The sequence below is a fragment of the Leiobunum rupestre genome, chromosome 7 (assembly GCF_980474605.1).
Source record: "Leiobunum rupestre chromosome 7, qqLeiRupe1.1.hap1, whole genome shotgun sequence".
NCBI classification, from domain to species: domain Eukaryota; kingdom Metazoa; phylum Arthropoda; class Arachnida; order Opiliones; family Sclerosomatidae; genus Leiobunum; species Leiobunum rupestre.
The window spans coordinates 51930442-51989567 of NC_143390.1; the positions used below are offsets into that span (position 1 = coordinate 51930442).

A 59126-nucleotide genomic window follows, 5' to 3' on the forward strand; every position below is an offset into this window, starting at 1 on the left:
GTTTATACATTTAAATGCAAATTCACCGCGTTAGTGTTTGTGGTTTGAAATAAGTTTAATACGCGTCTGGATTCCGAGCCGATGAGTTGCATTAATATGTTGTACACGTGTTTATGTCTCTTGCTTAGAACTCTAGTTCTGCTGGAGCTTATTGGTATAATATTTAGCAAATTTGTTGAATAATTTTTACAATTAAAGTACCTTATTGGTTAAAAATTAATAACGGAAATGTTTAGTGTACATAAACTTATTTTTAAAAAGGGTAGTAAGAACAAATCAAATATATAATATTTCCTCGCTATATTCAGGCAGTTTTTAAATGTAAATTCCGTAAAATTTACATGCTTGTTAGAAATTTTAATTATTAGTTCAGTTGTATACATTACAATGATTCTGGTGGAAAATTTTACTATGAGCTATTTGTATAAATTACAGGAATCTCAAGTAAAAGATATTTACGAAACTTTCTGTAAAAAATACAGAACATTCCTGGCTACTGTGCGTCCAGGAGTTCCATGTAATTTTTCTCTCAGTGTAATAGTGGGCGATGTCATTCTGATTATTAACCAGAATGTATTTATTTTTGTTTAGGGATAATAAGTATAAGTATGTATTCTTGGTATTACTAAATACATTCTTGGTATAACTAAATACATTCTTGGTATAACTAAATACATTCTTGGTAAGTACATTCTTGGTTTAACTAAATACATTCTTGGTATATCTAAATACATTCTTGGTATAACTAAATACATTCTTGGTATATCTAAATACATTCTTGGTATAACTAAATACATTCTTGGTATAACTAAATACATTCTTGGTAAGTACATTCTTGGTTTAACTAAATACATTCTTGGTATATCTAAATTCATTCTTGGTATAACTAAATACATTCTTGGTAAGTACATTCTTGGTTTAACTAAATACATTCTTGGTATATCTAAATACATTCTTGGTATAACTAAATACATTCTTGCTTTGACTAAATACATTCTTGGTATAACTAAATACATTCTTGGTATAACTAAATACATTCTTGGTAGAACTAAATACATTCTTGCTATAACTAAATACATTCTTTAAATTTTAAGAATTTTGGTAAGTGCACTTAATATATATTTTTTAGACATTTCTAACAGCGTGACTCCCTTAGCTCATTTTCAACTGCGGAAGAATAAGTAATTTAAAATAAGTGAAAATCGGAAAAATTAAACGAACAAACTTTGGTTAGATTAAAATCACATTTATTTTCCATTATAATAAAAATCGATTTCGAGGGAAATGTCTGATTAAAATTTGATTTAAAAGTTTATTCCGTTTAACGTTATTGATAGAATCCCATTAATCAAATGATTTTTAATGAAATATTGTCAGTCATTCGAAGGAGTAGCCGAATTACGGGAAGAATAACAACATTTGTCTAAGCAATGCAAAAATAGCGTGCCGGCTAAGTTTGAGCAAATTGAGGCCTTGCAATATTTAATCACAAAATCGATCAGCTATTGTAAATAAGCGCCAGTTCAATTTATTATTGTCCCAGGGTGTTCGTGACGGCTCTGTTATGAGGCACGCGCACCGCGAATGACTTTTGACGTTGTCTTAAACACAACTCAACGCTAATAAAATAAAGCTATCCTGGCTCTCGCTTCATCATGTAGCCAAATATCGGAAACGAACTATATTCATAAACATTATAACTGGCATCCGAACATGAAATATTAACAAGTTTGGTTTGGCTCGCCAATTAAATGGTTTCACTTCGGGACGATCATTTTTGAAAATGTTTTTGTAGCTTTGTAAGTTGGAAAATGGTCGGAAATTTTTCCGGTAAATGACCGAGGCCTTTTTTTCCAAAATATTTTACGTATTTTTACGAAAGAAATAATAAAAAAGTTTTCATTCCTTGATAAGTCTAATATTGTTTCCAAATTTAAATAAAGCGGCATTTTCACCTCATTTTTTCGAATTTAAAAGTAAAACTAAACCTCTAGAGTAGTTTTATCACAAAACATTAAAAACCCTTAAAAAGTAATTTATGTTTAAATTTTTTATTTTTCCGATTTGCGGAACCACTACTTCCGCGATGAGTTTGCAAGTGGTTTTCTCCAGAGCTCTTCGGTTTCCACTTCCATAAAAACTTCTTGAGCCTAACGGTAATACTGAGTGAAATATTTTTATCGGCCTATTGGACGACTATAGTCAGGTCTGACGATGCCTTTGCATAAACGCGAACCTATTAAATCGATACAAATATAATTACTTAATTAGTATTTATGCCTACACAACGTAATTTTTACTGAAATAGTAAAATATAGGAAGTAACATGTTTTACGAAAGTGCGATAGACTTACGGTATTAACTTCCTGTTCTTCAAATTAAAATCAAATCAATATCAAATCAAAATAACGGTCATTTTAGTTAGTAGAAATGCTTTACTAGTAATTTATATATGGCACCTTAAAATTATTCAATTACTGTCAACATTAGACTTATATATTTGTTTATTTCTAGAAAACAATTGATGTTATTGTAATAGTTGATTTTATAAAATAAAAAGTGGTCTTGCCCAACTTGTTAAAATGTTGCTCTTACGTCACAAGACACAGCTTAATTTTCGTATTCTTCGCACGAGCGATTTGCACGCGTGCTAGAAAAACCTATACACTTCGCGACTGTAGCGCGCGCTCGTAGACTGGTAAAAGTGAGAGATTGTAAGAGCCACATTAAAACAAGAAGGCCCCGTTACTTTAGAAAAAACTAAATTGCGATTGTAAGTTAAAATAAAGTGATCATTTGGGTATAAAACGGTATATTCCCGTTGGATAGAATCCTATAGGCGCTTAAATAAAACATCTTCCCAGAAATTGCCAAGAAGTAATATTTCCGACAGCCAGGACTCATTTATATAGTGCTTGTTGAAATATTAGAAAGCTGGAAACTTTTCTCGAACATAACATCGGTTTTTTGCTAAGCCTTAACATGCCAAAAAAGTTACCTGGTTAAAAGGAAACACTTGTTGCATACCGTACTGCTAAAGTAATACGTTTATAGTTCTAAAGAAATTCGTTTTCATCTTTTTCTGAAAGATAATTTTATACGAAATGAATTAACTTTGCCTCCATGATAAGCCATAAAATTGCCCGGTAATATAAAAATATTCCGTATAATTTTAATTATTTATATCATAAGAGGATGACGATAATAATAATAATATTATCTTCTTATACTTAGATTTAGTAACATTATATATTTTACCTTAAAGTATATTATCGAAAATTAACATTAGTATGTTCCTTATACACGTTAGCCGACGCGTTTCTTATCTGACGCAAAATTCTCATGAGGGCAAAAACGCGTCTTCAATTGGCTTAAATATGACTTTTTGGCTAGCCATTCTAACCGTTTAACCGACCGACCGGAAATAGTTCCTTCCCAGATGAATTTGGAGAGGGGAGTAAAAACCGAGTATCTTTTATTGAAGCGTCCATTGAGCCGAACTCCCAATGGATCGAATCCAAAAATATACTTTCTCAATTGATCGAATTCTAATTTTGCAATCCCATTGGGTCGAATCCCATTTATTCAAAAACGTTTATTGAATATTTTTACCTATCCAAGTAGGTAAGATTAGGTTAGGTTAGGTTAGGTTTCATGCTTTCACTTGTGAGCAAACAAAATGTCGGTCAAATGGGATCCGGTTGAATGAGAATCGACCCAATGGGCATCGACCCAATGGGACAAAAGCAATAAATCTATGAGATGTGACGTAACATTTGGATTATCCCTCGATACGAAAATCGACCTTTTGAATGTAGATTTTGAAAATACGAAATTAAAACTTTACTCCGAATGTGCTGAAGATAGCGCCACACAACACTAGATGGGGTTTTACCTCTTATATTTAATAACGGCGCACAACGCATGCTCGGTGTCCCGTGTTAATTGGAACGCGCCACGGAGCGTGCGTCGCGCGCCTAGTCTTGTTTGGCGCCATTTCCGAACTGCAAAATTGCATTCCCATCGATTTCCATCCCGGGAGTTTCCTTTTCCATCCCTGCCCATTCCCGTCCATTCCGCGGGGAATGGAAGTAAAATCCATTCCGATGCGTCTCATCTACTGCAAGGAAAACATATTGTCTATTAACAAACGACTACGAACGTCCGTGTTTTGCTCAAAATGGGGGAGCTCAAATTTAGCCGCTAAACAAAGTCTTTGCATAAAACACGTAAAACGTTATTTTATATTAAAGCGCTATTAAAATTTATTTGTGAGCTTCGTATTTCGAAATTTTTTCAAAAATTATAATAATGCTCGAAACGATTTACGTAAGCTTAGAATAGAGTCAGGAATTAAGGTGCGTGACTCTGTTCGGTGCATTTTTGCAAACGTGTTAAGTTAATAATTTTAAAAGCCCCGAGTTAAATTCTAAATGGTTCTCGAGTCGCAGAATACTCCGTAAATAACGGCAATGGATTAATAAAACATTTGGCAAAACACTGAGCGAAATTTTCCACTCGTATAAAGGTCGTTCCGCGAGCCAAGGCCTAATACGAAAAAGGTTCAAGTTGAGAGTAGCGCGATTCCCGCGTACTTTATTGGCGCGCGTAGTCGCTATGATTCATTTTCCTGGAAAGCTTTGGAGTAATTACCTAAAGCAAGGCGCGCTGATTGAGACTGCCCGCTTTAATAATTCATCCTTTTCGTACTGACCTTTTCCGCGATTCGCTGCCTCAAAGCGTTAACTAACAACTTACGCGTTTAATAAAAGGTTTCTCCACGTAATTACCGTTGAAGTTCAGCTCGAAGAGAGTCGGGATTGCTTTAAAATTTCCCCGTGAATATTGTGCTAAATACAAACGGAATCAGGAACCTGCAATTTAGATGAACGAGAAAGAATTTAACCCTTAATTCTTCTGCCTGTCACCCTTTAAATTTACTTTCCTGCCAAACAAATACCCAGGTGGTAGGCCAACGTGTTCTGCGGTTGGCCTACCACCAGGGTATTTGTTTGGCGGGAAGTAAACTTAAAAGGTGACGGGCAGATGAAAACCAAGGTCTTTGTAAAAACACTATACTGGTTCGCGTGGCATGAAGGGCTGACCATCACCCTCCTACGCATTATACCCCGGTCATCTGATATAAAGGCGTTAAGAGTCGCTACATGACTTGGGCCTAAAGTGGTGTCTTGGGTAATACCCTTGCTGATTATTAGTGTTTATTAAGCTGTGGCGGTGTACCCTGGGATGGTAACTTCATGGACCACGTTTACCATAAAGGTACATTAATAATTTGATCTTAAATGTTACTTGTAATTTGTGAATACCTTTCGGGATATTCCGGATATAAGCGACATAACACTGAATAATATGACACTACCCTAGTTCTAGGTACTATTCAATCAGTTTAAGATATCTGTAGTGATACCAACAATGTGTTTACTAAAAATAAATTATAAAATGTAATTGTGTCTAATATAACCAATAACGAAAAAACTTCATCAATTGATGATGAGTGCTAACCTCTCTGATGGTGGTTGGTCCACACCACCGCACCCCCTAGTGACGTCATTTCATTCCCCTGAAGTTGTTATAAACTCTGCGCGGGTTGCGCATTCAAGTACATCTCAAATACATACGGTACAAGTCTTTTCGCTCTATGGAAATAATGTTCTAAATAGTATGGTGGTTTAGAATAGTTAAACCTTTTGACATGGTTTAAATAAATATATACTTAAACCAGACCCTTGGGAACATAACCCGCTCCAAGTGTTCAGGGGCGTAGACCGTAGTGAAGAGTGTTTAAATGGGGAAAGGGTTAATGAACAGGCACCAGAGGGAGTGGGTGCTGGATAAGGTTTTCGAAGTCGAAGGCTAAAAAAGAGCCCCATTTTTAACTATCAGTATATCCTATTTCCAAAACTGCATTTACAGTGGCGCGGTCAGGGTCTTTTAAACGGGCTAGGGACACGAAGTACATAATAAAAAAAATTGACTTTTCAAACATCATATATTTGGGGGGGGGGACGTGCCCACTGCCCTGCCCTGGGTACGTCACTATAAACAGAACGGTATTACTGAGCACAATCTCGAAACGGGCCTGAAGCGAGTTACTGCAGTTTCGCAATGAGTGCGGATGTTTATAAAGAAAAGTAACTGCGATAAATATTTTAAGTCTTAATAGACAGAAAGGCGGCTAATTACGATTTCCAGGGGACTAATAGTAGTTTAATTCCTCGAGAAACGCTACACGTGTATTCGAGGGACTCCCTTTACTCGATTAGCGTGAGCGACTCTCATGCAATATTCAAATAGGCGCACCTACGCGATCATACCCTACGTGTATGGCCCCGCCTCTTTTCTCCGGTGCGGCCAAGGCCCGCGGGAGGGCGCGCAATTTGTTTCGATTTCGCGTATTAAACCTTCCAGCTCGATTAGCACCGCTTCTATAACACACTTTGGAAATATTACTACAATTAAATATTTACATTTGTAAGTCGTTTAAATTTTTACGAAGCTTTAAGGGCAACTCTGTCTTAGAAAGGTTTTAACCATTTTAGTTGGTAATGTAGTACTTCTAGAGCCACAATTTATATCGGCTGGGGTCTTGAAGAACACCGTCTTGGAATCATGTACGAACCGGATCCGTTATCATTAGTCTGTGGCTTCATCTATCTTTCAATATAATTTTTTAAATGTCGTCTGCTTATACTCGTTTCACGCGCAACTTTCTTAAATTATTCTTACTGCTAACTTACGATAGATAACGCCACTGACCAATTTGAACTGTTCGGGTCATTGAATTGGGAATAATACTGCTAGAATTAAAATTACGATTTCTGTTGCCATGGTTACGCGGGACCTGTTCTGAGAAGACTGTACGAAATTCATCTTTATAATTAGGCGGTAGCGCCATCTATATTTTGTAAAGATATATGGCTAAAAATAAATAATTATTAGCTAACTCACCGTAACTTGTGTTAAAAAGGATCGTGTTGACAGATTAAAATTATTATTAAACATTTTCAAAGGTTTGTTTGTTACGAGAAATCATATATTTCAATTTCGCGTCAGATTCGCTCAAAAATTCAATTGCCATATAGTGGCCACCACCAGAGACAGATGCCGCCACGGTAGAACGATAAAGTTGATAAAGTTTCCTTATTGAAAGAAATTGGGCCCGCGCCAGCCAGATTTAGTTGTACCTCTATTTATTCCCAACTCAATGGTTCGGGTTCGTACATGATTTCAAATAAAAAAATTTGGCTCTAAAAGTACTAGATACTCAACTCAATGGCTTTAACCCGGGTATGTTGTTTTGAAATCTTGAGGCGTTGAATAAGCTTATAATTCTGTTTTCAAACAAATGACTATGGCTACCCTATTGATATAATCGGACAATATTTGTTTCAGAATTTTCCCCGTATTATTGGGTTGTAAACTGGAAAAAATATCCCCAAAATAGTCACACTAGAGGGCGTCATCTTTAAAGGGAATATAACCTGCAAAGCAATCTTTATGGAAGACCCCTTCAATTTTTCCAACTACCCTGCACAGTGGCGCCAAAATTTTTTAAAGCCAAAGGCAAGAGCGGCCGGAGCTGCAACCGTTGGTGTTCCACACCAAATACCTGAGGTTATATTCCCTTTAAAGCAAGTGTCGGTTTGACGCGAAGTAGCTCTTCTTCCAACAGATGTCGCTAGCGTCGAAATCAAAACAAGGTGATTCAGCTACATTTTGACCCAAAAAGCGGGGCATAAAAGTATCCCTCGCGTTGATTAGCTTGTTTGTAAATTTGTCAATAACTTATATCATACTTATAATTTATAACAATATATTTTAGGTTAAAGTCGACTAACAAGTAAGTAGAGTATAAGTTGTCTAATTATAATAGTCTACAATGGTAAGGATTCCTTACGAAAATGGTCGACCAAATTTGATAAAAAAATCCAAACTCAACTTTCGTAGAACTTTGGATCCAAATATTTGCTATAATTGATCTAATTACAATGCAAAAATATATATTATATTCTAATTTGATCAAAATTAGAGTTGTTAATTTTCCGGAAAAACAAAAAATTGAAACATAAATTACTTTTTAGGGGTTTTTAATGTTTTTTATCTTTTAATCGATATAAAATGTCTAATAATAGTAAAAATATTACAAAACAGTAATAGTGTTAAATTGTTAATTAGTTTTAACTAGTCGAGGTTTAGTTTTACTTTTAGATTAAAAAAAATGAAGCGAAAATTCCGCTTTATTTAAATTTGCTAATAATATATTAGACTAATCATGGAATGAAAACTTTTTTTATTTTTTTTTCGAAAAAATACGGAATTTTTTTCCGGAAAAAAGGCCTCGGTCATTTTCAACACTAATCGAAATTTTTTTTAATTTGGACATTCGATGAATTTACTTTCGTTAGAGAGACACGAACAACTTACCAGATACACTTCCTTTTAATTCATAATAGTACAATCATATACCATCGTACTAAAATTTCATAAAACCATAAGTCCAGAAGTAAACATTTGAGCAATGATGCAGGAATTTCTGTGATTTGTCGACATAATTTACACTAACAAGTAAGAAAAACGACAATTATAAAGAAAAAAATACAAACCAAGTACGAAAATTACGGCAGTTAAAATAAGGTTAAAATTGGTCTTTAATTTTGAATGGAGTTTGGCAATTGAATGGAAGGAAGTTGATGTTTGGGGAGTGCTTTTTGCGATTGGCTTTATTTTTAAAATTTATTTCAGCTTTCATTTTACATTACTCACTGGTAAGTTGGCAATTCGTTAAAAATGAATTTATCTCCATAGGCAGGCTCGCGTAGTCGAAAGTAAGAAACGCAATCGACTGCTTCAGACGGGAGCCTATTCAGAATTTCTTCCCGAAACGCGCGGACAATCTGCGCTGATGACTCGAAGCAATTTTATTTTCTTCTATCTTACAGACTCCGATAGATATAATTTAAAGTTTTCGAAGAAACACATTATTAGCAATCGTAAATCAAATAGAGAAAACGCCTATATTGAACAGGCTCTGCCATTTTTTGTCTCCACGCCTCGATCCTGCCGTTATGAGGAAACTAATATAATTGGCGATGTAGCCCTTAATTCGTTGCTAAACCAATTGTCCACAAGTAAATAATATACATCTATAGATAATTAGCTATTAGGCTTAAAAATGAAAAATGTACCCACGCAGACTTAAAACATTAAAGCTTTAAGAACTAAAAATTAAAAATATTTACTCAATTTTCGGTGATTCAGCCGATAGGCCAACTAATTAAAGGAAGTATGAATTAAATCAAAAAATAATTTGCTATTACGCGCTATTAAAGTAACTAGCGCCAATAATTCCTAGCTTCTGTTAAACCGCGGCTTTAGTTTGCTCAATTGCTGTGGAACTAACGCTTCTAGACAATTTTAAGAGAATCACGCGAAACAAAGAGTGTGCCCCACCAGCGACGGTACTGTTTTCCGGTGCGTTTTCCGTTCGCTAAAACCTCTTTGAAGTTATTGCTGAATAACGATATAGTTGTCTTCATTCGACAAAAATTACCCGCGCGTAGAGAGCGAAATACCGGTTTCCTTTCCCCGAATGTCAAAGAAAATTAATAAGAGTATTTGATTAAAATTAGGATTAGCGATTTATAGTGGGCTCTCTCCGCCATCATACACACACGTATCACACCAACCACGAATTCGGGTTAGTGGAGAATAATTTCACCCCAGCTAAAGTCTCTCATTTGACGATGCCCGGATAATATACTCCGCCCACACGCGATCGTGCCGGAGTGTCTTCCCCCGTTAGCGACTGAAAGGGGGAAAGAATACGCTTTTAGAGTCGGAGGGGCGTGCCGTTTAACGAGGGTATCACGAAGTGGAGTGCTAGTTGGCCGCGTATCCTCCGTCGACCCCAATTCATCCTTGAGAACCGCGACCACTTCAGTCAGCAGCGGGACCAGGTTGATTACGCTTTGCTGACGATTTTCCTATTTCGTTTTCAACGGTCATTTGTCTTCTGGAGGTTTTTCCCCGAAACCTCCCGATTCCAGCCTCTCTCTGGCGAGTAGAGTCTCATTTAGCAATTGACTTTTTTAAATTACATTTTAGTCACTTCCTATATTTTTCTATTCGGGACTTGTTTTTAGCTTGAACTGATCAGATTTTGGTTTCGCGATTATAACTCATACGCCATTTAATATTAATTGGGCGAAACTTCTGGCGAAAGTGTATTCGCGACGGAAACAACCCGAGTGAATAATGCGTTTGGATCGTGAGTCGATCGTACCTTCTCGCCTTTGCCTCGCTTATCGGAACTATATAATTAATATATGTTATATAATTAAATTTTAATACTAGAAAATGACATTTAATATTAAATACCGATGCTAATCGGCGAAAGACGGAGATAACCTATATATTTTCACAATCTACCTGTTTAAGAGTAAATGCTATGTTTTGAAAGCTAGGAGGTTTACCTTTTCAACGATGGCTTGGTCATTTTCACAGTTCCTTGAAATCGAGGGGCTGATCACTCCGCGTAATCGGTGTGCAGAGCCGTACCTTTGACTGTACTAATGGGATTACGCGTAATCTTTGAAGTCCCTGCCTTTGGCAGTGGTAATCTAAGCGTAATCCGGTGTACAGATTTTCTAAGAGTGGTTAGCCCCTCGCTTGAAATAGCAGTTTCGAGGAACTCAGTTCAAACGTTAGTGTGAAATTCTTTGATACTCGCTTTATAAACCTGAGAGTTGGTGTAAATCGAGTATCGTTAAAATGATCGTACTATACCGTCAGACATCGTAGCGACGCGGTGTAAGGTCCAATATACCATATCAAATCTACTATTTAAAATTTACATAAAAATTAAATTTGTAAAAACACGTTCTACATGTATGTTACGAATTTTAAGTGTATAAATATTATTGATGATGATATTATCAAGCATTTCCGGAGAACCAAATTTCGAATTTATTTGAAATTACTTTGTGTTTGTAAGTGTTCTGGCGCGTGTGATTACAAACCCGGTGAATATCATCATCTGGGTAGTATACAAAAGTCAAACAATATCACACAAACTGCACAGATCGCTAATATAGGCCATTTGATCGTTTTTATAAACTATTTAATTCCAAAAGAATCAAAGAACAGTCATAGAATACTTTTTTTAGAACGTTAATATCCATCTTGACTCAGGTTCAGTAACGGACATTTAAAGATAAATATGGTAATTTTTTAAATTCTAAGTGCCTTTAGCACCATTAAGCGCTATTACCGGTTACGACGGGGAAAAGAATTTGAATTCCTCACCGCGTCGTGATTGTGGGTTTTAGAATATTGTTTTATTACTAACTGTGGAAATAACAAATTAAATTCGTATCTCAATATAAGTTTCGCCAACGAGGAAGTGGTAACATTATCGAGAACCACCCTTGGTTGGATTTTTCTCCGCACGATTTCGGTCACTAATCAACCGACACTGCGCTCAAACTAAAGAAAAGATCCTCTCTTTCAGAGTCAAAGGAGGGGAAATGCGAAGGTGGAGGGTCAGGTGACTCTGGACTAAATGGACTCTCGCGGTGACACATCCTTTTGGTTTTGATCGATGACTTTGTAAGAAAGAAAATATCCGAGTTAGGCGACATCATAGAGTACAAAGATAAACGATTTCAAAATACATCCTGAAAGTCTAATTATAATATTTACTGGCTCAGTAAGCCACTCAATTTTGGGCGAAGTTTAAAGAGTCTACTTCATTTAAATTCAAAAACTTTTTTTAATATTTAAGAGCCTTTCGAATTTAAAATTTATTTTAAAATCGCGTAATGGTTTGGTACAATAAAGTAGATTTTAGTGAGAAATATGAGAACCAAAATGATACTTGGTGTGTTCAGTTTTGCCGGAATTGAAATCTGATGACCAACTTTTTCATCTGATCTTTTGATAAATGGCTTTCATGACAATTTTAATGGAACAGCAAAAATTAACAACTAGATTGAATATGCTGGAATCGTGGATTATTTATGATATTTGGCGGGTATAAAAACTTACGGATATTTTTATATTGAGTAGAGAATAAAATTCAACAGTTACCCCAATCAACAAACGCAATTATATGTAGGATCTAAATCACAACACTACATAAATTGTGTAAAATCGAGATTTGAAACAATAGCGCAACGATTACAAGAGTTTTCCATTTTTGGGTCCACTTATTCTATGTTCCGTGTGAAACAAGGTCTCATTGAAATTTTATTTATGGAAATGTTATACAGAGGCATACTTATGAGTAATTATGTTAAATATAATATAATTTATCAATAGTTATAATATAAAAAGAATTTCCAAGATTGAAACGAAAAATATGATCAACTGAAGTCGTGTACTTGACCTCGGTGGAAAATTTACAAAGCATTACAAATTACAAGAGTAAAAAATTATCACCGCAGAGATTATCCAACGGTACAGAGTAATAGTACTCCGTGTAAGTAACCGCGTGTTAGCAACACACGATAAAAGGACCATCCAAGAACGCTTTTGGAATAAAATACTATTTTGTGTTTACCAGAGATCTCGTGGCGGTATTCAATTTTTATACTCCAGAAAATGTATGACTTCAAAGCGTCTATCGAGTCGGCGAGAGACAATCCATCAATTACATTTAAGGCTTGTAATGCGCAATCCTTCAAGATAATTTCGAAATTTCCATCATTTTCACACCGCGGAAGTTATGACTAATGATGATTTTGTCTTCGCACGTTTCGATTTTCCCTCTCAACCTATTTATTTTGCCGTAATAACATGTCAAAGTTTTTCGGGAACTCTGCAACCAATTGCTCTTTTTTTTTCACCTTTCTTCCATGCAGTTTTGAAATTTAGGTCTCGGATTACATTTATGGCGTAAGTTATAGTTCAACTTATTTCTGCATTCTTATTTGGAAGATATTTCGATCGAATCATTAAGTCTTATCTATTCGATGATTTACCAGATTCAAGCTTACTTTGACAAACTTTGTTGGCAAACACAGCGGGTCATCGGAGTTGATCTTTGACAGTAACTACAACTAGTTGATAAAAAATATATAGATTTAATACACCACCATGACAAAAATCAGTTCTTTTATACAACTTGTTGAATTTATCATGGAACTAATCAGATAATAAGCGTATAACGTATTAATGTTTTATCGGACAAACCTTTGAATTTCGACCACTCAACCAAAGTTTGCCAACGTTGGTGGGGGCTGGGGCGAGTGCCCTCCCCCTATGGTTACGCTCACGCTTCGGCGAACTGTACAAATCTTTAACCACTCTCTGAAATTTGATATAATCTGAGCCCTCCTACCATTGGTGAATTTCTGGCTACGCTACTGGGTGGCTAATGACATTTATTTAAAAAATATTTATGGTGGATTAACGAATTTCCGATTCCTGCCACCAGGCTAAAACAAGTAGGGCGTGTTAGCAGACGACTTTTCTATTTAGTTGTAAGTAGAAGCTTTACAGTAAATTAATTTGTTTATTGGCTTACAGTACATGAAAAAGTCAATCAAGCAACCGATACTCACAAGGAGACTACCCGAGGTGTAACACACCGATTTTGTTCAAACTCGGGGGTTTAGTAGGCCTTAATGAATCATGAAAATTCACAAAAGGACAAGTTTCAACGGCCATTAGTTTTGCCATGGCAACCGAAAATGTTTTTGACAACACAAAATTTAAATTCCTTACCGAAAATAACATGGGATTTTGAAAATTTCTAAGGGTGCCCCCATTGGAAAATTTTACAAAAAAATTTTAAAATTTTAAAACGCAAAAATCTAGAAAAAAATTATCTAAATTGACGAAAAAAAATAAAATTTATCAAAATTTAATAAATTTTTTCAATTTGATGAAAATGGGTAAAAATGCAAATGATTTGATAAAAAATTAATAAAAAAATCATGAATGTGATAAAAATCAATTGGGTTTATCAAATTGATAGAATGAGATAAATTTGACCAAATTTGACCAAATTTTTAAATTGTGATTAATTTTGATAAAATTTTATAAAATTAATAAAAATATTCATTAACTTTGATAAAATTTAATAAAATTGATAAAAATATTGATTAACTTTGATAAAATTTTATAAAATTGATACATTTTGATATATTTAATGGTATAAATTTTGATAAAATCGATATATTAGATCACTTTTTGATCAATTTTTGTCAAATTGATCAAAATGGGTAAAAATGGGTAAAAATAGATATAATAATAAATAGAATTACATGGCAAAAATATTGTTTCGTAAGTTCCGCGCCACACTTAACCAATATCGGTTGTTTCGGTACCGAAATCACTGACTTTCGAATTCGGCAAATGCGAAGATGGATGTTAATCCAGTAAATGTTGTGCAGTTTTTAAAAAAGTTAGTTGAATTAGAATTCCCTTCGTACGTTGCAAGTTCATATTTTTATAACGAAAAGGAAAAACATTGTGCAGAAGAGATATTGAAATCATGTCATCGCCGTTAAAACAAAACCACGTAACTTGAGATACGTGGTTTTGTAAAAATTGACATATTTAGTTTCTACACCCCGATTTACGTATATAAGTAGAAGGAAAGTGAGGGTGTGGCATCGATCCCGGGTTCGGGTTTGGGTTCGGGATCGAAATCCGGGATTTAAGGGATGAAATGGGGGTAAAATCATTGAAAAGTCAATGTATTTAGGGTATTTCTCGCGACGATTTGTTTTCCCGTATATCAACATATTGTGTCCAGGCCAACTTGTTCATTTATCTACGCTTATCTCGAAAGATACTTGAACGTATATCTTATCAAGTTTTATCGTACGGAATAAGTTGAAATGATGTAAAAATTGATAACCTAGGCGGCGCGTGCGCAGATTACCCCGGGGGACGCGGTTAATTTGAATTTAAGAGTTTTTTGACGTCATGGAATATGGGACGCGGTTAACGTGCGCGGATTGGGGCGCGGTTAATTTGAATTTAAAACATAGATTTGAGTGTTTTGACGTCATGGAATATTCGTTGTTAAAATGACGTAGAATGGAAATATTTTTAAACTTAATTTTAATATCATTGTAGTACTTAAATATGCTTGACACTTGAACCTTTCTCACGAGTATTTCAAACGAATATCTAAAGTTTAAGTATGAGAAACGTATCGTTCTCAAGTATTGTAATTGTACACGTGATTCCGTATGAGGACCGGGTAAATTCCTATATACGTAACGCGATACACTTCAAAATGCGTATACGTAGAATGGAATTAATTTTAAACTCCATTTTAAAAAATAAGATATCGAAGATAAATAATTTCAGAGTATAAAAAGGGAAAACCGTATAATAGTAAGACCATATTTAGAAAGTTCACCATCTGAATTGTATTGGAAGTGACTTCGAGGAACCTTAAAATGTAAGTAGGAATACTCAGTGATAATTCTTAACTTTGTCTTAATGTATTTATTTTATAGGAATTGTTCATTTCCTGTGTCTGCTGACAAAGGGTTAATCGTTTATGCAGATGAAACCATCTACTGCGGTCTATTAGATTTAACAAAGGGTATCAAACTAACAGAAGCGGAACTGCAAGAGCTATGGACAAAGAAAGATGCCATTGAAGCTTATTTCAATAACGAAGCTGAAACTTCGTGGGTTTTCACAGGTTCTGAAACTAAACGGTTTTCGGTTCATAGATTTGCCGAACAAAAGGTTTTAGATGTTAGACAAATGTACCATGGTTATGGAGTAAACTATGGAAAACTGTTACCGACTAAAGAGGGGGTAGCTTTCGCTCAATCTTCTTGGTTGAATTTCCTCGACCAGTACAAGTCTATTCAGAAGTGTTTAAAGAAAATCAAGGAAATAAAGGAGGCGATGACTAACGTTGTAATTAAACAATTACACGAAGCTCTTAAGAAAGCGTGCAATGGCTGTCAAATTGATCATCCATCTCAACTCCAGCATGATTGTATCATGACGGATTATTCTAAGCGCGTAGATTTGCATTTTTATGAAATAATTATGTCGGTAGATTGTGAAAATATTATTGAAATGTTTACTATTCGCTGTGAATTGTCGAAAGAAATTTTAAATAATATAATGTCACTAATAATATGCAATGCTAAAAACTTGTTAAAAAGTTAATAAAATTGATTGCACTAATGTTCCGATTCTCATTTACCATTATGGATTTAAGCTTACAACATCCAATGAATGGGCTTGTAGCCGGGTCCACCCAATGCGGAAAGTCATTCCTGGTGGGACGGTTGATTCAATATAAGAAGACCTGTATATCCCCTCCTCCGGAGAGGATAATATGGTGTTATACCGAGTATCAGCCGAAACTATTTCAATCAATATTAGAACACACACCTTCAGTCGAGTTTCACGAAGGGTTACTCGATGTTAATATATTAAACCCGCAAATTAGGAATTTAGTTATTTTAGACGATTTGTTATGCGAGATATCTAATAATAAAGATGTAACTAATTTATTTATTCGTGGATCTCATCACAGAAACACCTCCGTACTAATTTTAATGCAAAACCTTTATTACCCCGGAAAAGAAATAAGAACTTTAAATTTAAATGCTCATTATCTATTTATTTTTAAATCACCACGAGATAAATCAACAATTTATCATCTCGCGAGGCAGATATCTCCAACCAATAGCAAATACGTTATTGATGCGTTTCAACAAGCTACGTCACGGAAATTTGGGTATTTATTAGTTGACTTGAAACCTCACACCCCAGATCAGTATTTACTACGAACAGGTTTAATACCGGGTGAAGAATCGGCTGTCTTTATTCCAAAATGAAGTGTATTATAGAAGGGAATTTTTTTAGGGTTAATCGAGAGTGGATTATTAAAGAATTAGCTTACGTAGTATTAGAAACTGAAGAATCGGAAGTGTTTACTTTCAAATCTCCATGCCCTTTCAAAGAGCTTTCAAACGAAAATAAAAGACAATGCAGATGGATATCTCATAACATTTGTCATCTTCGATGGGATGACGGCGAACGTCCTTACAGAACGAGACGTGACATTTGCAATCAGATAGCGGAAAAAGCTACTTCGTTTTTCACCAAAGGTTTAGAAAAAGCTGCAGTATTATCGACACTCCTCGGTGTTCCAGTAACTAACATCGAAGATACCGGTTGTCCTAAATTATCAGAACTAGAAGACGTTGAATTAAACTGCCCTTTTCATTCCGAAACTGTTCATTGCGCTTTAAGAAAGGCTAAGAAAATCTCTAAATGGATGTCTCAAAACGAGTAAAGGAAAACCTAGACTTTCTACGTTTCCTGACATCCTGTAATCTAAATCAAAGAAAGACAGCTATTAAATACGCTAGCAAGGAAGCTATACTGGCTCTCGTTGAATGTTGTATAAATGTATTACACGGAACAATTGAACTGTCAGAACGTCATCGTAAGCGGTTAAAGAAACATAGCGCGGTTATACGAAACGTGTCGAAGAAGAATCCTATATCAAAACGACGAAAGATACTGGTACAAAAAGGTGGTTTTCTTCCATTTTTATTAGCGCCACTGCTATCTATCGTTAGCTCAGTCGCCGGAAGTGCAATAAGCCGAGCTATAAACCGATGATGGCTCGAAAAATGCTTCTAGTACCTGAAGATGTAATGGAGAGATTAAAAAACACTCCACCTTCCAAAACAGAAGAAACACCTGAACTTCAAAAAGAGAAGACACTCGATGATGAAATGAAATCTATTCTAGATAATCCAGATTTAAACGAATCAGAGAAATTAGCATTATACAATCAAACTCTCCAACGACGGTTAACTTACGTACGTAAAGAGCAAATCTCTCCCGTTATTGAAAACTCTGAACGGCCTAAAACCTGGTTCGCGCAAATATCTTATTCTCTACCTGCAACTTATGTTAGTGATGCGATTTCATTATACCGAGCGACTACGGAAGATCCGAGATATATTAGATGGACTAACTCAGGAGAGCTTTCTATTCGAGGACAAGTGATTGGAGGATCTAATATAATCGATCTTTTGTATGACGCTGTGAGAAAAACGCCTGGAACAGCGATTGATCCTATAGGAGTTACAGAGTTTTACGAGGGCATTCATAAGTCAAATATTTCAAAACGTTTAATTAAAAATCCTGTAAGATTGACACTGTTAAAAACATTCGCTGTATTTCATACACCACCAAGTAGTTCAATGTTATCATCATCTTCACCTAGTCCTCTAAGATCTTGGATACATACTAAATAAAATATATTAACCTGATAATTTTGTTCTCATTTCATAGTATAAGCCTACAATGGAAGGTTGTACAGAAACGGTCTCTTTAGGACTTTTAGCCTATTTATCACAATCATTTTCAAAATCACCGAAAATTATCACAGCTGTATTAATTATCATAGTTATTATAATATTAGAATTATTTAATTTCCTTTTTTGGCGTTACATGCCATTACATCAAAATATTACCCAATATGGAGAAAGAACTTGAGCAGATCTATACTAACCCCGCAGACCCAGGGTCATTCGCTGGAGTTCAAGCGCTCTATAATTCAGCTCGACATAAAGGTTTAAAGGTTTCATTGGAAAAAGTAAAACAATTTCTAATAAAGCAGGATACATATACGCTGCATAAACCTGCTAGAAGACGATTCAAACGAAATCGAACTATTGTTTATGGAATTGACGAACAGTGGCAAGCGGACTTGGCAGATTTTCAGAAGCTGTCTAAATATAATTCAGGATCTCGCTACGTATTATGTATTATCGACATATTTAGCAAATACGCTATGGCTGTAGCGGTTAAAAATAAGAAAGGTGTAACAATTTTAGAAGCGTTACGTAACGTTTTTGAAAAAGGCCGTCAACCGAAAAGAATTCAAAGTGATCATGGAAACGAATTTGTCTGTCAAGAAGTGCAGAGTGAATTAGAAAGAAGGAACATTAAATTTTTCGCTACCCGATCGGAAATGAAAGCGTCCATTATTGAAAGATTCATTAGAAGTTTTAAATCTCGTTTATATCGCTATTTCACGCAGAATAACACCCTTAAATATATCGACGTTTTAGATGATATTATAAACGCTTATAACAATAGTTATCATAGATCAATTAAATGTAAACCCGCGGAAGTTACTCTAGATAACTCTGCTAAAATATGGAAAAATCTTTACGGTTCGGTAAATTTTTCTCCTCCGTTAACATACGCGTTTGAAATTGGAGATATTTGTAGAATAAGTAGAAATTTATCAATTTTCGATAAGAAATATAACCCGAATTTTACTACAGAATTGTTTAAAATAGCTGAGAGACTACCACGTGACCCACCTGTATATAAGCTGATGGATTTAAATTCTAACCCCATTTTAGGAGTATTCTATCGAGAGGAGGTTCAGATTGTTGGTCGAGATTTAAAAGACTGTTACTTCATAATCGAAAAAGTAATAAAAAAGAGGAAAAAATCGGACGGTCGCGTAGAACTGTATGTCAAGTGGCAAGATTACGACCCTACATTTAATTCTTGGATACAAGAAGTGGATTTAAAATGAGTTTTTACGTAACGCTACCTTCAGATTCCTCGTCATTATATTACCAAGATAATAGCGTTGGTAAATTTCGAACGTATTTAGCTGAACCGTTAAGATTTGAGGAACAGTACGAAGTTGGGTTAGCGGAAATAAGCTATCCTCGGACATGGCATAACGTTCGAAAACCTAATCTATTGGTTATTAAAGACCCTCTCGAATATGATAAAATGACTGATAACCCTCTAGTTAAAGACCCTCTCGAATATGATAAAATAATTGAAGTTCCCGCGGGTTTTTATAAAACTCCGGAAGAACTATTACATGTTATGAACGTCCACAACCAAGAAGAAGAACAAGTTACATTCGCTTATTTAAATTATTCTAATCGAATTAAAGTTAAATTGCAACCGAAAATCAGAGCTGTAATTGGCCCCGATCTATCGATTTTACTAGGTTTTAAGGATAGAAGAGATAATGATTTCACCATTTTAAATTCAATGATAACCCCCTACCCAGTTGATATGAACGCTGGGTTACATTCCTTATTCGTTTATTCCGATCTGGTTGAAAATAGCGTTGTTGGGGATAGTTTAGCACCTCTATTAAGAATCATAAGCGTCGAAGAGAAAGCCGAGTCTAATGGGAAAACAACTACAAAAATATTTTCACAACCTCATTACCTACCAGTCGTGTGTAATAATATTAAGACTATAGAGATTAATATAACAGATGATTTAGGTGAGCCAATACAGTTTCATAGTGGAAAAGCTCACGTTGTATTACATTTTAAACCCCGTAAAATGTGGACTTCACTATAAACCTTTAATCATTCAGGACACACCTTCATTCTAGCTTAAGAGAGCGAACAGTTAACATCATGAGGTCTGAATATTCACCTTCAAGAACTGATTATGAAAGTTACTATTTAAACCAGGTTGGTTTCGGTGGAATACCTGTATATAGAGGTTTAGCCGTGCAAAGAGGACATGGACTAGGAAATATATTATCTTCAGCGTTTAGATTCGCGGTACCTTTACTGAAGAAAGGCGCTACTTACTTGGGAAAAAAACTTTTAAGTACCGGAGCGAAAGTAGCGACCGATGTTGTTAGCGGAGTCCCAATTAAAACAGCGCTTAAATCGCATTCTATTAACGCTGGAAGGGAAACTTTAGCTTCAGCAGCTGATGAAGCCATGAGACTAACATCTTCAGCTACGGATCATATTAAAAGAATGACGGGTTCCGGAAATAAAAGGAAACGAACTCAATCGAAAAGCGCCATTTCAACAGCAGGCAGGATAGCGAAAGGACGGTTCCCTAAACGTTCCGATATATTCTCATAATGTCCCTTTTACACCCGCACTCAGTTGAGTGTATAAATTCCGAGCTAGATTTGTTTCAAGTACCTATGACACAATCTTCGATTATTGGTGGAGAATGGGTTGAGTATAATCCAATATCAAATATAGTTGATAACGCATCAATTACATTTTCTATCAACGGTAACTCTGAAACGTATATAGACCTTTCACAAACTTTGCTGCACGTTCGAGTTAAGGTAACTAAAGATAATGGTCAACTACCGCAACCCGCGGTTCCAGGTGTTGCGGGTGGGGCCGCCGGAACTCCAGCTGACAATATCGCCCCCGAGAATTTGTTTCTTCATTCGCTTTTTAGCGACGTCCACGTATTTCTTAATGAAAGATCAGTAACACCTTCCAGTCAAAATTACGCTTATAAAAGTATGATACAAACTTTATTAACGTTCGGAGATTCTGCGAAAAAAAGTTATTTAACGAGTTCACTTTTCTATCGGGATACGCCTGGAAAGTTCGATTCATTTTTCGATAACGATGGTTTCTCTAAACGAGCGAGTTTAGCGCAAAAAGGGGCGATTGACTTGTTAGGCGTAGTCCATACTGATTTATGTCAACAACCACGCTTTTTATTAAATATGGTTGATTTGAAATTTAAATTCGATAAAAATAGAGCAGCTTTTTGCGTTCATTCCGACGTAAAATGTAAAGTGGAGATTTTATCAGCTTCCCTTTATCTGAGGAAAGTTAAAGTGATACCGGAACTATCGCTCGCTCAAGCCAAGGCGTTACAATATGGAACCGCTAAATATCCTGTAACTCGTTCGGAGTGCACCTCATTTTCTATACCCGCTGGACTTATGGCTAGTGTGCAAGATCATTTATTTACCGGACAAGCACCTAAGAAAGTTGTTATCGGGTTTGTGGAACAAAAAGCGTTTCTAGGAGATTTGAAAAAATCCCCGTACAACTTTCAACATTTCGATTTATCAAGCATTGGATTGTACATTGACGGTAGCAGCGTCCCTCATAAGGCGTTATCTCTAAACTTTGAGGAAAATCTATATATTCAAGCGTATTGCAATCTTTTCATTCAAACTAATCAGTGGAACGTAGATGAAGGGAATCAGATAAGTCGGGAAGATTACCCTAACGGAAATTGTTTATTCGCGTACAATTTAACCTCGGATCTTAATAACAACGCTAATCACTTGCATCTTGTAAAAAACAGTAACCTGAGATTAGAATTAAAATTTGCAAAACCGTTACCGGAGACGATTTCCATTCTAATTTACGCCGAGTTTCAAAATTTGATTGAAATTGATAAAAATCGAACCGTGATTTTCGATTACAGTAATTAATGGATTCGCTACAGATAACTAAAATACTTGAAAAAGATTTAAGTACTAAAAGTATATTTCAAGGCGTGTTCGCGGCTGACAAGCTACCTAAATACGTAAAAATATTCCCTTCTCTATTTATTGTAAATACCGATACGAGTGCTGAACCTGGAGAACACTGGGTTCTAATATATTTTTCTAAACATAAAAATTGTGAATTCATGGATTCCTTTGGAAACCCGCCAGATTATTTTAAATTTAATGACTTTATTGAACGAAACAGTAAAACTGTAACTTTTAATTCTAATCAATTACAGAGTAATTCTAGTAATACGTGTGGAGCATTCTGTATCTATTTTGCTATAAACAGGTGTAAAGGAATAGAAATGTATAACATTGTGTCTAGGTTTAAGAAAGATAAATATGTAAACGATAAAATGATTAAAGAGTTTATGTGCAAAATGTATTCAATAAAATAATTTTTTACAATTTATAGCAATAGCAGTTTTTTTTTATATATACATAAATACAAGCATTCATTATAATTTTTCAATATCTTTATGACCGTGCGCTAATGTACGAACCCCGCAGGGTAGAATGTATCTCTTATCATCATTTGGTGATAAACAAAGTTTTCTAGTATTTATAGTAAATAGTTCATGCTTGAAACTAGCTATACGCATCATCTCGGCTGACATGGTTTCTTGATTAAAAAGACAACGTTCATAGTCTTCGTGGCGGATGACGTTTCTAATAACGTTCATGGCAACGCCCTTACAAACCTTTTTATGGTTTAAAATTGACTCTAAAGATTTCCCCAATCGCAACTCCTTTTCTATCTCTTCAGCGGTCTTAGACTCCCCGTACAATTTAATAGAATAAAGCTTTGGACGAAGTCCTACAAAGCTTTGAATTAACTGCGAATTTGTCTCGTCTTTAAAATAACCGAGAGCTTTTTTATTCTGATTAGAATGAAGGAAATGCGAAGGTGGATAATCAGAGAAGTCAAAGCGGTTTTTATGAACTTCAAAGTCTTTATAAACATCATCCGTCTTAATGTTGTACGTTAAACTGTCTGTAAATATTTTATATATTAGTACTATTTAAATAAAAAATGCATATTAAATTAAATTACCAGTGTCTGTAAATAATAGTGATGCTTTGTCCCCGTACGTATTTTTTATGAATCCATAATGGAACCGATACATGAGCTCCTTGGATAAATCTAGAATGGTGAATCCGGTAAATATAGGCCGGTTAAGAACAATTTTAGCTCTCTTCTTATGAGCGCCGGCTAACTCTTCATTAAAGATGGTAAAGTGTTCAAACTGCGGGGAACTTGTAACTTTTAACATTCTTTCTGGTTTATGAATCAACTCGAAATTTATATGCTTCCGTAAATTTTCCATTGTTTTTCTAAAGAATTAAATGAAGTAAGGGAAAAAACAGCAATAAATTATTTAAATTGATTTACCCGAAAACAGAGTTAACCATTAGTTTCCAGAAATTCTTTTCAAATGAACTCTTGGATAATTTCCTCTGTTCAGTGTTGAATCTAACATATTTTTCTAACCATTTTCCTTGAGTGAAGGTTAGAGCTCGATGAACCTTGGTTATTTTCAAACCTAATTCTACATAATATTTTAAATTGCGGTAATGTACTATGTATTTCTCTTTATTATTTAAATTAGGAAGAAGTTTTGGTAGACTTTGATTCTCCTTAATATTTAATTTTCCTAAGAGATCTTTGGAGTATGGAGATAGCATATCATGTGTAATAACTTTAGATTCCGCCGCTACTGGGAGATCGTTATGTAAGTCATGCAACTCTGGAGGATATTCAAGATCCACCTGCAAAGGAAACAATTCTTTAAAAATATAATTCAATAATTATAACACTTGTTATTTACCTCTAAAATGTATCCGTTTTCAACGTTATTGGGAATACTCAGAATATTTTCACTGAGTGTTTGCAAATCATCCTCCTGAACCCACTGGAAGTCGCCTAGCGGTAGTGGTTCACACATAACAGCACCGTACAAATTATTAGCATCTTCAATTAAGTTAAATTAAGTTAATTAATATAATTAAAATTAAAATAATTAAAATAAAAAAATAAAAATAAAAAAAATTATTTATTTTTTTAAAAATGTAAATTACCTAAATAGCATATATAACTGCTCTCTTTAGACGAATCATATGTGTCGGCCATATATTTGTTATTCGCTTCAGAATAACGAGTTGAGATCATTGAAACACCGCCTCGAATCCCTAAAAATTCAATGTAAATACAATAATATTTAAAATATCACAAAAGCGTTACCCTTTTCAATAAATAAGTGTTGATCTATATCAAGTATGAGATCGAGGCGAACATCGGTCATCTTCAAAGCTGCTTGCCAGGCTAAACCTGGTGCGGTGTAAGCGTGAGCGGGATCTAATTTATAATGGGTTATAGATAATGTTCTAAAATTTTCAAAAACGTCGGCTAAGAGCAACGCATCGCTTTTCACATAGAGGTCGGTGTATTCCCCTACGAAAACCGAGGTTAAGAGATTTGAAATATTTATACTATAGTAATTTTACCTAATGTTTGAATATTAAACGCTGTCCAAACATTTTGGGCGTGTAAATAATCAGATTCTAAAATATTTTGATTTTTCAATGAACTGAAAAACGCTTCTCTAGGTGGCAGCATCGTCTCGTCAAATTTCTTTTCATCGTCCATATACTCGTATGGGTAGACCCCCTTCCGCAAAAGCAGTTGAACTTTCTCACTTTCAAAATATTTCTTAACAATCTGGAATTTACTGGCTCCTTCCAAAACGAGATTAGATACTAGAGCATCGAGGCTATCACTTAGAAATCGATAAGAGTCTAAAAACCGAAATCTCCCTAAAAAACAATAAAATTAATGTTAAGGTTAAATTCATAATTAAATATATTTTACCTAGTTTCAGCGAAATATAATTTTCGCTAGTGGAAGGAATACAGTCAAGTGTCTGTTCCTTAAAATGACCAATCTCCTGACATATAAGATGTAAATCGTATCTATGAAGATTTATTATTATTAGGTTTATTTCCTGGTTAATTAACTTAATAAATTCACCTGCTAAGGTTATGAAGGAAAATAGGGATAAATTCTGGAACTTTCTTTTGAAGATTACAGACGTTATGCGCTGGCCCCCTATATTTGCCGCTGAAATGGCAATGATCTCGAACAGCGGGCATATTTCCCTGATTTAGCTGCTTCTGACAAATGTAGCAATGCGTAGCAGCTTGAAACTGTTCCTCCTCCTCCGGGGTAATAATCATTGGTACATTTGTCTCAATGAGTTCCATCAACTCCTTCTCTAATTCCAGAATAGACTCCAGAAATCTTCGAGTTGCATCTTGTCCTCGATAGCAATCGGTTCGAACAGGTACACCTATAAGTATCCTATTGTAATATATCTAAAAGGGAATTTTGTCAAATAACTTACCGTCAGGTCCAACAAACACCCACGAATACGCGCAGCTGATGTGCATGTTTACTTTGCTGGTATTTATATCGGGATCTAGATCACATCCTTGAACTCTCGGTAGGATTGCTTCAAAATCGGCGTAAAATACATACTGCACCTAATAATTTCATTTCATTAAGAGTTAAATTAAATAATTTTTATTTTTACCTTTTCTGTCCACTCATATTTATCAAAATAAACCGTCTTCTTCTTAGTAGGGAAAACTGTTTTTTGGACGCCGTGAGTGGCGCATTCTTCGATATGCGCATCACGTCGCTGTTCAGCGTTGCTTCCACTGAATCGGTGAAGACACATTCTAATACAGAAAATAATTAGTATATTTCAAACTAATATATTGGAAACTAAATTACCTGCAATAATAACTTGTATTTCTGTGTTTTGTTAGATGCTGTAGCAGTTTTCCTAGGTCTCGTATAAGACAGTAATGTCTATTCCCATCGTCAATATCTTTAGTTTCGTCGGTGATGTATAGCAAATCAACCTCCCTTTCCTTACAACACTTGTTAGCGCTTACGTAAAGAGGGAATATGTCTCCCGAAAAGCCGAACACAGATATTGATAAATTATTCATTAATTCAAATTTTTTAAGTTCCGTAGCGTTTAATTTGAAAGGAAAAGATATATCACTGGTATCAAGTTCATTTTCATAAGGTGTATATTTGGAAACACGATTAGCGTTTTGAGTCCGAGGAACTGGGTGAAGTTTAGCGAGAATTGACCAGAGAAAACATTTCTCGTCATTTTCGTTTCTAATATTAAGAATCGCGTGACGTCGAGATAGTTTTTCAGGTAGTTCCATATACGATGACCCTCGCAACGGTTGGTAAGATGCTACATTTAATTCTACATACAGAACACGGTCAATTACCCAACCCGATCCTATCAAAAATATAATGTTTTAGTTCAAAATATAACTTATAAATTTTAGTACATACCTGTCGCTTCAAAGTTTTCCGCTGCTGACTGTATTGTTTCAAGACATTCATTCAGCTGGCTTTCAATGACATCGGGCGTTAATGTTGTTTGCATAGTGCTCCGGAAATAGGGTCGTACTTCCGCTCTTTGTTCCTCACCCCCTAAAGGTCTCATATAAACCGATCTTACGAGTAGGAACCATTTAATTCCACGTTTACTGGTGAGTCTTTCCATTAGAAATTTACTGAAAGCGGCTCGGTAACGTCCGATAAACATCCCCGCATCAATATCATAGTCTTCAGCATTGTAACGGATAGATGCTAACGTATCATTCAAGGCCTGGACCATACTTGGAGATGCTGGTGGTGTTTCATCAAGTATTGATGAGGCGGGAACAGGTGATGGCGTTGGGTTGTTGGGTAAATCCGCTGTAGATGGTTGGATAGATTCCAGTTGAATTTCTTGAAGCAGACTAGGTGAAGGTGGACGGTATGGCGATGGTGGACGGAAAGATGCTAGCGAACGTTGCATTGGTGACGGTGTGCGAGACAGGTCCATGGGTTCGGAAGGGCCGGGTGCGTTCAAGTCATGAGTTCGTTGATGGCTCTTGAAATGTTCCAATCTAGCAACATTCTTACCACATACTTCACAGACAAACGTATGTCTATCACCGTGTACTTCTCTAACATGCCGATTTAAGGAGGACTTGGTAGTGAAACTTTTCGCGCACGTAGGGCAAATATGTTGGGCTTTAGGCATCTTGAATATAGCTACCGCAGTTAACCGTGGAATGACCTCCTACAACGCTATACAACCTCTTTTATAGTATATTCAAGTATCATTTGAGAACAATACGTTTCTCATACTTAAAATATTCGTTTGAAATACTCGTGAGATAGGTTCAAGTGTTAAGCATATTTAAGTACTACTTACGCGTTAATGCTATTAAAATGAAGTTTAAAAATATTTCCATTCTACTTTAACAACAAATATTCCATGACGTCAAAACACTTCAATTCAAATTAACCGCGCCTCCCGGGGAATCTGCGCACGCGCCGCCTAGGTTATCAATTTTTACATCATTTCAACTTATTCCGTACGATAAAACTTGATAAGATATACGTTCAAGTATCTTTCGAGATAAGCGTAGATAAATGAACAAGTTGGCCTGGACACAATATGTTGATATACGGGAAAACAAATCGTCGCGAGAAATACCCTAAATACATTGACTTTTCGATGATTTTACCCCCATTTCAACCCTTAAATCCCGGATTTCGATCCCGAACCCAAACCCGAACCCGGGATCGATGCCACACCCTCACTTTCCTTCTACTTATATAACATTAAAAACATTTATAGGTTGCAATTGAATTTCTTTTTTTTTAAATCGAGATAGATTTAAACGTATCTTTGATATTCACAATGCATTTCGCGCAAAAGCACGTATCTTGCTTATTTTCAGCTTCTATTTCACTACATGACGCGAGACCACGTATCTCTAAAAATTCCCCTTCAGCAAAATATTTTTAAATTAAAATCCTCATAAATTCAATATTGAAACTAAGTTATTTAACTATAAAATTAACTCGCGTGTAAAAACCTAACACGCGATTTCACAAGTCCCTGCAAAATTAAAAATCCATTTTTCTCAAAAAGGCCACCGAAAAGATACGTGGTTTTGTTTTAACGGCGACGATGTGTGAAATATTAACTGAATACGTTTTGCTAGAAGAGGAAGAACTAGTTGGTAAGAAGTTAAACTCTTAAAATATTTTTTAATTGAAATTAGTTTGTAAGAATGTAACTTTTGATTACTTATAGCGAATGTTTTCAATATTAATGGAAAATTAATCTTTCGTGTTTATAATTTCAATTCTTAAATTACACAACTTAACAATAAAGAACAGATATCAAATTAGTGTTCTCTTCGGAAATGTGGTACCGTAGAACTCAGGATAAAACTTTTTAAAGGCTTAGACTACACTACAGTAAAACTCAAAATTAATTAATAAATAACCCCTCCAAAATAACGTCATGGAGAATGAATAGTGATGGTGGAAAATATTAAAATTAACCCTAATTTAATTTTTAAGTGAAACAAAGCACTTAAAAATTAAATCAGGGTTAATTTTCATGTTTTCCGCCATCAATATTTTTTCAATAACTTTACAACCACCAAACCGATTTGAAAAATGAAACCAGATTTGGTTTCCGAATATTATGACGCTTCGAACAATTATAATTATATTTATTTTTTCATGACGTCATTTTGGAGGGGTTTGGCTATTTCCCGCTTTGCTCGCGCCCTGATGGTGGTAGGACATTAATTTTCACTGCATACATGTATAATTTTAAGGGGGGTAAACTTTCATAGTAGCCCTCATTCGGCTCTTTACCTAAAATCGAAATAAAATGGCTGCCAAGAGAAAACGGCCAGAAACTTTTGATCGGGACTGTACATACGTCTTATTTTATTATTTATTTATTTATTTATTTATTTTTATTTACTGTTTATTGCTTTAAAAAGCAAGTTGTCTAAAACCCCCTCAATTTGTCAACCATTGGATACGACATTTCACCGCCAGCTAAAATATTTTGCCAATGAAATATTTAAATGATAATAATAATCAGCTAGGCTAATACCCAAAGCACCACCATAGGCCTAAGTCTTTTACATTAATAGATTTATAGAACAAAGTGAACAAATATACCATTTGACTCAACTATCTAATGTTATTTGCACAATATTTTTGCAATGAAATTCTATTTATTATTATATCTATTTTTATCCATTTTTACCCATTTTAATCAAAGTGACAAAAATTGATCAAAAAGTGTTCTAATATTTCGGTTTTATCAAAATTTATGCCATATTATATTAAATATATCAATTTGTATTAATTTTATTAAGTTTTATCAAAGTTAATCAATATTTTTATCAATTTTATTAAATTTTATCAAAGTTAATGAATATTTTTATTAATTTTATAAAATTTTATCAAAATTAATAACTATTTCAAAATTGGGTCCAATTTGGTCAAATTTATCTCATTCTATCAATTTGATAAACACAGTTGATTTTTATCACATTTAAGATTTTGTTTATCCATGAAATCGATTTTTATTAATTTTCTCTCAAATCATTTGCATTTTTACCCATTTTCATCAAATTGAAAAAAATTATTAAATTTTGATAAATTTTATTTTTTCGTCAATTTTGATCAAATTTTTCAATTTTTTTGCATTTTAAATTTTTTTAATTTTTTTGGAAATTTTCAAAATCCCATGTTATTTTCGGTAAGGAATTTTCCCTTTGTGTTGCCAAATCATTTTCGGTTGCCATGGCAAACCTAATGGCCGTTGAAACTTTTCCTTTTGGAAATTTTCATGATTCATTTAGAAGCCTTAGGAATTCAACAGAAAATAGGCGAAATTCGAAATTCCCGCCACCGATTTACCGGAAATCTGTGCTAGTATTTTTCCGCCAAATATACTGGATATTTTGCCTTTCATAACTTGCAATTGAGTAAAGGCAATTTTGGGAAATTTGAGATATTTCAGTTTCTTTATTTTCATTAAAATTATTTCTTATGACAACGTTAATGTATTTTACTAGTACAACTTGAAATTTTTCCAGTACGTGTATCATTCGCTTATGTACTGGAATTTTCTAACTCGGAATTTTTAAAAATTGGCGTTTACTAGGTTTTTCCAATAGCCCCGGAACCCCAGTGATATCGCGATTTTCCGCACTGCTTAGCGGTTTCTTACTGAGTTGATCCCTGAAATAAGGTGTCTTGCATAAAGAACGCTCGACCTCCGTGTGATTTTGGTTATTATTAATTAAAATAAAATAAAGTAAAATAAAATAAAATAAAAATAAGAGAGTTTCCACTATTTTACAATTAAAAATATTTATTTATATGTAAATCCATATTTTTAATTGTACAATAGTGGAAACTCTTTTATTTTTATTTTAATTGAATGTACAAGCGAGCCGGTAACAATTCTTTTAAATTATTATTAATTCATGAATAAAAAGAATTAAATCATGATTAAATTAAAAAAATAATGAAATCAACATTAAAATTATTAAAGCATGATTAAGTTTATGAAATCAACATTAAAATTATTAAAGCATGATTAAGTTTATGAAATCAACATTATAATTATTAAAGCATGATTAAATTTATGAAATCAACATTATAATTATTAAAGCATCATTAAATTTATGAAATCAATATTATAATTATTAAAGCATGATTAAATTTATGAAATCAATATTAAAATTATTAAATCATGATTAAATTTATGAAATCAACATTATAATTATTAAAGCATGATTAAATTTATGAAATCAATATTATAATTATTAAAGCATGATTAAATTTATTAAATCAACATTAAAATTATTAAAGCATGATTAAATTTATGAAATCAACGTTAAAATTATTAAAGCACTATTAAAATTATTAAATTTCTTTTAAATGATTAAATTTCGTTTTAATGATTAAATTTCGTTTAAATGATTAAATTTCGTTTTAATTATTAAATTTGGTTTAAATGATTAAATTTCGTTTAAATTATCAAATTTCGTTTAAATTATTAAATTCCGTTTAAATTATTAAATTTCGTTTAAATTATCAAATTTCGTTTAAATTATTAAATTTCGTTTAAATTATTAAATCATCATTAAAATTAAATCAACATTTATATTATTCAATCATTATTAAAATTATTAAATCTACATTAAAACTATTAAATCATCATTAAAATTATTAAATCATCATTAAAATTAAATCAACATTTATATTATTCAATCATCATTAAAATTATTAAATCTACATTAAAACTATTAAATCAACATTAAAATGATTGAATCAGCCTTAATATAATTAAATCAACATTAAAATTATTGAATCAGCCTTAATATAATTAAATCAACATTAAAATTATTAAATCATCATTAAAATTATTAAATCATCATTAAAATTATTAAACCATCATTAAAATTATTAAATCATCATTAAAATTATTAAATCATTACTAAAATTATTAAATCATCGTTAAAATTATTAATAACAAATAATAATAATAATCAGCTAGGCTAATACCCAAGGCACCACCTTAGGCCTAAGTCATCATGCGACTTTTGAAGCCCTTATTTCAGGTGGCCGGGTTACAATGCGTAGGAGGGTGGTGGCAAGCCCTGCATGCCACGCGTTCGAGCCATCAGCTCCCTACACTAACTATTACCGTTAACCTCAACAAGTCATTATATATAGTGACATGCCCCTCGAACGTTTATAATAATTGAAAGGATTCATAGTATTTCTACCGTCGGTTTTTTTCTTATCGTAACTTTTTTTACGGATAAAAAGTGGATTTCAAGTCTTTTGTGAACAGTCCCTAACAAAAATCATTACGCACAATAATTCTTAAACTTTTCACTAAATATTTAAAGTGCCAAAAATCACACTCAGCAAAAAATCTGCCGAAATGTCTTTTCGAAAATTTCCAGAACTCTATCGTAGTGTATCGACGACGCATAGATGAAAAATGGCTCACTGAACATCTTATAAGTGGAAATATTTTAGACGGTTACTTAAAGTAATATCAAATAGTTATAATTAGGTAGTTTTAGGTGTATATAGCGTTTATAACGCGAACCAGTTGTAAAGTTCGATTGTCATATGCTGTATTACGGCTTTCTTGTGAGGTTTAAATAAACTTGTACGTCGTGAAGTAAGGTATCATTGCGCAGAGGCAATGTCGTAACCAATGAGGTATAACTGAGGTGCGACTATTGCTAGTTGAAAACTTTAACCAATACTCCGCCGAGACGACGTGCAATACCGTCGGCTATGGCAATTTTTGGCGGCTCATAAGAGCTTCATGAAGGTATCAAAATTAAACATTTTAATATTAGGGCAACGGCTATTACTTACAAGAAAACATCCCGAAGTGTAATTTTGTTCAAACTCGGGGGATTGGTAGACCTTCGTGTATCATGAAAAATCCTAAAGGGAATTTATTCAATGGGCAACCGTTTTGCCAAGGCAACGAAAAATGTTTCTGACAACACAAAATATTAAATTTTCCCACTAAAAATAACATGGGATTTTGACCTCAAATTGATCAAAAGTTGATCAGTTTTGATGTTTTTTTTTGTCAATTTTTATCTACTTTTTCTATTTTTGGCATTTTCGAATTTTTGAAATTTGTTAAAATTTTTCACAGAATCCAATGTTTTTTTCAATGGGAAAATTTAATTTTTTTGTTGTCAAAAACATTTTTCGTTGCCATGGCAAAACGGTTGCCCATTGAATAAATTCCCTTTAGTATTTTTCATGATACATGAAGGTCTACCAATCCCCCGAGTTTGAACAAAATCGGTGGGTTACACTTCGGGAGGTCTCCTTGTTAGTAACTTGAATGCTACTTAGTAACTCCGCTAAGAATACAGCTAGTTTCTGATCGAAACTTAAACACATGATGGTCAGGTGAATTATTATATCTAAACAAAATTCACTTAATTGAGCTGCTTTAGCATGGATGAAGCGAACCAAAATTGTACACTGTATTTCACATTGCCAAACATTTCTTTATATTTCTACAGATTTTTTCGATATTCAGTGAACTTATAACTAAAAAAATAATCGCGGATTTTTAAGATTTCCAGTTTTTTTTAATCAAAAACATGATTTCCTAAAGACTGATTTCCAAAGATTTCGCCGATTTCAAAAATAATCCAAATGATTTCCCAATTTTCATGGATTTTTATGATATAGAAAAAATCTGGGGCTTTTAGAATTTTCATTTTAATTATATTTCTACACAGTTATATTTAAAAGCGTTACCAACAACGAAACGAAGCAACTGTTTTCATGACGCACTCTTTTTCGAATTTTGAGCTATATGTCGTAGACGCTATCTGTGAGTGGATAATACTACTATATTTTGAACAGTTATGAGAATTATATTGGAACTTAATATAGTGTTTTAAAAATATTTAATTTAATGATTTTTAACTTCTAACAAAATCCAAACGACTTACGCGGATAAATCAAGTACCATTATTGATCTTATATATATAAATTCGAGAATTTATAGCACACTCAATAAAGTGATTCAGATATATCAGATCATGATTTCCTCTCCGGTAAAAAGAAAGCGCTATCCATAGGTAAATCAATTTCAACCGTCCGGAATTAGACTTAATCTAAACAATGTTGTCAAAATGGAGGATATACTTAACAACCTTACCCGCCAAGCTCCTCTGATATTAAAGCGAATAGCAATAATTATACCTAAATGGCTAACACCCATTATAAAACCTAATATGCATCTAAGAAATACCTATCTTCGGAAGTGTAGGAAAAACTATATTTATCCGTTTTATCGGAGTCAATATCAACGAATGAGGAATATAGTCCCCAGGCTAAAAAGAAATGTCTTCAAGTCAATACAGAAAAGTCCAAATTAGACAGTTGCAATATGTCGAAAACTCTAAAACCACTTTTAAAACCACCATAGCCAAAAATTTCACATATTAAGGTTGAAAATAAGATCATGTTCGTATGTCAAGAAATTGCAGCTGAACTACATTTTTGTTTAAAGGCCGGTTTTTCCTCTGCCGTTCAGTTCCATTCAAAGGGGACCTCTGGAGGGTCGTACCGGAGATGGGTCCGTCGAAGTTTTCGAGCGCCGCGCGGATCCGAGCGAAGGGGAACCCCTGCAGAGATAATCTTTTTATTATTTATCTGGACCTAACAAAGGTGAACGCGTCACTCGACGGTGTATTTCACCTCTTCGCAACTAGCTTTACAATTCAATTTCCTCATATTTGTTTGTGTTTTGCAATATATCATTTGCAATTTTTGATCACTTCCGACTACATTAGAGACTAAAAACGTTCCATGATACTTAGTAATAGCTATAGTGTCATCGCACTTTATTTTTTAATTAAATTTTAATTCCAAATAACGTAATCATATAATTGGGATTATAAAATAAAGCTTTTTTAATAATTTTAAAAATTAAAGGATTATTATTAAATTATTATTATTTTAATAATTAATTAAAAATGTATACGAAACTTGGAGAATAGCCTATAAATATAAATATATTACATATTGTATCTGAATTAATTTATTTATTTATATATTCAAGGTATTTGGGAATTATAGTAGGAAAGACTATTGCGGAAAGGCAAACTACGAAAGAGCTTTCTTATTATTGTAACTTATTTTCTATTGAAAAGTAAAATTCTTAATTTTGATACAAACCAGGTCATATTCTTTTTCTTGTAAAATATTGAAGTCGAATGTTGGAATGGACATCAATTTCCGTTTCATTTCTTTTTCACTGTGGAAAAGCAAACTACTGGATGGAACTGAACGGCTGAGGAAAAACCGGCCTTTAAAGGGATCCATCACTCACAACCGGGGGAGGCATAGGGGTAACATAAAATCCAGACTTGCAGTGTGCTTCAAAACCAGTTTTTTTGTGACCCCTATGCCTTCCCCTGTTGTGAGTGATGGATCCCTTTAAAGGCCGGTTTTTCCTCAGCCGTTCAGTTCCATAATAACGATAGCAATGCAAAATATCTACCAAATCAACTATCCAGTGTTTTTATATTTCATAAAGTGGATAAATAAAGCCACTGATCTTGACAATTTATCACCATCACTAAGGGGCTATTCACAAATTACGTAACGCGGTAGGGGGGAGAGGGGGTTTGTGCAAGCGTTACTAATTGTTACGTGGGGGGGGGGGGGTTCACTAAAATGTTACGTAACACATATTATTTTTAATATCGTAGAATAAAATTTTCATAACTTTCAGAAACAGTCGTAATTATTAAAAACATAAGCATTTTCATTGGTTTACTCACGTTTAAAAGAATTTCATATGACCTTGATCTACAGTTTCGCCTATTTCCCCCCGCTCGGGATGGACAAAAGTGCGAGAACGATTAGTCTGGATCTACCACGTGACTTTTAAAGTTTTTAATTTTTTCCTCAGTTTAGATTGATTTTTCATTGTTAAAAATGGACAAAAGCGCTCTACTTACGTCCCTCATATCTGCTTACGGAAAAGCGTTCCCCGATAAGACACCACAATAAAACCCACGGGTGGGTATAAAGTGTTGCATAAAAATACAGTTGTCATTTCAAGTTTAAATTACAAACAATAAAATTTAGTACCTGATCTTATTGTACTTTATTACCAGCATATAAGTTGTTACGTACTATAATAATATAAGGGGGGTCGATATTTGTGACGTAATTTGAGAAGAGGGGTCTTTCCATTTGTTACTCTTTGTTACGAGGGGGAGGGGGGAGTCCAAAAAGTGGTTTTTCTGCGTTACGTAATTTGTGAACAGCCCCTAATCTTTGAACTTATAAATTTATCGCCAAAGGAGTCCCATTAACCAAAACCAAGATAAAATAGGGGAGAGTGTAGCCTTGTTTGAGGGGCAGAAAAATTCTCAAGAATAACTGTCGCCCCCCCCCCCCTCCCGCAGAAGCCTCTTCACATTTTCATGAGCATCTCGTTTATTTGTTACCGTGCACTCAAAAAATAGTTCGTTTTTAATTTTTTTTTAAAACAGAGTAAATGATTGTTTTATATAATATATTAAACTTATATATTATATTTATTAACACAACTCGTGTTGAAAGTAAATTTATATTTTCAAATACGAAATTTGGATCAAAGGGATATTTCGTCACGTGTCTGCTAAAATTTTTAGTAGTCTGCTGCCTGTAGTTTTACGGTTCATGTTAAGTCAAAATGGCAACGCGAGGAATCATATTAAACCCAGTCATTATGATAAATAATTTTGAGGATGATATTGTTGAGTTAGACGAAAGTGGAATTTACAGGAGCATAATTCAAAAACTACAATACAGTGGTGCGTCAAACAAACCGTGTAACACTTTGTGCATTATTTATATCCTTGGCCCGAGCAAAGGCCTGAGTGTATTTAGAGATAGTTTATTTATTGGTTTAATTTGTTGGCCATCTTTCATTTTACGTGGTGGCATATCCTTCAGCTTAAATCATTTTCCCGTAATCACCGCAAAAAAAACTAATTACAAAAAATATATTTATAAAATTACCGCACTCTTAAAACCAAAGTCACTAACGTAAAAATTAAAAGCCAAGAAATCAAGGGTTAAATTTCTGTCATTTTAGCGCGCTTTTCGTAGAAAACGAGAGATAAACGTATCCCGGACTACTTCGGTCGGCACTATATTCTCGAGAAGAATGACTTACGCGAGTCTTTATTGGTTCTCGTTCGTGGGGGGCAAGTTTGAAAAGATTGAGCCCCTCAAACAAGGTAGCAAGCGAAGGGAAAGGTTTTTGTTTTAAAAGCTACAGCCTACACTTTCCCCTAGTGTTGTTAATTTTCCGGAAAAATAAAATGCGGAAAAATTTCCAGAAAATTTCCTGGAAAATTTTCCGCAAATCGGAAAAATAAAAAATTGAAACAAATGACTTTTTAAGGGTTTTTAATTTTTATCGATGTAAAATGTCTAATATCAGTAAACATACTAAAAAACATTAATAGTGTTACATTGTTAATCAGTTTAAACTATTCTAGAGGTTTAATTTTACTTTTAGATTAGAAAAAATGACGCTTTATTTAAATTTGCAAACAATATATTAGACTAATCATGGAATGAAAACTTTTTTAATTTTTTTCGGAAAAATACGGAAAATATTCCGGAAAAAAGGCCTTGGTCATTTTCCGGAAAATTTTCCGACTTACAACACTACTCTCCCCTATTTCCTCTTGCCAAACCTAATAACGGCCAAGAACCTGTTTACCAATATTTGGGAGATAAACTCCCGCGATCAACTATATCAATATATAACACAACACGATATCATATATAGTAACCCGGGGAGCCGCGTTCCACGTCGTTTTTGACTCAGCGGATAGCAATCGCGATACAGCGGGGTAATGCCGCGTCGGTGTTGAACACTTTTCCGCCCGGCACCTCCCTCGCGAAATATCTTTATTGCCTGTAAAGTCATTTTTTTTTGTCCTTCTATGTATTCTTATGAGATAAGTGAATAAAAAACGTAAACAATCTGGTTTTCGCAGCGGTCACTCAACCACAACCTGCACTACTGACCTACTGAAATCGGTGATTACCAGACTGAAGGAAGGACCATGTGTGGGACTTGTATTCATCGATTTGGCAAAAGCATTCGACACTGTGCATATCATATTAGAACGCTATTTAATAAAAGGAACCGATGGTTCGAAATATATTTCACACGCAGAATTCCATGTGTGACATTGGATGGTTATATTTCACCTCCTCTAACTGTAAATAACGGAGTTCCTCTTACCCCTATTGTTTCAAATATATACAGCAGATATTCGCGGATGTTTAAAATCATTAAAGCCTTGCCTGTACTTACTATTGAAAGAGTATCATCATTAAAATATTTGGTATCTTCCCATTGCGCCGAATCCCATTCGAACGAATTCCCAATGTTTTTGATGAAATTAGCCCAAAGGCGGGTTTTGTATTTTTCTAATACAATATTCACAATTGAGCGACCGCAAAAAAAAATAGTTTTTCTTTCTACTCCTTTAGGTTAGGTTAGGTTAGGTGAGGTTAGGTTAGGTTAAGTGAAGTTAGGTTAGGTTAGGTGAAGTTAGGTTAGGTTAGGTAACACTGCATACTGTTCTGACAGATGCTGAAACGGATAAAACCGAATCCTAAACCCGGAGAAGTGCGGGTTTTTCGGTCGAATGGGACAATCCCATTACCGTATATGACCATCGAACTATGCAATTTCTACGCGTTGAAAACGATCTATACAACTAAACTACGATGGATTATTAGTTTCTAAAGAAATTAATGATAATAGTAATGCGTAACGAATTATATAAATGTGCTTAAAAAATCGTGTTTGTTATCACAGTTCTGTCGTGGCGCCATCACTAGGTTAAGTGTTGGACTAGTAATTACTAAAAGACTCATTAAATTCTAGAAACTTATAATGCTCAGCAACAAATGTAATGACAAGGAATTTACAGTAAGAGAAAATTCTTGCATAATTTTATCAACCTAGTGTGAGAGTATTAATTATGGTTGTAATCTTGGGACAGTTATTTTAAGGTTTGTAAGTTTTTTTTTATGAAATCATTCCCTTAGAACAATGTTTTTCAAACACATGTAACGCTATGGGAAACTGGCTGTAACTTAAAAAAGTTTGTTTAAAAAGTTGGAATTTTGCTTAGAAAACCCATTTTTAAAATAATTTTGTCAAAGTAGTATCAGATGGCACTAGCTCTGTCGCTGACTCGCTGTAAATTAATTAATTAATTTGTGTACGCTTGTAAAGGTTATTTCAAATCAGTACAATATTCTTTTGAAGCCGAATAAATCACACCAAAAACGGTTTTAAGCTCTCAGTTTTATTACAAAACCATATCTGACAATTTGTAATTGCTGATTAACATTTTCCGTGAAACAACGATGAAGTATTCGTGAAAGATATTAATTACATTTTCAAAATATTTGTACGAAAATGGACGGTCTTTGAGTATCCGCGAAAACGTGCCTAACAAAATTAACAGTGATGACAATGTCACCTTCAAATTTATGGGCTGTGGTCATTATATTGCACCAACCGTAAAAACTTTATTGTACATGTAAATTAAAACACCATATACATATTAGGACTAGGATATCGTCTCGTTTAGTGGAAAATGTTAGTTTTAGAAAGCTCCAAGCTTTCGAAATTGGAAACAAATTCATTTTCGTAATCGTTCATGTTGCAGTTATAAAAGCCATTGTCGAAAACCGTCGTTGGGACTAAAAATGGACGGAGTTTGTAAGGCAATATAATAAACATCTGAATTTGTTATTTATTACTACTTTTTCACTTATATAATATTATTTAAAGTATAATATCCCTCTTACGAAAGTGTCCATCTGCCTAGGCTAAATTTTAAATTTTAACGAACGGCATTTTCAAGGTCGAGATGTCCATGTTTACAGCAGTTATTTTTATTATAAGATTTGAAGGTCGAGATCACCATTTTGGAGGTCGAGTTCAAAATTTTCAGTGGCGAAGCATGATGTTTTAGAGACAGTAATTTTTGTAATGGTCGAATTATGAAAAAGTAAAAGTAACTGGATTGATTTTTACAATGTAGGAAGGTGGACACTTTGATCGAATATTGAGCATAATATACTTCTGTAATTAACTTTTACACCAATTGTTTAGCCTTCATTTTGACTCAATGATGTTCGAATTTTTCTGGTTTCCGTAGAGAATGAGCAAAATGTTGTTTGATCTGTTATATCGAGGTGCTAATCCATTTTTCTTGATTACAGTTTTCGAACGCTGGTGTGCGCCTTTAATGTTTCGTGTTCATGAATTAATTTAACCGCAAAAGTCTATAACCCGTTTGAGTTTCAATTCTTTTTGTTATTGAACATAAAGGTTGGCTGAAGTTAAGCATCTCTGGTGGGGGTTTCTAAACACCTCCACGTGACGCGCAGGACTGTCCGAGACACTTTCAATTTCACTTCATCACACCCACGCTATTTTCAATTAACCGATGTCAACATTAAGTGTCCCAAAATTAATGGAATATTTACATAATACAATTTTTGTCCACTAGGCGGCAGTACTCTCGGGGGATTGCTGTATTAACTGACAGCCGGTTACGCCTAGCGGATTTTTTAAGGGCAAAAGACAATCCTTGTGAAACAGTCGTCCACAGTATTTGATACCAGAAGTACATAAGATATTTTACGAGGTAAATATACTGGTGTTATTCGCGGGCTTCGGATAATTTTGCAAGTAAAACCAATAGTATGGGGCTATAGATAGTACAGAGATAAAAATTAATTAATTAATCAATAAATAAATATCCCTAAGGAGACTGCGTTAAGTTTTCATTCATGACGCGGTTTTGGGGGTATATTTAACTTCCTCTGAAGATAAATGTTTCATTCTAATGGCTTAAACTAGGAGCAACAAACACAGCAGCCCACACAAGGAGAATGCAACCCGTCAAAAGTCGTGGATTTTCTTGCGTACAGTTTTCATTGGTTAGACGCTTTAACGCCTGCTGTCGTCGGAAGGGGAAAATTCAGAAATTGTCTTCCCCCCAGGTTTAAAGGCTAGCTGTCCTCCTTGTGTTTGTTGCTCCTAGTTTCCTTCTCTCGTAAAACATAAATTTCAAACTTATGTTCATAACTATAAACCTAACCGGGATCCTTTTGAAATTAACTTTTTTCGTGATCTTCATTTTGTAGCGGGGACGATTCGCGATGCGACACGTTGGCGGACACGTCGCGCGAGCTGCTATGGTGATTGTGTCCGACCGGGACGGAATTGCTAGAGCGCGTTTCTTGAGCACCGGGTCCCGAGCTTTGATTCGCGACGTGGTAGGAACGTCCGAAAATGTCCACGGACGACGCGGCGGACGGCAGCCCCAAGTTGCCCATGGACAGGGGAAAGAACGGGTTCATGACCCCCGCCGGTAAGCTGATCCCGAAGGCCGGGTTCAACATGGGCCGCGAGGACATGCGCAGTTTCTCGATTTCCGCTTCCTTCAGCCGCTTCTCTTTGGCCCGTCTGTTCTGGAACCATATTTTCACTTGCGTTTCGGTCAGATTCAGAGAACTGGAGAATTCAGCTCGTTCGGCGATGCTGAGATACTGTTTAGCGCGGAATTTCCGTTCGAGGGACAGTAGTTGTTGCGTAGTGAAAGGCGTTCTGGGTTTCCGGTTGCTCTTGTGGCGTCTCAGTTGGCATTTGACCGGTCGCAGCGGTGGCGGTTCGGCTGAATGCAGCGATTCTGAAAGGAAAAAAAACCAGTTTATACACAAGTTAGAATCAAACAATAAAACTATTTACAATAGGCAAATACGATTCAGAATTTTAGGATCTCGAACAGTGATGTCGTTACTAGCTAAATTTCCATTATCAACCAATTTTGATGTTTCGAGTTTGAATGTATTTTTTAATACGAAAAAAGTATCCATCTATAGGCCATAAAAGGAAACGTGTAAAATTTTAATGCGTATTTATACGTATTAATTAATAAATCATTTTCCCTCTGTAATAGTTTTAGAATATCGCTATATATGATAAATTTCGCACTTCCAAAAATCATTTTGAAACATCAGTGTAAGGAGCTGTTGTCTCGCGTGGCATGCAGGGCTTGCCACCACCCTCCTACGCTGCGCATTGTAACCCGGCCACCTGAATTATGACTCGGGGCTATGGTGGTACCTTGGGTATTAGCCTAGCTGATTATTATTTTTATTATTACATGTTCGAGTGATTAACATCAAAAATATATTACGCACTTCGGATTTTACTAATTTATAACCCGTTTAATTATAGCCCTTATAACAAAAGCATTTAAAAAATAATCCATTTTGCTTTACAAACCGCGTTATCCGAATAATATTCCTATATACGATATATTCTTCAAAAAAATTCTTCTCTAGTAGGTCATCATTTTCAGAAACGCGTGTAATGCGTCATGGAATAGGAGAAGCAAAACTGCTGGAGGCCTTTGCTCTGTTGAAAACGCATTCTGTTCTCAGATATTTAAAAAGGTTAGCTTTGCCTTTTTCTTCAAAGTCACTAATAAAACCCGAAGAACTATTTTCCGATCCACTAGAGATCGTAGTTTCCTTATTTTTATGATGAAAGCAAAACGTCAATTTATCTCTTAATAATATAATAAATATTTATATTAATAAATATTACTTATAAACTAATTATTTATATTAATAAATATTACTTATAAACTAATTATCTATATTAATAACTTATAAACTAATTATTCATATTAATTACTTATAAATTAATTATTCATATTAATTACTTATAAATTAATTAAATTATTATTATTATAAATATAACAAACTATTTTTATTCGGGGATAGCTGGACCCCGACCCCGACGTATTTTGACCCCGTACGAACACTAGTTAAAACATTTACTTCGAGTTCTTTGTAAAGAAACATTCGTCGGTTTAAGATTTTTCTTAACAGCATTTACATTCCGCGATCAAAAAGGCTAACTCTATTGGTCCCGTATTCTTAGGTAGCCGACTACATTCTTGGTGTACGGCTATCTAATTTCGCCTGGAGTAAATAAATGGAAAAACCATTACAGTAATGATAAGGCCTAGCTAAAAATTAATTTCGACTAAAATAAAGACACAATTGAGTTGAAAGTTTGTTCTTCACAACAAAATGAATTCCCGCGATATTCTAGTTAAACAAAATATTCCCCGAAGTCGGACCCTAATTTCATTCTTTAGACAATTATAATATTTCTCTCACGAAAGGGCGCGTTTCGGAAGATAAATATTTAAGGGACTCATTTCCCTGATGCCTTTTTCCACGCGCGCCATTAATGGCCTTTTGTTTTTGACAAATAGTGCATTAATTGGCGCGCGAGTCTCGAAGGCGCCCCCTCGCGTCGTGCAAAGCAAATAGCGCCGTTAATTATGACCAAATCGCTTTCGCTCGAATAAATAACTGATAACCGAGGCTTTATTGTTTTCCCCGACTTGGCGTCAGATATTTTTCTCATTCTTTACGACCCGTATTCACGTCATTTATTAAATTAATCCAGATCCATTTTCTTAAGTAGTTCTTCGTTTTCATGTTTAGATAATTATAAAAATAATTATCATTAAAGATAATGCGTCAAAACACCGTTGTAGAAGGCCGCGTGGAAACGATTTTATTTGACCAATTTTCCATCGGTAACCGTTAAATGGGCGCGGATAAGATTGATATCTTAATTTAAAGGGCCCCACCGGTGTTTGAAAAATTAACCCAGAAAATCAGGTAGCAGACGACGTGTTGTAGCTTTCCCTACGTCCGCGATTCGGGCGGGAATCTGAAGAATTTAAAACGCCGGTGGGGCCCTTTAAGTTTGGGAATGGATGCAAAATTTCATTTTGAGTTCGGGAATGGATGGAAAGGTCATTTTGAGTTCGGGAATGGATGGAAAGGTCATTTTGAGTTCGGGAATGGATGGAAAGGTCATTTTGAGTTCGGGAATGGATGGAAATGTCATTTTGAGTTCGGGAATGGATGGAAAGGTCATTTTGAGTTCGGGAATGGATGGAAAGGTCATTTTGAGTTCGGGAATGGATGGAAAGGTCATTTTGAGTTCGGGAATGGATGGAATGGTCATTTTGAGTTCGGGAATGGATGGAAAGGTCATTTTGAGTTCGGGAATGGATGGAAAGGTCATTTTGAGTTCGGGAATGGATGAATGCCTCCACATTTCTCTAAAAATCAAATCAAAAGTTGGAAAGTCTACCGTCTTGAAAAATTATAAATTTAATATATACATTTCAAAGAGGTACAAAATAAAAATAAAAAATAAAAAAATAATCAATTACCCAAAAATTAAAAATACTCTGAAACGTCTAGGTAATTTTCTCAACCGAGAAACGATAAGTAATCTTAACGTAATCTAACGGGGTAACAGATACCCTTTAAAACCGTGTAAGCGAAAATTGTAGGGGTGTGCTGAGCCGTACAGAGAAATAGGCCTTTCTATAAAGTAACATTGGCCTTCTGGTTTTGATGTTGCTGTTGCGTTACGGGTGACGTATCTATGACGTCATACTACGAAAAGTCCTAGACATAACTGAGCTTCTACGTATTTCGTGACGAATGAGCTACATTTAAACAAGTTCAGCCAGCGTAGCTTATTTTATAGAAAGGCCCATTGAAGCACGGCCCGGTTATTGTGTCCAATATACAAAAATTTGAGGAATCCAATATTGGCCAGGCATTTAAGACTCTGTTTCATGGTTTGTCTTTGGCATCATCTCAACCTTATCTTAACCTAAACTAAACTAACCTAATTTAACCTATATTAAGCGATGTGAAAAAGGCACAAGTTCCACTTTGATTCGCAAAATTTCGCGCTTCAACCGACAAAGAAAAGAACTCGCCAATACTTAAAAAGATACCTCTTCTACTTCAAAATATGTCAATTTTAAATTAATATTTCATTTAGTTTTGTGTACCAAAAGCCAAAATTATTAGATTTAAATATTTGGTACTAAACCTTGTTCAGAAAAACCGGCCGTTCTTCAAAACTTAAGCCTTTGCGTGGCCAACACGTGATGGAAATAGTTTATCCTTTCAACACGGAGCCACTTCGTTCTGGAATCGCGTTGACCAACAATGTTTTGCAACAATGTTCACAGACAGCAACAACTGAACAAACCCCAGAAGACACATCCAATGAAATGGGGGTTCTTCGCTACGCTTAGTAGTTTTTTGTGAATCCGCGAAACGATGCATTGGCAGACGTGAGAGAGAAAACGCGAACACTTTCAACAAAACGAGTCTCTCTCTCCGTCACTTTCGCAATTAATCAATTGCCGGTCAATTAAGCGAGGAGAGCGGCTGCCCCCACCCACACACACACCCGGGCCCGGCACCACCCAACCGTGGAGAGGGGAGCCACGGGGGAACTCGCTTACTTACCAAGAAATCTAATGGTTGAACACGCATTCGCGGGAAAGTCAAAACAAGATGGCCGAATTTACGATAAACGACGAATTTTTGTATAAAGCGAAATTTAAACGCGAGAAAGGTATGCACATTTTCAACAGACCTTCGAAACGCGTCATATTTGCATAACTTATCATTTCTAAAATCAGGGTCTACATACCCAAGGCACCATCTAAGGCCTAAGTCTGTGGCGTATGGTCGTACGTATAAATATTTTTATTTTTTTACTTTTATTTTCAATGGTGTGTCCCCCCCCCCAAAACAAAATCCTGGCTACGCCACTGGCCCAAGTCATCGAGCGACTTTTAGAGCCACTGGTTCAGGTGGCCGGGTTATAATGCGTAGGAAGGTGGTGGCCAGCCCCAGCCCTTCATGCCACGCGAGCCAACAGCTTCCTACACTCACTATTACGCTTGCCAATATGCGTTAGTTACGTTAAGAACAAGTACTAGCGCATATTAGCAAGCGACATTGTCGATTGTAAAGTACAAATGACTCCAATAAGATAAAGGAATCACTGTTTCTATTAAATACGGCAGCTCACGTGTTATGTTATTCGCGAACGAAAGCTATCGCTACCGATCGCTACGCCCTCTTTTGCCATGGTTGTTAAAAAAGTAGCGTATTCGTAGCCAGTTACGTAAGGGCCTTTTATGGTACGCAATTAAGCGTATAAGACCTTTTCACACGAGCCACTATTTTAGCCCACACGGATGGCGAACTTGGCTGCTCCATGTGAAACATTTCCACAACGTTTTGACCACACGAACGCTTTGTTGGTCAGGTTTTGCAGAACAGTCGGTTTTTTTTGACCGAGGCTTAGATCCAAATGTTTAACATAATACTTTTCGTACACATTCTTTGGGCAAATGAACACATTTTTTAGTAGGTGATGTGTTTTGGTTAAAAATTACTAGGTATTTCCTTCATCGGTAAAAGTGCGAAATCACGACAACTTTTCTTGAACCTCGTGTGTAGAGATGAGTCAGGCTGGCTATATATAGTTTTAAATCCCGACCCCGACCTGACCCGAGTGAAAAATACTAAATTTAAACCCGAAGCGACCCGGCGCGCCAAAATTATTAATCTCGAAAACCCGACCCGACCTGACCCGGCCCGGTCCGAGAAAATGTTTACAATTTGAAACCCGACCCGAACAGGCTCGATAAAATTGAAACCCGGCCGGACCCGAAAAACACTTTTTATGTTTATGTATTCGCTTGTACTTAATGCTAGAGTGCCCTCCCAGATTCACATTTTGTCAGTAGATGGCGCTGGGAGCTCTTTGAGAAACGGTTAAAAATTAGTGAACGTGCCAAGAGTATGATTAACTAGTGATAATGATTCGCTTTCTGTATGTAGAGATTCGCTGTTGCGAATAAAATAGAAACTTGAAGGCCCGATCACTAATATATAAAAAGCCCGACCGAACCCGAAACGTTAAACGTCGGGTAAGCCCGCGCTGTCAGCGGTCCCAAGACTCATCTCTACTTTAGATGGTAAAAGGTGAATATTTGCATTTTATTCTAATTTTACTCTGTAACGCGCAGAATTTCTATTTAATTTGACAATAGCAGACGGTAGATCATAGATATTAACTTGTAATCTGTCTTCGACGTCACTGATCCCACCACGATGGCGAGCGAAATGGAACGTGTTTCGAAGATGCAAACGCGGTTATGGAACACGCGAAAACATTTTCTCCAATCAGACCGAAGGCGTTCGATTAAGTTTTTCGAGTAAAACCGATGTGGAATAGAGCTCGGGGTTATTTATTAACGGAATAAAAACTTATTTTTAGCATATTAATTCGTTTTATAACCGCGAATGATATCCATAAATAAACAGTTAACTGAAATATTTATGAATAATCGAAATTTTGTCGGTTAATTTATCTGTTCCGCCGAGTTCTAATGTTGAAGGGCCACAGAATCACTTACAGAATTTGTTACTCATGATAGCAGATCCAGTTAATTAAAATTTGGCCTGCGGTCGATAAGAATGCTTTTATTTAATTATTTTATTATTATTTACGAAGGGGGAGGGGGGTTCGATATTCACCCCCTAAAATCCTAAAACTTCCCTACGCGACTGAATCTAAAGGCCGTTTATAACTCATATACACAAACAGGAATCCATACCTCTACTTGGAATGATTATCGCGGCATATTTTCGTCTCGATGTGGCTGACGGTTTTTTTGACGTCACTATGGTAATTTAACAAACAACAAAGTGAGAGGGGAGCGCTCGCAAAGGAGATTTTTCTCTCGTAGGCGGGGCCAAACCCGTCAGAGTGATCTTACCATACGCGATACGCCAGGATAAGCATTCCAAGTAGAGGTATGGATTCCTGATATAGAATAAGTACTATACTTCAACTACAGCATAGTGATCTCTTTTATTGTCTCAATTAATCGCCGAATTAAGCGACAGATTTCAAGATGAAAGCTTTGTAATTTTCAATGTCACAATCAAACATTATCTGACGAATTCATATGGTGAGTTAAGCTATATTTGAACACTTTGATAGATCTTCGAACTTATTTTAAATGATGGTCATTTAACCTTTCAGAAATTTTATTGAAACTGCACACCTAAATCCAAAACAAACTAACCGGAAATAACAGAGTAATTTCACAAATTTATAGTATTAAAAGGTCAATAAATAGCGCAATTAAAATTTCGGTAACAACAGCCACGCCAACGGCAGCCTCGATTACAATAACTTCCCTCTCCACACGAAAAGTCACGGTGTATGTAGAATAATATTAAAAAGGCAAAAACGACAGGTTGCAAGCCATAATACACACAACAAACCTGGGAGGGGGCGATTTTAACATTGAGTTATTGGTATTGTTTAGCGGGAATGGAACCTTTCCTGGCGGCGTAATTAGGTTAGCGGGCATCCAAGCCCCCTTTGCCCTGCCCCCTCCGACTGGAGACTGAAGAGTCGACGATTGTTATGAACCGCTTCAACTCCTATTGCGTAACACTGAAGCTTTAGTAGAGTTACTGTACTGTCCAGTTGCAAAACGTTCCAAGCGCCAAAAGTGAAGATTTGAGATATTCTATTATTTTCGGTCCATTTCTGACTTTTAATAGAGTGATAAATTAAATTAAACAATTGAGCCTGCCATATATAGGCTGAAAAGGAAAACTGTAATTATTATCGAACGATTTTTCGTATATTTCAGGATTATAATGGTAACTGGTGGGGTGGCGGAGCTGTTAGCACTTTCGCCTCGCAGCAAGAAGAGCCTGGTTCGATCCCAGTTTGTGGCAATGGGTGAAAACTTGGAACAACACCTTCCACGTTGAGTTTGCAAGGTCTCTCTCTCTCTCCACTGGTTTAAGGGGTTTTCCCCCGAGCTCTTCGGTTTCCCCTTCCATAAGAACTCTTCGAGGTTACCGTTAATAGTTAGCGTATAAGGGAGCTGTTGGCTCGTGGGCATGAAGGGCTTGCCACCACCCTCCTATACGCATCGTAACCCGGTCACCTGAATTAATGGCTTTAAAAGAAACTTGATGACTTAGGCCTAAGGTGGTGCCTTCGGTATTAGCCTAGCTGATTATTATTATATTTATAACTTTTACTCTAGTTAAGGAAAAAATATTAGTGTTAAGAAAAATTTAAATAAATTCATATTTGATTTCTCTTAAAATCGTACTAATCATTCTCTAAAATACCTATGCTTTCTTGACCGTTTGTAAAATATCATATTTGTGCTCACTGATTAACACAATGAGTAATCATTTTAATAACTGGGAAGAGCCCAGCTCGCAAATAAAGACAATTTAACACAATTTAGGGAGAAGATCCTTTCACGGAGATAACGTCATTAGATTAGAGGGTGATTTATACAGATCCGAAATATTACCAGATGGCGCTGACCATCTTTAAATTTTAAATAACCTTAAAACCGCGAAACGTTTAAGGTTTGTGTCCCTTTAAACAGTTTGTGAATCGCTCTATAGTGCGTGTAATTACTGTCGTGGTAATATTGGCTTACGATAAACAATGTAGCCCTATTAACAAATGCAGATGCTATTTATGTTATAACGGCATTAAAACATTTGTTTTACCATGTAAAATATAAATGATTAAATAAATATAAATATATGATTTACGTAACAAGATGTTAGCTCAATAGTTTTTACCTCATGGTGAACCCAGTTAACTGACAATTTTAGTCCTGTAAGTCCAAACAAGAGGAAATTCCCATAATATAAGCAATAATGTTTTTACGTATACTTAGAAAGAATGACTCAGTTGAGATGATTTTAGCGTGGCTCCCAATCCCCCCAATTCTTTAAAAACATTCCCCCTCAAAAAATAAATCCACTAGATTTAGTGTTCGGAATTGTTTATTCATTATCCACAAATTTTCTGATTTATTTAAAAAAAACGTTGGTAAAAAGAATATAATTTTAACTTATTTAATTATGTTTTTTACGCAACCAAACATTTATTTGAATAAAAGTGGTATTGATTTAAATAACTGTTTGTTTTATTTAAATAATAGGCTTATTCACTTTCGATTATTTAAACATTTTACAATTTTTATTCAACTATTGGTTGTTTAAATAAATATTATTTAAATATCGCCGAGCTTATTTTATTCATGGATAAAAATTAATCGAAAGCGGAACACTAAGTAGATTCCCTAAAGTTTGAATTTCTCGAGTTTTTTAAATAAGATCTCTTAACTAACTTAAATAATCAGCTAGGATAATATCCAAGGCACCACCTTAGACTTAAGTCATCGAGCGACTTTTAAAGCCATTAATTCAGGTGGCCGGGTTACAATGCGTAGGAGGGTGGCGGTCAGCCCTGCGATCGAGCCAACAGCCCCCTACACTAACTATTACCGTTAACCTCTACAAGTTTTTATGGAAGGGGAAGGCGAAGAACTCGGGGAAAAACCCCTTTAACCAGTGAGGAGAGAACTTGCAAACTCAACGCGGAAGGAGTGTTTCCGAGTTTTGACTTACGAACGAACATATTTAATTGGAAAGTGGAAATTGGATGGGTGATTTGACGAAAATATCGAACTTGAAATTTCGCAAAAATGTCGTTTACTACGTTTGTTCATACTGTCAGGGCGGCGAATGTCCCCAAGCGGGTCATTTGGTGATTGGAGGTAATGAGTTCCGTGAAAGGGCAGGCTTGGCAATCGGGGAACCGTTTTTCTCACAACCTTTTCTGACCTTAAATTGTGTAAAAACGTCGATTTTGTAACGCGTCTCGATGGAGCAGATTTATAACGGTGATTTATCCGATAGGGGCGCTTTAGATGGCGCAGGTAGCGTGGCACGCACACCTGTCCCGAACAACAGACGCTCCTTTGTTTCTGCCTTTTCGAACTCGGCCATTAAGGCTTTATTAGTTACGAGTATAATCGGTTTATTAGAGCTGTGCGCCATTCTCAGGAATAAAGCGCAAACGAAGGGCTTTATACGAATCTGTGAGAATTTTCCGGAGCGCTATAGCCGCTTACCGGGGATACTAACAATGGAATTAGCCCCAATTACACACTGACTCAGTCGAGGGGGATTTTGAACGGACGCGAAACGTTTTAGGACCTTTTAAGGGCATCCTCATCACGATATTAATTCACAAAGTAATTTCCTCTGTTTTAATTACGATAAATCAAATCTTTCAAATCTACATTATTTAATCCAACTATACGTAATTTAACTCGTTGAATAATGAATTAATTCGATGGATTAACAGCGCATTTAACTTTGATTTACCGATAGCAGTGCTCGGCAGTCGATTAATTTTTATCCATTAATAAAATAAGCTCGGCTATATTTAAAAAATATTTATTTAAATAACCAATAGTTGAATAAAAATTGTAAAATGTTTCAATAATCGAAAGTGAACAAGCCTATTATTTAAATAAAACAAACAATTATTCAAATAAATGCTTGGTTGCGTAACAAACATAATTAAATAAGTTAAAATGATATTCTTTTCACCAACGTTTTTAAATAAATCGGAAAATTTGTGGATAATGAATAAACAATTCCGAACACTAACCGATAGTCGTGTCTATGAGGTTCCGCTAATGCGCTTTCCAAAGTAAAATCGGGTAGGCTACTTTCTATTACACTTGGGCCCAGAAATCAACTTTACGGAGCCCTTTAAAAGCTTCCTCCAGTTAATTTATGGCGCCAGAGCTCGGCCATTTATGCAAAGTTTCAAAAGTCTAAGATAGGGATAAGAATTATAGCGTAAGCCTCTTAAAAACCTGGCTCCGGCACTGATTTCATTACTTAATTTTTTTTATATTTCAGCCGTCAGTGGCTTTAAATCTTTTGAAACCCGATAAATTCTAGTCTTTCATAAAGACCTCCGATGCATATTCGAAAATGAAAAATAATGAACTGAATCACGTCTTCAAACCGGGCTCCTACACTTATTTAAGTTATTTCTTTTCTTTTCTGAGTGTATAGGTATAAATTATAGTAGTATTATGTCCATTTTAATCGAAGTTCTGATTAAATACTATCAACAATTTCAATATAAAACGTTTTTAAACTTTAAAATTACATTGGTTCATTATAACTTTTGTTTCAACAAATTGGTCTATATATACTGTCACAATTTATGGAATTGTTGAGCAATTATTTTTCTGATTTGTGACTGACGGACGAACAATATTTGTTGGGAAATTAGGCGGATTTGCATCTCTTACGCACGCAATACCGGTGGACGTAATGGATTTTAAGATAACACGGGATCCATGAGTAAATTAAAATGTCTTGGACATTTGCTTAGATTAAAGCATTTTCTGTACTCTGATTAAATATACTCTGCTTATTCAAGCGTAGGTTGTATGGGCATATAGAACTGAAAATAAACTTAAAATTCCCTTCGAAAGATACGGGCCCTAGAAGTTCTTTCTATAAATATTTGACGCTTATCCAACTTGTTAAAAGTAGAAGTATAACTTGTCGCTCTTGCGTCACAAGACTTCGCTTTGGCAGAATTATCGTAGCACGCGCGATTGGCACGAGCGTTAGAAAATAGGAAGGTCCTCGTGATTGAAAAAGGTAAATATAGTGACGTAAGAGCTACATTAAAACAAGAAGGCCATGTTACTTTATAGAAAGAACTATTGGCTGATTTGCCTAGGCCAAAACACGGCCCTGCGTAGAGCCTTGCTGAACAGAACTCAATTACGCAAATCTATAGAAGACTTGAGGGCACATACATTTTTAAGTTTTAAGTTAATTTTAAGTTTAGCTTTAAAAGGATGAATAGCCCTCAAGGAAAGCTACTTCGCGTCGAGCCGACATTTAAAATATTGGCTGCAGAAATAAATCTGTCAAATTAATTTTGACGTCAAGTCGCCGAAGTGGTTAGCACATTAATCACATTAAAGTTCACCACATATCGACAATAGACAAAAATACTTTGACAGGGCAATACCAATTTGGCAATTGCCCTGGGATAAATACAGAGTTATTTCCACGAAAATATATCAAGTTTATGGCTTAAAGAAAATGGCAAACCTCATCTTTTGGGGGATAAATTTAGAGTATGGGTTTATACTTTTAAAATATCAACGAAAGGGAGAGGAAGATAGCACGCTAAGCCCAACAACTACGGTGTCGCGAGTTGGCATGGATGAAGGACTCGAAGCTGGACCATGGTCAGTGCTCTCAGACCAACCCTCTATAGCCAAGGGGATTCAACAAGGGGGAAGACCTTCAACTGACACTCGAACGCCAGTGTCCAGTTAGGTTCACGGCTTTCCACGAATTGGAAATGACTAAAAGATAAACTATTTTTGGCTGTAAATTATCTAGCTGAATCGTATGGTAAAAATATTTAACGGATTTGCGAAAACTGCAGAATTGATAGAAATATAATATTTAGATATATTTTTTGAAATAAACGGTTTAATTGTGACTTAGTCTTATTTTGCGTTACACCCGTAGAAACAATCCTATTTACGTTAACATTTACACTTTTTCCATCTCAGTGAATAGGTTCAAGAAGTGTGCTATTTTAGTAAGCGAATAGTTTCAAAAAGTGTACACTTTCCGTCAGCGAATAGGTTCCAAAGGTGTAAACTTTTCGTTAACGAATAGTTTCGAAAGGTGTAGACTTTTCGTCAGCGAATAGGTTCGAAAGGTGTACACTTTTCGTCAGCGAATAGGTTCGAAAGGTGTACACTTTTCATCAGCGAATAGGTTCCAAAGGTGTACACTTTTCATCAACGAATAGGTTCGAAAGGTGTATACTTTTCGTCAGCGAATAGGTTTGAAAGGTGTATACTTTTCGTCAGCGAATAGGTTCGAAAGGTGTATACTTTTCGTCAGCGAATAGGTTCGAAAGGTGTAGACATTTCGTCAGCGAATAGGTTCGAAAGGTGTAGACTTTTCGTCAGCGAATAGGTTTGAAAGGTGTAGACTTGTCGTCAGTGAATAGGTTCGACAGGAGTAGACGTTTCGTCAGCGAATAGGTTCCAAAGGTGTACACTTTTCGTCAACGAATAGGTTCGAAAGGTGTAGACTTTTCGTCAGCGAATAGGTTCGAAAGGTGTACTCTTTTCGTCAGCGAATAGGTTCGAAAGGTGTATACTTTTCGTCAGCGAATAGGTTCGAAAGGTGTAGACTTTTCGTCAGCGAATAGGTTTGAAAGGTGTAGACTTGTCGTCAGTGAATAGGTTCGACAGGAGTAGACGTTTCGTCAGCGAATAGGTTCCAAAATTGTAAACTTTTCGTCAACGAATAGGTTCGAAAGGTGTAGACTTTTCGTCAGCGAATAGGTTCGAAAGGTGTACTCTTTTCGTCAGCGAATAGGTTCGAAAGGTGTACACGTTTCGTCAGCGAATAGGTTCGAAAGTTGTAGACTTGTCGTCAGTGAATAGATTCGAAACGAGTAGACTTTTCGTCAGCGAATAGGTTCCAAAGGTGTAAACTTTTCGTCAGCGAATAGGTTCGAAAGGTGTAGACTTTTCGTCAGCGAATAGTTTCGAAAGGTGTACTCTTTTCATCAGCGAATAGTTTCGAAAGGTGTAGACTTTTCGTCAGCGAATAGGTTTGAAAGGTGTAGACTTGTCGTCAGTGAATAGGTTCGACAGGAGTAGACGTTTCGTCAGCGAATAGGTTCCAAAGGTGTAAACTTTTCGTCAACGAATAGGTTCGAAAGGTGTAGACTTTTCGTCAGCGAATAGGTTCGAAAGGTGTACTCTTTTCGTCAGCGAATAGGTTCGAAAGGTGTACACGTTTCGTCAGCGAATAGGTTCGAAAGTTGTAGACTTGTCGTCAGTGAATAGATTCGAAAGGAGTAGACTTTTCGTCAGCGAATAGGTTCCAAAGGTGTAAGCTTTTCGTCAGCGAATAGGTTCGAAAGGTGTAGACTTTTCGTCAGCGAATAGTTTCGAAAGGTGTACTCTTTTCATCAGCGAATAGTTTCGAAAGGTGTACTCTTTTCATCCGCGAATAGGTTCGAAAGGTGTAGACTTTTCGTCAGCGAATAGATTAAAAAAAGTGTTCATTTTCGGGCCTATTAAGTCATCCCAATAAACACAAGGAACCAAACGCCACGCGTGTCAATTCGTATGGATTTATTCAAAATCGTTTTGTCAAATCGGCGATGATTCAAATGGTTGTCGTCGCTGGCGACACGGCTTTTATCGCGCTTGTCACGGAGGCCGACAAAGCGAGTGGACACGCGCTCTTTAGTGGCTTTTAATGACCGCGAAACGTCGGCACACGGAAAGTGCGCCTGTTTCTAAGTGGTTTTCGCGACCACAAAGCCAAGTTTCTAGTTGCTGTTCAAACAAGAGATTATGAGCGGAATAAAATGTAATACGCTTCACGCGCGTGCCTCGCCGATCAATTTGATTATTTTATTTACCGATATTTATTTGAAACAGGGAAACTGCATTATTAGAACGGACTCTATTGTTCTCAACGAGCGCCATAATCCCAGATTTTAAAGCGAAGCCATAAACAGCGTGGCCGGCACGCGTCCTGCGCCGCATAATGAGGAAATGCAGGTAATTGTATCACTAATCGAACTTCGTATTTGAGCGCGTTATTTACCCCAAACTCGCGAAAGTAATGTCGTTGAATTGCGAAATGGTTCGGCCTCTACGACGCCACGAAAGCTTTTCGTGTTGTGTTAAACGTCGATTTGCGCAATATCGAAACCTTTTCAAAGAGCCTGACACCACGGATGTAAATCGTCGTAAAGTCATTCTTGTATCGAACGATCTACGCGTTTAATTAATTAATAATAATTAATAATAATAATAATAATAATAATAATAATCAGTTAAGCTAATACCCAAAGAACCACATAGGCCAAAGTCAACGTTACTTGTGAAGTCAATTATAAATAAGTATAACATTTAATTGTTATTATTAATATAAAATTGAATTGTTATTATAAATAAGTATAACATTTAATTGTTATTATAAATAAGTATAACATTTAATTGTTATTATAAATAAGTATAACATTTAATTGTTATTATAAATATAAAATTGAATTGTTATTATAAATATAAAATTGAATTGTTATTATAAATATAAAATTGAATTGTTATTATAAATATAAAATTGAATTGTTATTATAAATATAAAATTGAATTGTTATTATAAATATAAAATTGAATTGTTATTATAAATATAAAATTGAATCGTTATGATAAATATAAATTTAATTGTTATGATAAATATAAATTTAATTGTTATGATAAATATAAATTTAATTGTTATGATAAATATAAATTTAATTGTTATGATAAATATAAATTTAATTGTTATGATAAATATAAATTTAATTGTTATGATAAATATAAATTTAATTGTTATGATAAATATAAATTTAATTGTTATGATAAATATAAAATTTAATTTTTACAACAAGTATAAAATTATTTAATTAAAGTCAAGAAAGTTAAACATATTGGATTATATGTACAATTATGGCAATAGCAAACTATAAACGAAATTACGAAAATAAAGTTTTAAAATGCGTAGAAAATATTAAGCATTGCGTCAGTTCACTCGAGGTTGCTTGTTTGGAATTTCTTTCCAAAGTCAAGTATCTCGACTTTCTTGGCTGCGGCTCTCAGTTTGCGAGAAAGCCGTTATGATAGACCTATCTATAGCTGGCTCTTGTCGCGTGAAAGGCACCCTCCAACGCATCGTAACCCGGCCACCTGAATTAATGGCTTTAAAAGTCGCTAGACGACTTAGGTCTAAAGGCCCATTTTCATGCTCGCTGGTAGCGGATAAAAATTGACAAAATTCGCTTCCGCGACTCGAAAGCGTGAAAATAAAGCTAAAATATCTGTTTGAAACAGATCGACGCGGAAAGTGAAAAAGTGTGTAGCGGAAGCGGATTTTGTCGATTTTTACCCGCTACCAGCGAGCGTGAAAATGGGGCTTTAGGTGGTGCCTTGGGTTTTAGCCTAGCTGATTATTATTATTATTATTAAGGTACATCGTGGTCTTCTTGTTTGAATGTAGTTCTTACGTCACTAACTCTTACTATTATAAGTCCAAGAGCGCGTTTATATGAATAATGTCTTGTGACGTAAGAGCACCTTTAAATACTTCTCCGTTTAATTCAATTTACTTTTCAGAAATATATGTTAGTCATAGGTACGTGAGAAGTGATTTAAAAAGATAGTGGGAAAAGTACTTAACTTAATGTAAACTCCATACTATCTGCAATCCTCTAAACGGACAACTAAGTCCACATAAAGGCTACTTAAGCGCATCTAGCGACGGAAGATGTAACTATTTTTCGTCAATAATGATAATTAAGAAAAATAGGGTAGACATAATTTTACATTTATTAAAGCTTAAGTTTTCCGTGATGGTTTTACTATTGGCCCGTCAATTTGAAGTTTTCAGCTGAGAAAATGTTTGGAGTGGGCAATATCATGAGTTGTCCTTGTCGGTACATGAATTATGTATTTGTACCCCGCCGTTCCGCCTAAGCACTACAGCGGCCTACGAGACTAACCAGGCTGGGACAAAAGTGCGCTTTTGAAACAACGTTCAGCCAAAGAGACAGCCATCGTGACCGCCTCACATATAGCAAACAAGCGTCCTCATCACGGCCCAACAAAAGGCGACACCCAGGGGCGACACCATGAGCTGCCCGGAGCCCACCCTCGCACAGCGCGCTACCTGACGGCAAACGTCAAGTAAGTCGAGATACGTGACTATTGAAATAAATTCAAAATAAGAATCCTCGAGTGTTTTTAAATTAAGGTGACTCAGTACAAAATTTTCAATATATATTTTCACTCTATTTTTATCAATTTTCATTATTAGATTATCATTGTTATTATGCTAGATTTTGAATTTAAAACTGGTTTTCTCAAATAGGGGTTTTTCAGACTCGCTTGACTCTTCCTCTAAGGTAGCGACTGCTGAGGACTAGAGTGACTTATTCTTCCACTCTCGGTAATAGGATTAGCGCCCCAGTTTCTGAATAATTATTAGACAAAGAAATATGGACTTACTGAGTCCTGCCGCAACAGCGGACATGGCCGCCGACGTAGAGTTCATCCACCCGGGAAAAGTGGCATTGGCCAGCCAGGTCTTGGCCGCTGATTCCGCCACCCCGTGACCTTGAAACGCCCCGAAATGGTTGAGAATGTGTCCGAAGGGCAAAGAAGCCGCGGACGCCGCCGCCACCGACGCCGCCATGTCCCCGTACAGACCGGGCTGGATGGAGTTGAGGAAATTACTGGACATGAAGCCTTCGGTAGTAGTGGACGCTGAGTTATTGTTGTTGTTGTTGTTGGTTTGAGCGAGACTGGCCGACGTGCTGCTTTTCTTCTCCCAATGACGAGAATGCCCGAAAGCCCGATGAGCGGAGGGATCCGCGGCTTCGCGGGCGTGTCCGGACTTGTGGCGCTCTTTGGCCACGTTGAAATCGTTCCCGGAAATGGCGTGCGGTCGGTGGACGACGCTGGCTATTGGGGAATGCGATCTGTCAAAATAAATCATAATCGAATATTCAGATTACATAGTCTTTAAAAAACCAATTTTTTGAAAATAGGTAGGTTTAGCGTCCTTCGTTATTGCTAACTTTGAAGATAAAATAAATTATTCACGTTAAAATTGTAACTGCCGGTTTAAACCGGTCCAAAACAGCGTGATGGTGAGCGTTACATTTTAAAATACTGTTTAAGCTTAGTTTCCACTAGCCCGGGTGTCGTCATAATGAATTATTCTTTACGTAAGAACCTTTGAACATGAAAAAGTTGAGTGGCGCGCCTTAGCCTTGGTTTCCACTAGCGTGCGTAACGGTGCGTCACTCCACGTACAAACATTTTAACTCTCGTAAAGAAAAACACCCTATGACGCTTGCTAGTGGAAACCCAGTATTAGGCCTTATTCTTAGTTTCCACTATCGCGCGTAACGGCTTGAATTTCAAAGGGCAACGCAAGTGGACATGTAGGGCAGTAGCGGCGCTAAAGTTTTTTCACAGGTGGGCTAATTATTTTGTGGCCCCTAAGAATTTTGTGGCCCTTACAACCATGGAGTGTAGCTTCACTCCATTTTACAAATTTAGTAACCCCTTATACATTTTTCAGGAAGCGAGAAGAGGTCGTTTTCTTGTTGCGGCTCTCGTCGGGTTTACTGGACCCCTATATGACCTTGTATCCGACCTGGAGGGGACACGTACATGTCCGGGGTATTTCCATAAATTTCCTTTCTTTTCTTTCTATTGTCCATTCAACTTTCTCTCAATTTCCGCTCCCTTCCTCCCGAATCTATCTGTTTATGGTCTACTATCTTATTGAGTAAACAAATTGATTTTGAAAGGCAATAAAACAAATTTCTAGAGATAAAGAAAATTCATAAATTAAAATGTGGCCTCTTAATTATAAATTTGTGGCCCCTTTAATATAAATATG

The 59126-nt window shown here is 35.5% G+C and overlaps 2 protein-coding genes and 1 non-coding gene across 3 annotated transcripts; 2 read left to right on the forward strand and 1 right to left on the reverse strand.

Moving 5' to 3' along the window:
• Positions 1-15428: 15428 nt before the first annotated feature.
• On the forward strand, positions 15429-16117 carry LOC149937028 (uncharacterized). The gene is made up of 3 exons (XM_090180708.1): positions 15429-15439; positions 15498-16053; positions 16109-16117. Coding segments are annotated over exons 1-3 (567 nt in total). The 5' UTR covers positions 15429-15437.
• A 7642-nt stretch (positions 16118-23759) lies between these two features.
• LOC149937029 (uncharacterized) lies at positions 23760-26829 on the reverse strand. The gene is made up of 12 exons (XM_090180710.1): positions 26676-26829; positions 26091-26619; positions 25888-26035; positions 25699-25837; positions 25326-25644; positions 25167-25267; positions 24803-25111; positions 24540-24749; positions 24377-24487; positions 24127-24269; positions 23816-24067; positions 23760-23771 (listed from the first exon to the last, which is right to left on the reverse strand). The coding sequence occupies exons 1-12, from the start codon at positions 26827-26829 to the stop codon at positions 23760-23762; spliced, it is 2427 nt and encodes an 808-aa protein (XP_090036836.1).
• A 5581-nt stretch (positions 26830-32410) lies between these two features.
• Positions 32411-32550, forward strand: LOC149937030 (U4 spliceosomal RNA). The gene has a single exon (XR_016472709.1). It is a non-coding gene; the product is annotated as a U4 spliceosomal RNA (small nuclear RNA).
• The last annotated feature ends 26576 nt before the right edge of the window (positions 32551-59126 follow it).

What these genes read in the sequence shown, in the direction of transcription:
- LOC149937029 (XM_090180710.1), bottom strand. Translation starts at nt 26,829, where the DNA reads ATGAGACCTTTAGGGGGTGAGGAACAAAGAGCGGAAGTACGACCCTAT. An exon ending in GGAAAACTTTGAAGCGACAG is followed by an intron (nt 26,620 to 26,675) that starts GTATGTACTAAA and finishes TATTTTTGATAG; the next exon opens with GATCGGGTTGGGTAATTGAC. An exon ending in GTTTAATATTCAAACATTAG is followed by an intron (nt 24,750 to 24,802) that starts GTAAAATTACTA and finishes CGGTTTTCGTAG; the next exon opens with GGGAATACACCGACCTCTAT.